The sequence below is a fragment of the Diuraphis noxia genome, unplaced genomic scaffold, assembly GCF_037042655.1.
Source record: "Diuraphis noxia isolate RWA-SAM2 unplaced genomic scaffold, SU_Dnox_SAM2 contig0002, whole genome shotgun sequence".
Taxonomy (NCBI): Eukaryota; Metazoa; Arthropoda; class Insecta; order Hemiptera; family Aphididae; genus Diuraphis; species Diuraphis noxia.
In genome coordinates this window covers 25,291,720-25,352,667 of record NW_028301712.1, presented here as the reverse complement: position 1 = coordinate 25,352,667, position 60,948 = coordinate 25,291,720, and the positions used below count along the sequence as shown (strand labels likewise).

The 60,948-nt window shown below is 27.3% G+C and overlaps 2 protein-coding genes across 2 annotated transcripts in view; both read left to right on the top strand.

Moving 5' to 3' along the window:
- The first annotated feature begins 383 nt into the window (after positions 1 to 383).
- LOC107171217 (metal cation symporter ZIP8-like) lies at positions 384 to 43,887 on the top strand. The gene is made up of 9 exons (XM_089220555.1): positions 384 to 965; positions 15,091 to 15,229; positions 15,292 to 15,464; positions 21,758 to 21,883; positions 21,959 to 22,072; positions 22,715 to 22,880; positions 23,375 to 23,559; positions 41,317 to 41,465; positions 41,943 to 43,887. The coding sequence occupies exons 1-8, from the start codon at positions 777 to 779 to the stop codon at positions 41,461 to 41,463; spliced, it is 1,239 nt and encodes a 412-aa protein (XP_089076681.1). The 5' UTR covers positions 384 to 776; the 3' UTR covers positions 41,464 to 41,465; positions 41,943 to 43,887.
- A 13,875-nt stretch (positions 43,888 to 57,762) lies between these two features.
- Positions 57,763 to 60,948, top strand: part of LOC149058262 (uncharacterized) — a 7,853-nt gene continuing 4,667 nt past the window's right edge. The window contains exons 1-3 of the mRNA XM_089218347.1: positions 57,763 to 57,886; positions 57,977 to 58,120; positions 58,392 to 58,486. Of these exons, the coding sequence (XP_089074473.1) occupies positions 57,763 to 57,886; positions 57,977 to 58,120; positions 58,392 to 58,486 (363 nt within the window). The remainder of the gene's footprint in view (positions 57,887 to 57,976; positions 58,121 to 58,391; positions 58,487 to 60,948) is intronic.

Below are 60,948 nucleotides of genomic sequence, written 5' to 3'. Positions count from 1 at the left end.
AAAATTCTAAAGCTAACAGCACAAAATTGGTCCAGTGGCATGTGCATTTAATATGTTGTACGTAAAACGGAATCATAAAGACAACACATGCAGGTATCTAGTGTAGCGTATTTTTAAATGTGCGTCGCACTATAGGTACTTGAATTATAACGATAAAAATGTACTATAATTTATGCCACGCGTTAATATATTGTCGCGGTATAATATATACTTAAATATATGTGTGTTCGATTCAACATAATATTGTTATCAGGACTTTGGAACATCGGTGGCTTGTTGCCTCCTCCTTCCCGTACACCACTGCCATCGTCGCTACTACTTACAGTCCACATCACACACACACACACACACACACGCACACGCACACACACGCAATAACGCATGCACTCAGTTGGTTATGGCCAGTCACCAGGGAAACAGACGGCGCAAAAAACGGTCCGATTCGAAACAATAACATAATCTTAATAATAATATTAATTAGTTACCGCCGCATTGAGTGTACGTATTGTACCTGGCGTATTTGCTAGAATTCAATTTTTTTTTTTGTAAAATATAATTTTTTTTATATATTCATTTACGTATAACCATTATACCTTTCAATACTTATAAACGTTGTTGTTATTCACCATCGTATTACTTAACCGTTTTGTATTATACTATCCGCTCCTCACGTCTGTAATAATTTTACAAGTTTATACTTTTTCAAAAGAAAATAACCTACTTGCATCGCCTCCCCTTTAACATACACCTATTTGCGAACTTAATAATACGAGAAGATGGCATCAACTCATATCACGTTGGTGATCTTCGGGTTCTCATCGTTCTGGTCTACATGTTTGGCCGACCCGAACGCTATGGATAATTGCTGGCAGAAAGTGTGGTCTCTGACGCCGTCGTGTACGAAAATGGACAATTCTATGGACGGTTCAACTGGCAGTCCGAGGCTTTGCGTCTATCAGTCGAATGTGAGTCGATTCATGTTTAATATATCTTCAATAATGTCAATATTTAAATTTATTTTTCAAAAACCCCCACTATATACTTATGTGTATTGTGTTTAACCAACCCACTGTAAAAAAAATCAGCAAGTCCTCAAGACAAATGCTGACTAATTCTTAATAGAAATCTAACGTTTATCTGTGTGTATTACAGTAGCATAATATGTCCTAGTGTTTATTCGATTTTGATATTGATAAAAATGTAGAATATATTCACTCGAAATTTTTTTATAATGAAATTTTACGTGTGTTACAAGCGTTTTAGTCCTAACATGTATATAGGTAGGTATATAATACCTAAATAATTGTGTTTTTAATTTTAAAAGCTTCGTTTAACATATCAAATGAGTTATCTTTTACTTATCTTCAGTAGGTATTCTGTTTCAAATATATATTAAATCACAAATAAAATAGTACTTATAAAACTATAAGATGTAATCATCAATTTGAGTTCATATATAATATAGTTTTCTAATAATAGCTTGGTTAAATTATTTTTTAGTTCTATTTATTTTTTCATTCTTCGTAACTTTTGTGTTGTTCTATAAATCTATAACAATGCAAATACTTGAGTTTTATATTGAAAACTACGTTTTTTCAAATAGATAGATGTCATAATAATTGTACAATTATAGGACATAGGTAGAAAGGTACATATGACTATATTGTATATACAGCTGATAGATAAGAATTAATATCATAATATATATCATTAGGATTATTATTTATTAAGTATTATTAATCGCTTATTTTAATTAAGCCATTATATAAATTATCATTGACTATTGTACTTTATCAAATTGTAGTAATCGAGTGCGACTAGGTTTATAAACTTAGAAATGTAGCACCATAAAATTTCTAGAGTTTTGACTATAGAGTATTGATGCACAATAAATATTTATATTTACACAATGGTAGTTCGTTCAGATATTTTTTCTGTATTTCTTTAAACTTTAAAGCGTTTTAGGCTTATGAATAAGAACAAACTACCTATCCGGATTTTGGAGTAAAAATGTGTTAGCCGTAAGATATAATTAAATTGCGAAACACGATTATATTATGCTGAAAATTTAACCAAAACAACCTTAATCAACATTTCATACGATACATGGATACCTACATAGTTAGGAATAATTTAGAACAAATTCAGAAATAATAACAAAACAAAAATATTTTAACTAAAGTAAATCTATTTTTATAAGTACGTTAACAGGGTATACATATGATTTTTAATAGTGCCTACATAACCTCACAGAAATTACATATTCTAATAAAAACAATGTGAAATAACTTTTATTTTATATAAGATTTTAGTCATTCGGAAGAAGAAATGTTTCAAGATCGGTAAAAAAATTATGCACATTAATATATTAAGTTTTTTATATTTCCCATATAAATACAATTTCAAAAATCCTTTTATGTCCGTAAGTGGTCGGGAGGACCTATATAGTATACGGACACAAATTTACAAATTCATTTTCACATCATTTACAACATATAGATGTATAAAATATTATGATATTACTGTCTGTGTCACTCTATGGCACTATGTAAAATGTAAATGGTAATATTATATTTTATTTTAATGCATATTATATTATATTGTGTATATAATAGGCATGATCACATAAGGCTATATTATTATATTTAAGTACATAAACATACATATACATAGCCTTACATTTATATATTATAGATGTATGCTGCGAGTAGGTATATATTATTATTATGGAGCGTGCAAATATATCGGATTATATACAAACGATTCGGGTTCGCTCTCTCCCTACTTTTCGATAGGAAAAATATAGAGTTAATATAAAAATATAATAATACGTTATACTTAAACAAAAATATTTTAACCAAGTGTATCAGTAAAATAATGAACTGAATTGTAAAAGTAACAAATACCGTAAAATTGTTTACTGAAAAGTTCAAATTTGTTTTTGGATTAATTATTTTATTATTTCTTATACATATGTATTCCAACTATATTGTCACATTTTGAAAATTGTGTTATTTTTGTTTTTTTTTTCTTTAAAATTAATTCGCCGCTCTGTTTGTTGTTTTTATTAAAATGATGATGTATAGTGTTTAACTTTAATATTATGATTAATTTTATTGTTTGTATAAGAATTGTTGGTTATCGGATGTTTGTAGGCCCACGTTCATAAGTAATTTATTATATGATGTTGGACTTGAATTTTATCCATACTTAGGTATTGTACAAGTTAAAATGTATGCAGTTAATGAACATACAATTTATAAAACAGTTCAAAACTATTTACATGTTGTGTAAGTCAAAATAATATGTATGATGTTATGGTAAAAATTGTAATGGAAACTCAATAATGTGCATATAGGTTTTATGAGATAGGTTATTAGAAAAGAGTAACTATAAATAAATGTATGCTAAAAGTTGCAATTTGATGCGACAGTTTAATAATAGTAGCCGTCATTAAAGAATTTATGATGAATGAAGTCTATGTTAATCGTTTTTTATTAAGTCAAATTTGAATGAATTATAACGTATTACGTATAAATTTATAAGAGTATACTTGGTATACTATAGACTGTTGAGTGTATAGAGTACCTACTATAAAATAAAGTTTTTAGATATATTTAGATTTTAGACATATGTATATATTTGTCATTTACTTTAAATAGATCAGTAACTATATACCATATAATATATATAATAATATGATATTCTCATTCTCGTCACCGTGGGCTCTGCCACTCGAATGTATACCTAAATATTAATCCATTAATAATTGTATTAGTTTATAATTTCATATAGCCATTTTAACTTTTAAGTATAAATAATAACAATTTATCTAATTATAGGACGGCGTATTATTTGTCTGTTTTATTTTGTAATTTGTATCGATTATGTACTACTAAAAGTCTAAAAAATTTGTATTATTATTACAATTTATGATTTATCGTTTGATATTAAAGACCTACTATTTGTGTATTTATTTCATTTATGGCTGTGAATCAGATATTAATACATTATCTTTTAATATTTAAGACTAGAAAGGTGGTATAAATTACATAATTCAGATGTTATTATGATTATGATTATTAGTTATTTATTGTTCTTTTATTGACCTAAAGCTGATCAACTATGGCCATTAATATCTTTGGTTAGAACAAGTGAATGTGTGGCGAGGATTTATCACTAAAATCTGGCTGGTCACCCATCCGGAAACTATTGACACCAGTTGATTCTTGCACTCAGAACATGTTTCGTGACTGAATGGAACCACCACGATATATCAGCCACTATTATTTATTTATAAATATCTAAACAGGCAATTTATTTTTTTTATTCGTAAAAAAGGAACATTTAACAGTCGCCGTTTATAATGTAGGTACCTGATGAAGTGATGAATGGTTATTGTTGATTTAATTTTTAAACTTTAATTCGAAATTGTTTAAGTTATTTTTCGTTAATTTATTAACTTAAAATAATATTGATGGTTCATATTGAAAGAAACTTACTTATATATATTTTAAGTGAGGGTGGTTCTGATAGCAATGATATCAATATGATAGAAATTAGAGAAAGAATGCATATTTCGTGCGTTTTATGAAAATAATATTGTATATTAATTAATCGTATAAAATTATAAGAACTGTATAAATATTATTTATAATTCGACATTTATAACACTTTGGTATGATATGTTTGCCTCTTTAACCACAAAATAAATACTCATTTTATAAAATATACAAGATCTTCATATATTTTATAAACTACGTTAATAATTACACTGAAAAACTAAAAACAATTTTATTATACTAATTATACTGTACAATTTTAAGCCCATATTAATATTAAATAAATACTTCGTCATGTTGATACATTGATAAATTCTGATTCATTTGACCTGTTCAGTGTAAGTAGGTACATATCTTTATTTTGTTATTTTAGAATAAAGACTGATTTATTTTTGTTTGACGAACTATATTGTAAGTTGCAACAGAATCAAATTGCTATCTATTTTTTATTGTATTGATTTCTTTGGTCAGTCGTTGCATTTTTTTAATGTCTATAGATAATAATTATTTTTGTTTCGTTTTTCGATGCACAATGTTTGCAATGTGTACATATAAAAGCTAAGTAGGTATAATACTTATATACTATATAAGCATTTAAAATGTATAATATGATCGGAATGCTTAATGCTCATTGCTTATATTGCAGTGGTTTCTATTGTTGAATACGTTTTAGGTTTATACATATAAAGATAAACCTTATACATATATACCTACATAGGTATATTTAAAATTTTAGTAATTTGTTCTGCTTCCAAGAGGTACTTCAAATATTTTATAGATTTGAAAATGTTGCATGCTAATGCATAGTGCATGCTAATGCTAATACACATATTTTAATATCATACACGAATATTTTATCAAATTAAGTTCAAATAAATTATGATTACATACACAAGAAAGCAAAAAAAGAGTAAAAATAAAAATATTGTTTCATAAGATACACATTTAAACAATTGGTTTAACGTGTGATTAGGTACGCATGCTTAATATTTATCTTACTTCGTACCTGTCGAAGTAGCTAAGTTAAAAGTTTTCTAATTGGGTATTTATGAATTGATATTAATTTGTTGAAATGTATCTTTTCAGTATTTCATTTATAAATTATTACTAACATAAATACCTTAGGGGGTGTAGACTACACTATATATAATATACATAATATGTATATATAGTATATGTACAGTATATATATAGTATATGTAATATACTACACCGTGTAGTAGCTGGGTAGATAAAGGCGTCAGTTGCGACGCGCACTATCGCCGGTATGAATCCCGGTCATTGGTGGCATCGCTTTCCGGGCAGTTCATGCTGTCTGGAAAAAGAGGCCGCCGCCCCCCACCCCGGCATGGCAGAAACCTACGGGTGCCATTCGAAATTCTGCCAAAAATAAACATCAATGAGTACCAAAACCAACAGTTACCTCCCCCACAGTTCCACAGGCTAATGGCCCTTATTGTTATCGAACCCTCCCCCCCCCAAAAAAAAAAAAAATAAATAAATACTTTAAAATTTAAATGTAACTATATAATATCTTGATGCTTGGCTGTTTGGCTGAAGGTGAGATCAGGAACTCAAATACTGCAAGCATTTTGAAGAGGTAATAATTAATATATTAGTAGGTTTATTCCCAAAAACTAATTTTTAGTTTTCTTCTAAAGATTGGAATAATATTTTTATTTACTATGGGCCTTTTTAGGATGTCGTAGGTAGTAGGTATTCCTCATACTAATCAATAATATACCAAAATGTACATTTTTTAAATTGAATTAGTAGTTCTAAATTTGTGCGACTAGCTTAAATCTTAGAATGAATTCACTTATAAATATAAAGGTAAGAGTATTAAATCTGTGCAGTTCTCCTTCTCTCGTTCAATTTTTATAGTATTATAATTTTTAAGGGAGTAATAATGAGTACCTGTGAAATATTGATATTTAAAAATGCCCATAATTCACTTACAAATTAAAAAAACCAACAAATAATTTCCTTAAATTTAAATTTGATAATAGGCCAATTCACTATAATATTTAAGCTAATCGCACAAAATTGAAACTGCTGAACGTGAATTTTAGTATAGTATAATTTATAGTTACTACCTATATGAGTTAGTAAAACGGATACAACCTAATATGCGGGTTCGACCGTCGATCGCGTCGATCTTCATAAAGACGTAAAGATACCTACCAAGCCCGCACATGTCGTCTCAATTTTATTAACGTAAAAATAGCAATTTTGTGTTCAGTGGTTTATGTATTTTGTGTTTTTACTTGCCAGTTGATTCATTACCAAACCTAAAGGTAAGATCATAATCAGTTTTCTATATCATAATTAAAATATTATGCATATTTACATATAGGCGTGCGCAGGAATTTTGTACGGGCCACGGGGTGTACCATGAAGAAAATTGGGCCGTTTTCCGTTATATGGCCCATATAATATGGGCCTAAGCAAATATAACCTAGGATAAATTTAATGCAAAATATCAATTTATAAAAACTCTTATTGATTAAATGCTGTGCTTCACAACATTTAGATATATTTTTACCATATAGTATATACCTAGTGGATACTGGATCCTAGTGGCTAGTAAACTACATTAGAATATTAAAAATAAATAAAAATACATCACTAAACTTAAAATAAACATTTATTAATTATTCTAAGTTTTAGTAATAGGCAGTGAACATAAAAAATAAAAATATTATAATGATAATCTTCTTTGTATAGGACTCAAAACTTTAAACTCTTCAATAATGCTATTAAAATCCACTGATTTGGTCATTTCTTGCTCAACAAATAAAAATAAAAGCGATTCTAATCGTTCTTGAGACATTGTTGACCGTAGTTTAGACAGTAAAATTGTCCAGAGAACCACGTAGTTGTTCAGTCTCTTTTTTCTTATTTATCTTAATTCTGAGTTTCTCTGCACTCCCCAGACCTTTTCTTTTTACTCCTGACAAGTCTAATGATTAAGCACATAGAACTCAAGGGTCTCAAGGCTCAATAGTCAATATGCACACAATTTAAAATAAACGCGAATACTCTTACTCGTACTTAATTATGTATATAGTGTATAAAATCAACAGTAAAACAAAAACAGGGAACAATTCATAAACCTGAACTCCTGAGTGTATAGTACTTTATTGTTTATTACAATTACAAAAACAAAATACGTGAGCGTCGGGAGCACGTGTTTTACCTGTCATTGATCAACATAATAGAAATTTCGAATTTCTCTACTATCAATGTGATACACTGATACATACAATCACGGTTTAAGATAGACTATCTTAAACCGTGCACACAATACACGCCTTGGTAGTAACCACTTGTCGCGGTTAGTGGTTACTGGTTGTTTTGAATTATTGGTTACCTAAAGTTGTTCTTAACATCATACATTAGCTCTTACTGCTCTTAGCATATTTTGTTAGAGCGTCGAGCGTCTAATTTATTTTCTCTAATTTTTACTATCAATTGTAGCTTAAAATTTAAACTAAGTCCCCGAATGAATAAAAATTTGTACAAAAGCCACGGGCCGCGGGGTGTGCCACGGCACACCCTGTGCGCACGCCTATACATATTTATAACTTTTTTAATATTTTAGATTTTTAGCAAAGACAAATCGTTAGTTTCATTTTAGAATATACTATTTTGTTTTATTATAAAATGTGTTTCTTTAATAATTTAATTTGGTTGGAGGCAGTAAAAACGTTTCATAAATAATATATTTGATTGAATGTTTTATAAAATATACTTTAGGTTTATTTTATATTCACAGAAAAATTACGTTTATTTTTAAGAAAATCTCAACCAATTTTGGATTTAACTAGTTTGATTAAAAATGTATTTTTATCCATGATAATAATATTACGATATTCAAATGTATAAAGATAATTCAAAACTTTATTCAACCATTGGAAAGAATAATTCACTTTTAAAATATGACCATAACTCGTATGAATTTAACAATTTACAAATGATAAGCAATAGCATGTGCTGGGGGAAATAGAAAATCATTCATTGTACTCAAATAATTCTTCTATGTGTCTTTTAAATATTATATGGAGATTATTGTATATGTAATATGTATATTAATAATAGTTGTATATTAATTATTGTACTGAACCTATACCTATTAATACCTAAATAATTAACTTAAATTTGAAGGAAAATAATATGTACCTACATTCTTATTTTAAGTATCTTTTATGATTGGATTTGATTCTTCTATTTGTAGGTAGCTCTGTGTGATGATTAATAATTTTCATTTATAATGATACAGCTTTATTTTCAAATTGATATACACAATAACTTTATTAAGACAGTTGATAACGATTTACGTTATTCTATATTACTTTTGACTTTTTGAGTACCTTAGAATGATAAACGTTAAAAATATATCGAATTAGTAATTTGAGGTTAATTATAACATTAACCTCATGCTGTTATAAATCATGCACAAATTATTATTATTGAGGTCATTTTTTTATACTATTAGTCATTAGGTTTAATGAAATCAATAAGATTAGAGAAAATATTCGTAATTCTAGAATTAAAGATTTAATTTACGATATTTCTTTAGTATGGTAGTATCATTGATCAATGTATTTTTATATTTAACACAATCATAACGAAATAATTATATAATACAATGTTTTATTTTTACCATTAGTAAGGTCCACTGTTTAATATTGTATATAATATTAAACTGTTATATGTTATTTAAAAATTGTCTCATTATTAAAAAATATTTGTATTGTACGAACGTTATGCTTTTGATAAACTATAACTAAAAATAAAAAAATGTTATATATATATATATTATATTACTGTACATCATTAATTATTAGTTTATTACACATTTAGTTGCAATAATAGTCTATAAGTACTAGGTTGTAATATATAGATGTATAAATATACTAACGATTTATTATTAATTATTAAAAAAATATGTTAATATTTATTGTTTAGCTATACCTGTAGTTAATTATGTATTATAGTAAGAAAATATTTTCCGAATACAATTCCGCAGCTAATATTTTGTTGTAAATTAATACTGTGAAAACTTTCTATAACCAATCTGAAGGGACCATGTTATTTCTTTCGTTACTGAGAGTTTTCGTAATAAAGAGTAATTAATAGGTTTTAAATCAAACCAACCATTATAAATTAACTTAATGTTATTTACGTAATATAGAATTTTTCAGTATAACGAGTTTCGTTATAAAGAGTTTTATATTATGTATAATTCACACACAGTGAATCGGATGAAACGGTTATTATATTACTTGTAGAAATGTGATAGATTCCTATCTACAGTGGCTCGTTTTTCTAAGAAATCCCCTAAAGCCCAGAACCTAACATTTTCTTCGTTTAATATTATTATATACCTGCTTGCCATGCTTTCTGTGGCGTTTTGACATTGCTGTTGTCGGCCAACGACGAGTTCAAGGTTATAGTGTTGGCCATCAGTCTATCCACTGGCTGCTTAACACCTACCTAGACCATCGTACACATACAGAAATGTTTAACGCCATCAAATAGCGGATAATAAAAAATATGGTAGGCTTCGACATGCAGATAAAAATGTTGAGTTGAATATTGGCCAATGACAGAAGTTTATTATGACTTGTTTAATATTTGTCCAAGTGTATCTCAACTTATATCTTCTATACGAATAGATATGCATATAATAATCGAAAATACATAGTTTATAACGCTAAAATTTAACAGAGAATCGATATCGATTTCTATTGCAATTATTATTTAAAAATGTCATTAATTAAGAACAATAAATTACTACAAGACTGCAGGTGTTAATTTTTAATTGCTGATGGAAAATAAAATAGCATGATAATTTATAATATTCTTACAAAAAGAGAAGTTTCTTTAACAGTTAAGTGTAAGTTAAAAACATACTTCGGTGGAATATCTGAATATATCATATTACTGCTGTATCTATTATGCGTTTTATTAATATTATATTTTTTTACAACATTATTTTATATTCATTTACTTATTTAAATAGGTAGTTAGATTTTAATCAATTGTTGTATTTTTGAAAGAACTGAAGAAAATGTAGGTAAATTCAAAATAATTTTCATTTTCATTTGAAGTGTTTACTGATTAAAGCATCGGTACATTATTACTTTAAACTAGAAATATACGGCTTATAAAAATTACTTAAACTTTCAGTTCGATAAAGTTATATTATATAGGCAGGTAAATAAAAGTGTTTCAAGATAATTTCATAAAATGCCTTTTTGTTTGATTTTGTGATATTATAGGCGTGGAGTTTGGTGCGTTTTTGTTTGTATTATTATTTGTTAGATGGCTAATGTATTCGGTAACGGGTGATAAATTTCAAGTTTATCGTAATTAGATTAGATTTGATTTTTTTTTTTTTTGGTGTAACATAGGCGAGGTATTAGTATTGTAGTTCCTCTCCTAGCAAACCATAATTCAATACAGTTTTATGTTAAGTATTTTCAAGGAGGTGGTTTTTTTTAACGCTGTTTCTGACTACCAAACAAATTCCAGTTTTCAATGTGAAGTTTAATTCCCGAGAATTCATTAGGCTTGTTTCTAGTATAGACATAGTAGGAGAAAGTATACCTATGTAGTATTCCAACGGGTTTTTTGGATTTTGATATATATATCTTCTTGTATTATATACAGCAACGATGAACCGTTGTAAAGTTACTGCTTGCTATAGACGTTTAGACAACTACATTATTTATTTTATTATTCGAACATCGATACTGACTATTGAGCAGAAAGTAGTTCCCTTTTTTATTTTTCACAGCCGATGAATCGCATTTTATAAAACACTATTGTAATATCAATTAAAAATTTTCACCTGTAAAAAAGGCATACGTAATCTATGCGTCTAATAAGTAATAATATATCTTCAGCAGATATTTTAATTATTATTCCGTTGCTAATTCTGATTGATTATGGAAAACATTGAGTATAGAATATGTTTCTATATTGATTTTATATAAATTCTCAGTTGGTGGTGTATGTCTTCGAATAGAATATGAATAGTCAACGAACCAAAGAATTCACATGAATAGATTTGGCTTTGTTCGATCGTCAATCATGATTTGTAATTTCGTTTTCTTCGCAGTAAAGTTGTCCATTTCTTGTATCGATAATTTAAATGGATTTTAATAACACATTTTACGTAGTTCTAGTATTATTGTACGTAGATACCTAAGTTATACGAATATTCATTTTCATTCTTAAATAGTAAATACGAATAAGAAGGATCGTTTGTATGGATCGCATAAGGCATAAATACAGTATAAGTTGATATATATTTTATTGTTGATAAACAATAATGTATTTGTTATTTGATTTTAAATTATAATAATTATAAATAATAAAGTTTAATGTTAATTATAATAACATTAAACGTATAAATTAAGAATAGTCACAATATTTAGTTATCTATAATAGGTACTTCCGTATATATGTGAGGTTCACTCCTGTTCCTACGTATATCTATCCGGGTAGCATTTTTACCTTCTAAATAAGTGAATTAAAACATAATGCTCACGGTGCATATAATAATTATAGCCGTTATAGGTAGAGTTACACTGCTTACTAACGCTGATTTTAGCATGTGTGCAGTTTAACCGTCCAATTTTTAACAGCTCAGTTTTTTTCTTAATATTTTAAAGGTATAAAAATTATATTTTCATGTAAATATTCTAACATGCATAAGTGGATCAAGTTTTAATACATTAATATTTCGAAGTATTGCAATGTGATTGTGATAACAAATATTAACACATGTTACCGCAACTCATGTCTACGTCGACCAAACAGCTCACGTTCGTCACGTGAATAATACGTTTTTATAGGTGCGTTATTTACTAAATACTTAGGCTAAAATCTTTGTAAAACCATAATTGTTGATAACCCGCATGCTATGATGATTAGATGAAGTACAACTCAATATCAGAACTAAACGACTACGAAATAGTTTAGGGAGTAGTTTAAGAGCCAATTTTTCAGATTAATTTATAATGTTAAGCTAAACTACCTATACGACAAGCACAGGATAGCTTAGGGTTAACTTCATAATAATATGATTTACCAATGTCCTACACCTTTGGGCTTTAATCTTTTTATAAAGTAAACACAAACCTCTTTACCAATACATTTTTAATTTATATTTCAAGATTAATTTATTTTGAGATGCTTTGGATTATTTGGTAGAGAGATAGCCCACTCTCTAGTTACGTTTATGTTTTTTGTATTTATCACATAATTCACATTAATAAGCCGACAGTTTTGAATTTCTTGGTTTATAATAAATTGCTGTTTTGAAATTTATGATCAACAACAATAGAATACCATCAATGATATTTAATTTTTCCAGTTCAACCATATAATGAAAAATGTCAAATCTTAAAACATTTAAAACACATACAGACCAACTGACGTTTATCCATTTTCGATATTGTTCAATATTTTACGAGTGGGGTGTAGCGTGTATCATTTGAATTTCACATTATTAAGTGTTATATTAACTTGATTATATTGATATTGTCAGAATTGCATATTATATTAGTACTTGAGAAATATTGCTGTTTGTGTATGTAGGTACCTATTTGTTTTAACATTAAGTGTTTTCACATAGGTATTCTAGTTTGTGCCAATTTTACATAAAAATTACAAAAACCACTAAATAAGTAATATAAATTAATTATTGATGTAGTATAATTGTTTGGATGAATAAATTATCAACAGCTATAGCCCATAGACCATAATATAGTAAAGTTAATCAAATGTACCTGGAATATTATCTGATTTGTATTGTTATTACCTAATTAATTTAAGCATAGATAATTTTTCGATTTTCTACTATTAACTACAGAAACCACCCAAAATTGTTGAAAATAAGGTATGGTATCAGCTGAGCCCTATGCTGTGTAATGTTTTTAGAAGACGATTATTGCTTTTAAACGTTATATATCATAGGTATCCATTGGCGTAATTTGGTCATATTTGTGTGGGGGGGATTTAAACATTAACATTCCTCTCCCAAAAAACAAAAATTGCATTATATCAAATTAAGCACTACCAAATACAACCATTATTGTGATCCATAAGTCAAAAGGTTATAGGTTATAACATTGGAAGTAAGCCCCGATCAACAAATTCTAATTACATAATTGTTCTTAACTCGATGAAATGCATAGGTTTCCGAAATAATTTCCTAAAATTACTTGAAAACTTAAATGCATTGTTATGCCTTAGTAAGCCGGTATATATATATATATATATATATGAAATAGTCATTTTTGTTATTACGTAAGTAATATTATTATCTTAGTTATGTACAGCTAGCATGGGGAAGTCTTTTTTTTATGTATTATTATTTATTTTAAAAAATATATAATAGTATACTTATAAATAATAATATTCATAGTTAAATAAGTTCTTAAAAAGGGTTTGTCAGTTTAAAAAAAGTCATGGGATTCATGGGGCATACGATAACCAAACCCCCCTCCCTATTACCCTCTGTAATTACTCTACTATAGGTATTGCCACTTTATTATCATGCCACGATGAGCGAAATTAAGCGAATGCCTTATAATTAACTAACGTCATTGTAATCTAGAATATTTAAAATTATAATAGAAGAGGTACCTAAAACGTAACTGTATTTACAAATAATTGCATAACAATGGCCAAATATTTTTATGGTAATAATTAAAAAAAAAAAACATTCAATTTAAATATTTTGTTATGGTAGTATTATTGTCCAATTGTAACTATTAAGTATATTACCTACTAGACATATATTAATAATAACAACTGATTTATCTTAAAGTTATATTTTATATACCTAGTAGTAAGTTATCATTCAACTTATTACGACGCATTAAAAACAAAGAGTTTTAATTTTTTATTTATCAGTAATTGGTTTGATTAGCTCGAGTGCTAAACGTGATTGAAACAATTTAAACACACCAATGTTTGTGTTTTTATTTTTTAACATGAACACACTTGACTGTATAATTGCTATTTCCGTATACCAATTATTTTTTGGTAATGATATTTTTAAATGTAATTATTTGATCATTTACACAATTATGAATAAAATAATAAATATAACTTAAGAGGAGGGTATAGATGCAAAAGTAATAATATTTTAGACACAATATAAAAACTAGTAATTATGTATGGAGTATAATCTATTCTACCAAGTGTCGATATTCTGATTGAATTTGAATAATATAATAATATAAAATAACAACACATTTTTTAGGTACAGTAAAATTTAATATATTATTATTTAAAATTTTTATTTATTTATTGACTTTTGATAACTTAATTTCCAAAACATTTTTCTATATTATTCTAATTCAAATATATTTTAATTTTTCAGTTTTTATCTGAAACATCGTACTGATGAAATAATTTTGTATTCGGTACCTATCTGCTAAAAATTATAATAATCTATATTTATTAAATGAATAAACAAATTTTAGTATATTTTTCGTGTTTTTAGTGTGACAATGCATCGAGACCAAACTCATGTACAATCGAGTTCGTTAGTTATGAAGAAAATTATCCTATCAAATCGATGGCGATTCCTATAGATAATCAAATATCAATACCACTATCCAAAAGGTCTACGAATGCTGAAGGTTAGTCATATCGAACATTTTTAATATATTTTTTTAATGACAATTATTTTGTTGTTTTATAGCTTGGATTGGAGGTTTGGTGTCAGTTGGCATCATAAGTTTATCGGGGCTGGTTGGTGCAATATTTTGGCCTTTGCTTAATGACCCGAATCGAAAGAAAACTGTTATGAGATTACTTTTGGGCTTAGCCACAGGATCATTATCAAGTTCAGCTGTATTCCAACTTCTTCCAGAAGTAAGATTTTTAAATCCATTCAAAACTACATTCAAACCAAAACCCTCTTATTTCTCGTATGTAATCTTTACCCATCCCCAGCAACTCTCCAAGGAGACTAAAAAGAAAATGGCCAAGAGACGCCCTTGCCTAATACAAAAAATAAATTAATAAACGGTTTCTCCATATAAATCCACCAAATTAAATAGAATGTACTGTTGATGGACGGTTTTCTCCCTCAAGCCAATCAATTCATATTTTTGTTACTATTGTTATCCAATTTACTTATTGTGATTTATGTATAGGTTGTAAATATAGCCTTTTAAAAATAAAAATAAAAACAAAAAGACTTTTAATAATATTTGATTAATATCAGTAAATTTATATAAGTATACAAATATAATAAAGGTTTACAAATTGTCAATGTACATAAAATAGCATAATATTAATAAATACATATGGCGTAAAATGTACACTGCGCAGTGATAATATAGAATAACGTAAACATTTGAATATAAATTTTAGATTTTGAGCAGAGCAATGAATGTTTTGGGTTTACAATGTTTTTTTAGATAAAAATATTTTTGTTTTTTGTACTGGGAGATTTCTTTAACAGTATAAAAATACTTTAATCTTCAATTTCGAGGGTGGTTTCTGGTAAAAAATTGGATATTTGTAATTTGAAGACTAAAAAATGAAAAATTCCTAATACTTTTCCAACTATCAGGAAAAACGAAAAATCCGGGGGAAATAGAAATTTTTACGTCAAACTAGTTTTTTGACAAAATGCGTTTATTTAATCTCTTCAAAAATAAATTTATTTAGACTTGAAAGTTGAAATTTGAAATTTCCATCAAACATTAATATTACGTACGTCACACCAGCCCACCCCATTTTGAAAATTGGTGTTTTCTGGTATGCAACCTTTAGTATGACATTTGTATGCATTTGTTTGACCATTCCCCCCATTTGTATGCCACTTAAAATGGAGATATAACAAAAATTGAAGGGGCGGGCTGACGGGATGTCACCCCAGCCCGCCCACCCCTCAAATTTAAAATTTCGCTATGCCGTTCATTTGTACGCCATTTGTATGGATTTGTACGATAAATTTCATCCCTTAATTTCAAAAACTACCCTTGGGCGGGCTGGAGGGATGTCACCCCAGCCCGCCCACCACTCAAATTCAAAATTTCGCTATGCCGTTCATTTGTACGCCATTTGTATGGGTTTGTACGATAAATTTCATCCCTTAATTTCAAAAACTACCCTTGGGCGGGCTGGAGGGATGTCACCCCAGCCCGCCCACCACTCAAATTCAAAATTTCGCTATGCCGTTCATTTGTACGCCATTTGTATGGGTTTGTACACTACCATTGGGGTTTTCCGGTGTTCCACGAATTTTATCACCTAAGGTTTTTATAAATAATATTGTACTAAGTAACACGTATAATAAGTGTCAAACAATTATTTTTTAAACTAACTATACTTACTTGTTTTTTAAATTACAACCTAAATTATATAATTGTTTTTAATCTTTTTGCCACGAATTATTTTTAATATAAAACTTACTATCCCTTCTAGACTCTAGTAATATATTATCTATTAGAAATAGAAAGCTCTATTTATGTTTGGATTTATCATTCGTAATTGTTCCTCATTCTACAATCCCGTAACATTTAAATATCTATTTACCTCCATTATTACTATTTACTGCACTGCTCTATAATTAATATATTTTGGAGAAATGTCTGTAACTACATAAATATTAAATAAATTATATATATATATATATATAACTATCTTAATTTTATTATGTTTCGTATATTAAAAGAATAAAAATAACAAAATTATTAACAACTCCTCGTGTATAAATATATGATGGATCCATGATGGATCAAATACAAATTACATGTTAAATTCTTATATATTAATGTATACATTTTAAATTGTGTATACAATCATCTCACATGACACAATTGTATTTTCTTTAACTGATATTGATTTGCTCTTTAAATCATCTTATAGTTCCCAGCATTTTGCCCCTCTTTTGCAATAAGCTGTATAATGTCCCACCGAAGTCCTTAGTCTATTATGACCCTTATGATAATTACACACTCCCCGTAGCTCATAAGTTAAATTTTTGTATCGTAAGATTTCTGGAATATCACTTAGTCGTATCTGTACGTGCGGAGCAGCTTCCGTTGATTGATTTACATCTCCTAAGTGTTAAAAATAAGGGTAAGTTAGGTAGGGTTTCTCGAAATCTAAAATATAAAACATTTTACTCTTACCTTCCCATTTTAATACCTCGATCATCAAATGAATTGGCGATACGGTGGTTGTTATTGTTTTTTTTCCATTGCATGGTAGCGTTGCACTTCTATTTTTTCGACCACAGATTAAATATTCTGGGCTTAATCTTTCATTCAAAAAGTCTTGCAAATCATCTAAACTATTATGTGATGTATGAAAAATTATATTCGTGATTGGAGTTTGAAACAATAAGGCATATTCACATTGACTGTTTGAACATATTATATAATCTATTGCAGTCGGTATATTTTCACATAATTTTTTAATTATTGTTGCCATTGTCATGTTACAAGAAACTAGCGTCACATCGTAATCTACCGAATTAATTTCTGGATTAAGATTATTTAGAATAATTTCTGCTCTTTCTTTATATGTTACAGATTTTACTCCTTTTTTTACAATTGTTGAGACAAATGATAGAAATTTGTTTTCATTTTCCATGTTATTGACTTCTGCTGAGTATCGTCTGCTGTCGCAGTATGACACAATAAATATAGAAGCAATGGTATCGAAAGCATAGGCGCCAGGTTTTGTAAATGCCAATGGGGGCCGAATTTGCTACATATTAGCCTTAACTTTTGCTCTTCAAAATAATTTAAATATGTGGTTAAAGAGTAGAGACGCGGGAAGTGGACTACTTATTTCTATATTTTTAATTGTATCCTCTTAAATTTTAAATCAGGGGAACACTCAAAATTTTTCATTAATAACGGTTCCCCTCAAATTTTTAGTCACTTAAAGTCCTAGTTTAAACTAATTCAAATATGTAAAATATGATGATAAAATAAATACTACCTGTAGTATAACACAGAATAAATTAAAAATATTTATTTACTTTAATTTATTTAACATTTACAATGTTCTCGAATCTCGGATATATTATTCTGTAAACATGATTTGGGAAATTCAAATCTCAATCTTTTCAATGGGGGCTGAGCCCTGACTCCATCTTTTCAATGGGGGCTGCGGCCCCCGAGCCCCCATGTAGTCGGCGCCTATGATCGAAAGCACATGTATTACTTAAAACTACTCTTCCCATACCCAATATACTACACCTTTCTATTTCACTTGCCCGCGAGCCATTTTTTAAAACTGGAAGTGATATTATTTTTCGGGAGTTGTTCAAATCTATATGAGATAAATGTGGATTTGGAGTTAGATATGAATTAAGTTTTCGTTGTTTTGCCGATTTTCTGTCCCATCCTTCTTCAGCATTATTTTCAGTAATATTTTTATTTTTTGGTGAAGTAGGGCATGGTTCATTAAACATCAAGACGTCATTAATATTGTTTTCATCAATTAAAATATAGTTATCTTCGGAATTCTCACTGGAAACATCATTTTCTGTGTTATTCTCCGTTATCATTTTATGTTTTTGTAAACAGGGCGATTTATTATTACAAACAATATTTGAGTCATTGTTAGTATCTGAACTAAAGCATGTAGTGTTGTAAGAGGCAGAACGGAAAAGTGAAGATCCCTGTAGTGAAAGTATATGACGTTCTAAAAAAATTTAAATGTTTGTTGGAAGGGTAGTGTCCTTAAAAGTAACAGTTTTTAATTTTTAAAAACTAGATTCGACACTTGCGGAACTTGATGTTTGGTTCCCATACTTGAAAACGGGAATCATCAGTCCTGACCACAAAGGTAGTAAATTTACACATTTGATAATTAATGGTATTAACGATGGTAGATACATAGCATTTATACCGCAACCTTCTTCTATTTTTTCTTGACTTTTTTTAAAAATATCCTCAGCCCATTTTTGAAAAGGATTTTTTTTGTTATTGAGACCATCCATTTGTGATGCATATTCTTCCTCTAGAAAATCTTGAGAATTATCCTCCGATTCAATATTAGCCATTATGTTAGTGTATTGTTGTTCCATGTCTACAAATCCAGAGGATGTCATCTGTATTAAATTATTTTTATGGCGCTCACAAGATGTGTCTAGACCTGTGTTTATATTAGTCCCGTCTGTTTCATTTGACACAACAATAAATAAAGATAAGATTATTGAATACATTTCTGGTAGTGATTGGCTGTTTATTATTAAACCTATAGTACGCAGTATTACTTCTTTAACTCGTCTAGGTATGGTCTTCAATGGAATCCATCTACTAACTAATTTCATAAAATGAGCTATATCTGTCCGAACAAAACAATTTGGTAGCCAATATGAGTCAGAAGAATGTTTTCCTAATGTTAATTCAGCACAAACCACCAAGTATTGATGTAGAGAGGAATATTGAGTGAATGCTTGAACTATTGCTGACAGCAATGCCATAGATTGGTCGCATACTGCTTCTTTAGGAAGAGGAACGTCATTACTTACCCATTTTGCCAACCAATTGAATATAGCAAGTGTGGTATGTCGTTCGCTTATCATATTTGAAACTGTGAAACTTTGTTTTTTTGTTTCATCATACACCAAAGCTTCATATAGGTATATAGTTTTGGTTTTATTCATGCCTAATTTTTGAAAATTTTTGACTACTGAACCAGTAGCGTCAATAATAAAGCGTCTATAATTTTTGAAATTCAGGGATGAAATTTATCGTACAAACCCATACAAATGGCGTACAAATGAACGGCATAGCGAAATTTTGAATTTGAGTGGTGGGCGGGCTGGGGTGACATCCCTCCAGCCCGCCCAAGGGTAGTTTTTGAAATTAAGGGATGAAATTTATCGTACAAATCCATACAAATGGCGTACAGATGAACGGCATAGCGAAATTTTGAATTTGAGTGGTGGGCGGGCTGGGGTGACATCCCTCCAGCCCGCCCAAGGGTAGTTTTTGAAATTAAGGGATGAAATTTATCGTACAAATCCATACAAATGGCGTACAAATGAACGGCATAGCGAAATTTTGAATTTGAGTGGTGGGCGGGCTGGGGTGACATCCCTCCAGCCCGCCCAAGGGTAGTTTTTGAAATTAAGGGATGAAATTTATCGTACAAACCCATACAAATGGCGTACAAATGAACGGCATAGCGAAATTTTGAATTTGAGTGGTGGGCGGGCTGGGGTGACATCCCTCCAGCCCGCCCAAGGGTAGTTTTTGAAATTAAGGGATGAAATTTATCGTACAAATCCATACAAATGGCGTACAAATGAACGGCATAGCGAAATTTTAAATTTGAGGGGTGGGCGGGCTGGGGTGACATCCCGTCAGCCCGCCCCTTCAATTTTTGTTATATCTCCATTTTAAGTGGCATACAAATGGAGGGAATGGTCAAACAAATGCATACAAATGTCATACTAAAGGTTGCATACCAAAAAACACCAATTTTCAAAATGGGGTGGGCTGGTGTGACGTACGTATTAATATTAGTATATTGTAATCGCTTTTAGCAGATGATAATGCGATCGTTAATATTGTTAACATAATTTCTATTTAATCGCTAAAATACACCTTTCAACTATGTCAGGAAACTTAAATATCTAAGTCACTCCAACTAAATTGAGTTAATCCTAAATTTTCGAATATAATACATTTTAAAATACAATTGATGCGTTTACCTGTAATGTATAATTAATAATTATACCTATTATAGCGTATTGTTATTTATTGTTTATTACTGAAAATGTAGTCACTAAAATTATTTAACAAATTTATTTTTTCATTATATAGCATTTAGGTTAGGTCATAAACTTATAACTGAAAGATCAGCAATTTATAATTTATAAAAAATCATAGCTCATTTCATAGTAATTTAATTACGTATTTTCACTTCTACTGATTATCTCGGGAAACCACGGTATTATAAAATATCAAACCAATGAATGTAATATGTGTGAACATGATGAAAAAAAGAAAAAGTGAAATACCTGACGTGTAGGTATATACTATTTGATACTACTAGTTACTAGTAGTATGTTAATAAAGTTACATGTTGATGTTTTTTGAAAAAAAAATACAATACTGATTCTTATAAAACTTGAGCTGTTAATAGATAATGAAATAATAATCGTTTTTATAAACGAAATTTTCCAGGCGTTCAAAATACCTGAGTCGTTTCCTGATTACAGACACACGGCTCTTATAATGTGGTTGAGTCTATGGGGATTGTATGTGCTCGAAACGTTAGCCGGTATAATTTTCCACAAAGAAGAAAAAAAGGCACGGTTTATAATCTCATATTTATTTATTTTTATCTTGCTTTAGACGATTAATACAATATTATGTGGTTTACAGATAGGAATTGACGAACTATCGCCGTCACTACAGCTTACCAATGGCAACGGGACCGAAATGAAACAAATATCGCACGGTCACGGTCACAGTCACAAATCAACAAATAAATCAATTGTACGTTCATATTGATAAATCAGGGACGTAGTCGGGGGGTGGGGGGGATCGTCATTGTAAAAACTAGCTTTTTTTGTTCCACTTAGATCCCAAAAAAGTTTCGTCGATGAAATTTCGCGGGGGGAGGGGGGTGGAAAGGGTCCGGACCCCATGGACCCACCTGGCTATATGTCCCTAGGATAAATAACACACACACGTGCCTATGGTTGTATATATAATTAAGATATAACGATTGTATTATTATAATATAATCATCTATATATGTATATAAATGGATTTCTGTCTGTCTGTTTGTCCTTTATACATTCCTAAACGGCTGAACCGATTGTGAAGAAATTTGGCACAGAGATACCTAATATATTATACCTATGAGCAGATGATAGGCCAAGTTAAAAAATGATAGTCCCCACCTCGGGAGGTGCTCAGACAGACATTTTGAGATTTACGATTGAAATTTTTGTTTAATTATCTATCTAGATGTATAAAAATATACTGTTAGCATAATCACAGGCAACGAATTTAACACACAGTTTGAGACCTATAAGGCTATAAGAAGTAGGATTTTTAACGGGCTACGAAGTGCACGGGTTCAGTTAGTAATATTATTATATAGATTATAAATATATGAATTTGTCTTTTTAGGATGATAAGAGTCCGATTTCGACGTTAGCCTTACTGGTGCTATTCGGTGACAGTCTACACAACATAATCGATGGTATGTCGATTGGCGCTGCGTTCTCGGAAAACGTCACCACCGGCATATCCATATCGATTGCAATTGCGTGCGAGGAATTCCCTCATGAAATCGGTAAGCGCAATCTGTATCAATTTATATAAAATCCAACGTCTAATTACATATTATTATGAAGCTTCGTTTTACACAGTCGCTTATATTAAACAGTAGGTATCGTGAGATTAAAAAAAAAAAAAATTTTGATTGGTAGGTACATCTTAAGATAAGTCATGACGTTCATAAAACGATATTCTACAAAAAAAAATTTTCCCAATTTTCCGAAGTATTCACCTTTCTACAAATAGTTTTTGAATATGATATACAATTTTAACAATAGTTAAAAGTTGCATCATGTTGAGCACTTTTTGCGATTACCAATTCATAAATAGTTGTTAAAAAATTAATTTTAGTTAGATATTTGTAATGCACCGGAGTGTTTTTCGAAAAATTATCACATATAAAACCAATATAATATTCTTCAATTCGGTAAAAATAACCGAAAATATGAAAATAATGATTGTGCTGTTACATATTGTATATTTTTATTAAATAAGTGTATTATTTTTTAGGAGATTTCGCTATACTAATTCAGTCCGGTATGTCGTTCCGTCGTGCTTTGTCATTTAATTTCCTGTCAGCCTGTACAGCATTTATAGGTTTGGTCATTGGTATTTGTTTGGGAAATATGGAATATTCTGGGTTTGTGTTCTCTTTCGCCGGTGGACTGTTCTTGTTCATTACATTAACACATTTGGTAAGTTAATTATTACGTAAATAATCTTAATTAAAATGAATTCGATAAATCGAACGTTTGAAACTTCATTTAAATATAAATAGACCACAGTAATTATAAATAATTATCATCATTATTCCAAACACGATAATAAAAAACAATGTTTTCATGACAAATTAATTGAGATTAATTATTTTAGTTGTGTTATTATGTTTGCACTATTCAATTTCAATATTCTTTAGGGAATTAGGCAATTCTAAAAACCTTTACTTGTAAAAACATAAAATAATATTGTGTTGACCCAAATTGCATAAATTATATTTTCGTATATGGACATGAAATATAAAATTAATTGCAATATTTATTGAAATATTATTATAATTTAATTACAATTATTGCAAACATAGCAAAATTTTTTGAATTTTTTTAGGTACATTATAGTATTGTATACGTAACCACTTACCGAGATAGAAACTACATTAATAATATTTTTGTTTGTATTTTGTAAAATTTTCACATTAATATTATTATACAATCTACAGGCATTAGTTTACTTGGGAGCTTATTTTATTAGCTACATCAAAATATTAAATAGTGAGTTGTACGCATTAATTCAAATTTTTTATTTTTAGGAATACTAATTTTTAAATATTTAAAGTAGATAACCGATAAAATGTTTAACAAATTATCAAGTTTTAGAAATGTATATGTTAGTGAAAAATACCCTTTTTACGACACCTCGTTAACTATTCACTATATTATAATAATACGAAATTACATATCACATGAATAATACTAAACAATTTATTGAATGGTCTAAATATTGTTCAATCATTTCTGAAAAAAAAATATCCTAATTATTGATTGTATTAGATTCCATAAAAATCTACAATCATTATCATTAGGGCCCGGATTTAAATGCGCTTAAAAAGTTAAAACCATAAAAATATGCTCTAAAAAGTAGCCAAAAATGTATTTTACCTCAAAAATAACCTTAAAAAGGCGGGTAAGTCGTGGATGTCGCTCTGCTGAACAGTAGGTTACAAGTGGGTTACTGTAACGGATGGAATTAAATTTGAATCCAATGATATTATATCATTGTATACGAAAAACGATTCTGAGCGAAGACGGTTTATCTGTCTAGGATATATTATAGATTATTAAAAATTTTCAAATCTTAGATTTAAAAAGAAAAATTTTTATGAATTTCTAGTTTGAAATAATTTGCGAATTTTCGTGATACATTACATATGTTTGTCAAAATTCAAACTTTGAATGCTTGTAAAATAAAATTGTGACTATGTATTTCTTTTATTTTTTAACTGTTATTTTAAAAATATGTTAGGAGCCTTGTATTTAATTTTCAAATCTTAGATTTAAAAATAAAAACTTTTATGAATTTCTATATGAGATAATTTGAACAGTGTCGTAATTTTTACGTATTTAGTCAAAATTTGAAATTTAAAAGCTTATAAAAAAAAATCTTGCCTACGTATTTTTAATATTTTTTAATTGCTATTGTGAAAATGTGTAAGAAGCCTTGTATTAAATTTTCAAGCTTTTCTACCGAACAAATAAATTTTTATCGATATTTATAGAAAAAAAAAATTTAAAAAGTTGAAAAATTAAAATGTCAGTAAACAGCTCAAAACAAATCTAAATATTTTGAAAATTTTATCAAATATAGAAAATACCTGTATAAGCATTCAGTAAAAATGTCAAGTATCTGCGTCATTTGTCTTAGAGTTACGCCAAAATAAGGAAATCGCTAAAAGTGAAAATCCAATGTTGTAAAAATTTAAATTGCAAATGCTCATGAAAATTTTATTTGAATTTCCGGTAGACTTTTTATCTGTGATAAAGATTGAAAAACTTTTAAAGAATCTTGTATTAAATTTTCAAATCTTAGATTTAAAAAGAAATATTTTATGAATTTCTAGCTTAAAATATTTTGTGAATTTTTGTGATTTTTACGTATTTTGTCAAAATTCAAACTTTGAATGCTTATTAAAAAAAATTGTGACTATGAATTTCTTTTATTTTTCAACTGCTATTGTAACAATATGTTAAGAGCCTTGTATTAAATTTTCAAGCTTTTCTGCCTAACAAATAAATTTTTATCAATATTAATTTTTAAAAAACTAATTTTGATCGAAAATTTCAAATGCCTATGAATAGTTCAACTTAAGTCGAAAATTTTTGAAAATTGCATGGTGGATAGAATATACTTATATAAACATCCCAAAGTACCAACTATATTCACTTTCTGATCGAACGAGGTACTGAAGTCAAAAATCGAAGTATTTTTACTGCCCCAAAACGTGATGACAGACACAAAAAAAAAAAACACACACATCATATGGTAAGATGATGAGCTCCGCTCAGAATCTAAAATGCCATTATATTTATTTTTCATACAATTTGTTATTTTAATTTGGAATTTATTATTTTATTGAAAAAATAAAATTGGAAAAATTGACTTGATGCTGCTATGATATTGACACGCATATATGTTTTGAGGCAATATTATTTATTCTAATACACAACATAGATACTAAAATATATATTAATAAATACGCTAAATTGGTATAGTATATTGAACAAATATGCATTAAAAACCATAAAAATGCTCTCAAAACATAAAAACGCCGAAATATGCAAAAAAATGCAAAATAAAATGTTTAGCTTTGAAACACTTGTTATATGAAACGAATTTTATATTTGGAAAGTATTGTCTATGATCAATAAAAAAGGGCGCACTTTGCATTGAAATCCAATCCCTAATTGTCATATTGCTTAAAATATTAAGTAAGTTATACATAACACAGTTTTACACATATTTGTAATGTTATTTTAATCTAATCTGAATTTTAATATTACATCAATTTATTTAAAAAAGTTTGTGTTTGTTTATATATTTTTAGAAATTGTATTCACTTATTTTTTTTTCATAATAATATATCAGCCTCATTAAATATTAAATAATTAAATAAATTCAATGGTTTCAAAATAAAATTCAATATTGAAAAAAAGCTGCTCTTGTTATTCTTGGGTTAAAAAACTGCTGACGATATATTATTATATTAAACTCTTGGTATGTATAAAATTCGGCTACCCTAAATATTACTGAATTCCTCATGGGTTTTTATGCAGCCTGTTGGCATTTTTCCATTATACATACACATGTATTTACTCTTCTCAATAGAAATCTTGTATCTTAACTGATATGATATATTAACATATATTTTGATATATTCAATAATCAATCATATTAAAAATAATAATGAAACATTTGTTTTTTTACGGTCTATATAATTCGATAAAACAAAGCGTCATTGTATTAGTATATAAACTTCTTTATTCACAACATAAGCTGAGTTTCTGATAGATCATATGATAAAGACTTAATAAACACTAAAATATATTTAAGCATAAAAACGTTGATCAATAAAACAAATGCACTATTTACAATTTAACTGAAGTTATTCAACATTAATAAAAATTGTGTAGGTATTTATAAAATTGGATGAAACAAATTTATCTAGAAAACTCGAATGATATTATTTTATTACTTTAAATAATACATACTTATTAGCTTGCAAAAATACTAGTTTTGTTTTTAAGAAAAATTACATTGAACCAATACTATTCGTCGTTATTAATTTGTTCAGCAAATATAAAACGTAGATTACCCCGAGTCCGTGGGCTTTATTTTGTTACATGCTTGGTTGACATTATTTTGATTGCTACGAAATGTATACACTATTGCTTTTTTACTTTTTAAATTATTATAACGTGTACGTTTATTTATTTTCTCGTTCAAATGCCTAGCTACTGGGTACTGAGTGATATAATATAAATGAATAAAAATACTACACAATATTATTGTATATTTTAAGGCATTTTTAACTAATAAAATTTATTGCGTTGTTTTAGTGTACGTTACTGTACTATATCAATTTTAATGTATCAGTCTTAAAATAAAATTTAACTAACCTTTAATCTAAAATATATTATCAGGAGTTATAAGTTTGTTCCTTTGAGTAGGTAGTTTAATGGGGATTTGGTTTTAGTTGTAAAACTTTCTATGGTGCATCATCACAAACACTGAAACACCCATTGATTAAATTTTATACTTTAATTACCAACCATAATTCAGGAATTTGTTGCTATAAAATGAATAGTTGAAAATCAAGTAAAATAATGGCTGTGTATACACATATATATGGGTACAATTAAAATATTATTCGCATGCAATTTTCGTTTAAGTTTCGTTTGAGGAGAATAAATTGTTTTTCCTTATGTTAAAGACACCTTGTAAAATATTTAGAAAAGTAGAATGAGATTTACTTAAATTTAGTTTGTATAAATAAGAGAATACTCAACATCGTATATACTGTCTATAAATGTGTAAAGACTGAGGATTTAATGTTATAACAATGGGTTTTCATTTTTCAACCTCTATTGAAGTTTTTCAACATTTCAAACGTAAAATTGTTGTTGTATAGGTACTTAAGGTACTTAAGGGTTGTTCTGAGAAAATGAAAAAAAAAGATAAAATAAAAACTTTTTTTACCTTTAATCAGTAGTGCTTATTGAGGGGTGTTAAACAATATATGAAACAATGGTTAGAAAATTATTTATAACTTTCCGGTACACTGGTATTTTATTTCAAAACGATATACCTAACCTCTTTATATTATGACGACGTTTGTCTAAATAACTTAACCCTTAACTTACCTTTTATGATTGTTTACACTATTTTAAAATTTTAACATTCTCTTGATTTTCGTCTGATTTAAAAAAATGGTTTAATCAATAACAAAATGGAAATGTTAATTTTTGTATACAGTGTCCATACACATAGATAGACATATTATTATTTTTATTTTGTGTGTTTTGTTGAGTTATATTATGTCATGGTTTGCAGAAGTGTAGTGTTAAATGATTACTATTAGTTTTCGTTAAAAAAAAATTGTTGTGTGTTATACAATTTAAACTAAAGTTGAATATTATTTATTTATTGACTCGAGGAATGTTTATCAAGTATTTTATAAGTTTGGTAGGTTTAATTTATATTTTAAAACATTTATTTTACTTTTTAAATATTAGTATCAGAGCCCATTAGTAAATAAATTATTATCTGTATTCATATGAAATACTTAAAAATCGTACTTCCTTACAAATTTGTTATAACCTTACTTAAATAAATTAATAAAACTATCTAAAGAGAATCTTTGGATAAAATATTATCAAAACAATACAACTTGATCAGTCATGTCATTTACCTATTGATAAAATAGCTCAACATAAAGGGTGTAAAAATGAAATTCTTTGGTTATAAAACATATAAATAGGAAGTGAAAAAAACATTAAAATGTTTGATAAGTAAAGAATGCAATATACAACATTTAAAAAGATATTTTTGCTAAAATATTATCTAAAATCTAGGCGCCTATCGAAAGTTTAATCTAAAATTCTTAATGGTTTTAATTAAATACATGCACATATTAAGTTAGTGAGACATACATAACTCTAACTACTCTGAATAATAAATAGGTAATTGTTTTACATTGATGTGCTTTATTAATATTTTGTAAACGTTTTGTTTGATAAGCTGTTAACATTGGTTTGTAATAATGACATTAATTTTAATAACTCTAAATGAATTCAATTCCATAAGAAATATTTTACTAACATAATATAATAATATTGTGTAGGTATAACTATATAAGAGTTGTGGGTCTGTAATCTTATTTTGATTAAATTTCTTGTTCAATGTTATTATCGCGGATGAAGTTATATTGAATTTTATCAATACGCTTGTGCAGTTCACCGTAAATTATCGTTTGAACATTACTTATTTAAGTACACATCTATTGTTGGCCATGTGAATTGCGCAGGTTTAAATAAATGCAACCTTTGTTAGTAAAAATGTATAATGTGAATATTTTATAGCCTAAAAATGTTGATTCGATATTATTATTGATATGTGGTTTAAATATATACAAGCAGTAAGAATCCATATTATATTGTTCATCGAATTTATAAAATACATAGGTACTTAAAAATTAACAATGATTGATAAGATCATTACCTTCAATCTTCAGAGAGCATCGAGAATACTTCTCATTTTTATTGATATTATTTTGATGTATGAACTTCGTAATATGTATAAACATAATATTCAGTAAATCGTCTGCCGCGTCCGTAATAATTTATATTACTCGAGTTCGAGTTGACGGAGTACTCAACCGTACAAATCACGTCGAATTATCAGGATTAATTAATAACTACCTTTTAATTTAGTGATGATCCCAACATTTAAGCGGTCATAACAGAGCAGTAATGTGACTTGTGAAAAAAATAAATAAGAGATTTGAACAAAAATGTTCCTCGACTTTATAAAAATATATTTATAAAATTATATACCTATATGCGTAGATACTTGTTATTTATATATAGCATTATATTATGCAACTAAAAGTGTATTTTTAAACGTATATTATTTATATATGTATGCATTATGTGATCGAGCACAATATACTCACTGTCTTCGGAATAGCGCATTTTTATTTTTTGATTGTGCACTGGCCTTAAATAAATTATCAACGCCGACCTTTTCCAGTACGTTAAGTCGGATTGAATCGGCAGCTCAACCTAACCTTCCCGCCGTCCACCCCCAACCCTTTACGGGATGTACTCGTCGTAGTTACACACTTACAGCAGTTACTGCTATGTCATTTAAAACTTATAAATACATAATAAAATATAGGTTAACATTCCTGGGTAAATAACAAAGACGTGCAAAAGATATTATTCAACAAATTATGTATTTATGTTATATATACAAAGTAGGGTTGCATCGAAATCATTGTACCGTTTTTATCTGTATTATGATATCAACTGTTGAAATATTGTGATATTTGTTATTTACATTTATAACTATAATAATGCAGAGTTTTTGACTAGCGCACTGTCTGTATATAGGTATAACATATGTATTACAATTTACAAGCTTGGCAATTTGGTTGATTCTTTTATTGTTTTTTTTTTAGGGGAGGAGGGGCTGGCTATAAATTAGCGTGACTATTATCTCGTAATAACAATTATTTTTGGTTAATTGGACAAAATACAAAATAAAATATTTATGGTAAATTGTATAGTCTTCCCTCTGCACTGAAAAATTTACAGATCTAAAAGCTGAATCTTGTAGAACACATAATAAATAAACTCTTTCAGACTTCAATTCTATTAAAAAATGTATTAGAACAAAACTCCTTCTAAAATCAAATCCAGCGTCCGCCTATATTATATCACTGTTGCAGCCATCATCATATTGTTTTATGAATTTTGTCATTAAAAAAAAAAACACCCTGATATTATTATTGGTATTGGCATCGGATCTTACGATTTCCTAAATCGTTTTGCATTCGTTATAATTTATACTATTTGCAGGTTAAATAAATTAACAATATTATATTATCAATTTGTGGTTTCTGTTTTTATACTCAATCGTTTTTTTTTTATATATATCGTTATTTCTATATCGTATTATAAAGATACTACATGACTACACCAAAAGTCATACTTTTATTTTGCATAGGTATAATGTTCGTCTCATTTAATTTAGAATCTATCATAATAATATTTTATATTATTGAGATAATGGTATACTATACTTGGTCTTATACCTACTATTTTGTAGGTTGTTTATTTAAACTGAATAAATATCATAAGCTTAACTTAGAAATCAAAAATAACTACTTATGTAGATTGTAGATATACCGTATAGGTACGTCATGGTTGATTCATCTTGAATCCAGGAAAAATAAAATCACAAGTGACAGGAAAATCCGTTTCAATTTAAAATCAATGAATAATACATAATACATAATAATTGGTCTCCATCTTTTTTTGGGGTCATTCCAAATGCAAATCTGTCATTGTTTTTTTTCTGAGCTACCATGCAATTTTGCCAATGGAAATGTCAGTCTGCTCACGATTTACGATGTAAAACACTATTTCAAAAGTATTATCTTTTATCTTTTTATTTTTATACATCCTATTTCTTTTTTGTCTTACATTTTAAACTTTCCTAAACGTTTTGTTTAATCGGATTTCGTTTCTAGTCATTTTAAATCACAAAAGAGTATTTAACATATTATCTTACACAATCGTTACCACCAGGCCCAATTATTTATAAAATTTCGGACAGCACACTTACTTTTACTGCTTTAAATAAAAATTGTATGCACTACTATCTTAGAAAAAGCAATGTTTTACATAATAATTTAATAATGCAATCAAATGAAACAACAAAATTCAGGAAATACTTATATTTTCTAGTAGCTAGCATATTATGTAATTTTTGTTTGTAGACCGTAGTGCACACACGTTCAAATCGCTGTGCACACTTGTACCAATATTGGTGATGCACATTGTGTATCGCGGTGCCCATAAAAATAGGGCCTGGTTACTACAGCAATAGAATTTTTCACTACACATTTTTTCATCCTTAGCATTTTAGTCTTGAGATTGTCGAAGTTTTTTTATTTGATTAACAATAGATTTTTCGTTTTATTTATTTATTTTGGATTCTGTGGAGAGTGATAAATGTATTACTTTTAAAATTATGAGTTTCTTATTTTTGAGTCTAACATCGCCTTTAGGTGTATTAAAAAAATGTTTTAATCTTCAAAAATTTTGGGGTAGTTTCTGAAATCAAATTGAATATATAGTATGTACTATACATTGAACAAACTTTAGGGACCAAATGTATCTCACTGCAGCTTTACAAAAAATTAAACTACAGGAAATTAGAATATTTAATTATTTATTGTTTGAATACATAACTAAAATCCATATACTCAGAGTTTTTAAAATATAAATTACTTAAACCCCTTCTTACTGTTATAACATCCCTAATAAACAAAATAACACTCCCTATAACTCCTACTCCATAACACACACACACAAACACACAGTATATTTATTATATATATAACTCTAAATTAAATTGCTATTGTTATTGTTGTTATTGTTATTTATTTAAAACTAACTTGTTGTAACATGTAATATGTTGATAAATTTTAATTTTTAATAGTATAATAGCGTTGAATTTAAAAAAATATCGCACAATAATTTATAAAATTATAATCATAAATTTACAAAATTAATATGAACACAATTTAAGGTATTCACTACACGAATTATACAAGATACAACAAACACTCATTAAACTAATCAGAGATAATGATATTAAGTTCTGCACCACGGTCCACGACTAATTGATTTAATAATCAAAATTATAACTTTACATTTATTTATAAAATGTTCCAAACACATATTATAAGTTAATAATTTAATATGACTTTACCTATTTAAGACTTAAGTCAATCCAAATGTTAAATATTTTACTTGAATAAAAATATATTTGTAGGTATAAAACTAAATATAGATTTTATATAATATACGTCTTAAATATAAAATCTCACATAGGTAGCTTACTTAATAAATACTAACAATTCATAATATTTTTAACTTTGCTAACCAAGACATGAATATTTAATATAAAAATCTTTATATAGTTAATTTGTTTTTTACTGAAATTTATAAAGTTAAATTTTAGTGTAAACTGTAAAGACAAATAGGTAGATTGTTTATGACTTTATGAGAGTTTGAAATATCAATCCAACATTGAATGTTCAAACATATAATAATGATTCATACCGATTTTTGTTACCCGTTTTATTATTGTTCAAAAAATATTATTCCTAATGGATAAAAAAACTGTTGGCAAAATTAGATACTTAAATTAAAAAAAATTAAACGATTTTCTTCTAAATATTTTAGATTTTAAACTTTTGTATTTAACAAAAAAAAAAAAAAAAAAAAAATACATAACGAACCAATAAACCTTAAACCTTTCTTCACTTCATATAATATTATCATTTTCTATTCAAAATGAATTTTTCAAAATATTTAAACTAATTCTATGAACTTACGCCTTTCTACGATAAGTGTTATTGATTCAGAAATTAATATCAATAATTATATTAGGCATGTTAAATCAAGTATCGCAGTAATTATTAATTAAATATTATTATATATTTTTTATTTTATTTAGTTGAACATTCCATACTATACTAATGGGAAAACAAATGATAAATATTATAAATCAATTATACAATATCCTATAAATATATTTATTTTATATCATTTAGTATTATTGTTATAAAAGTTGAAGTCAATATACCGACTTCCGTAGAGCAGTGTAAATTGTAGGTTCGTGGTATAATGTGATATCATTGGGTTATATCGTAAATATAGTATAAATATTTTTTAAATGTAACTGTGGCATCGTGTTTATATGTAATACAATACTACACGAACAACTTTCAAAACTCCAATGAAAAATATATTTAAATATTTACAAAAGAATAACTAAAATTATCAATTTTCATTTACATTATATCTTATAATTTCATTCAAATTCGAACTTTAAATATTTATAAAAAGTTCTGTACATAAATTTTTAATTTCCAGTATGATCTACTTATGAGAAATTGTGTTGTTATTTTTTATGACTTAGATAAACAAATTCAAAATTGTAATACATTTTTAACTTTAAAATAATTTTCAATTTTTCATGATTTAGACTTTAATTATTGAAAAAATTCACATGTCTATAAATATCTCAAATTTATTCAAAATATTTGAATATTATATATCTACTATATATGTATATGAAAATTTTTTTTTTTATTGATCTGAAATATACATCGACAACTAGGCCATCAGTATCGTATATAAAATTATTTGAGTAAATTCTATAAAATGTTAATATTTTAAGTTTCTCAAAGAACAAGAATCTACGGTTATTTGTTTTTGAATAACAACTTAATATGAAAATCGATTTTCATAATAAATTTGAAATTTGAAATTTAAATAAAAAAATCATACATTTATGTCTTTGTTCAGAATTTAAAGATATGAATTTGACTATATTTATCTCACCAAATTAGTAATCAGTAAATATTATATTCATTTGTAAAACTATATTATTACTTAAGTCAAGATGGACTAACCTTGTATACAGTCTAATTAGTTTTTAACGATACCTTATAAAATGGTATTCCGGGTAAAATTTCAATATTTCCAATCATACATTTGTTTAGTTTTATATCTAATTTTGGTATAATATTAAAATATCAGTAATTAGTGATTAACAGCGATGATTTGAATTTAACGATGTTATTTTAAAAAAATTGCTTATTTTATTCGCCTATAATAATAGGTCAAATTATCTTAATTTCCGGTATGATACTTCATTATCTAATCTTTAACATATATACTTGGACGTGTATAATTATTGGACATAATAATATGTGTTTCACTATTTTAGTCATCGTTTTAATTTCAATCCTACACGGATCACGTTGCCGTTTATTTTAGAAATGTCGAATAAAAGAAGTCGTTGTTTTTCTATCGCTGAACAAGTGAAAATAATTTAGAACGTCTTGAAAATGGTGTTTCTAATAAAGATTTTTGCCAAGAGCTGAGAATCAGTCAATCTTCCCTGTCCATCATATGGAAATTAAAAGACCAAATAAAAAATGTTTTTTTAATAAGCGTCATATCTATTAAAAAAGAATAAAATCTCACCAACATCAAGACGTGAAACAGGCTCTTCTGGATTGATTCAAAATTCAACGATCTAAAAACATTTTAATAAAAGGTCTAATACTCCGACTCCGAGAAAAAGCAACTTAATTCTGAAAATGTTTTAATAAGACAGATTTTTAATGTACTTTTTCTTGAATCGCCCGTTTTCTCCATAGACACAATATAATTTTTGGAAAAATAAGTGGTTAATCAGCATTCCTGTTGGTGTTTTGAAAAATTGACTGGAGCACATTTGGCCTAATTTGTGTAAAAATTATACCGATCCTGACATTTATAATGTTGATGAAACTTAATTATTTTTTTGTTTTACGCCACCTCAAATATTGCGTTTTAAAGGAAAAACTTGCAGTGGAGTTATATTTATCTTAAGATCTACTCACGGTTCTTGTGACTAAAAAAAAAAATCAATAGGTAGTTAAATAAATACATTTTTTTGTCTTCCGGTTACAAGGAAGCTCGGATATAACGATCTGATTCTTTACGTCACTTGAAAAATCATTATAAGTGAATTCGACTGTAGTTTGCTGACCAGTTTACACATCCAAAAACGATTGAGCGGCCGCCAAAAGAAAAAATGTATTCGAGTATTCCGGTATTCGTAATTAATTTTATAACAAACATATAATAATAATATACATTTAATATATACAAGTTATCACATTATAGAATACGTATAGATTAGTAGTGTCACCGTGCCATAAACCACCTATTTACTTTTCTTTTAATTTTTTTCACTTAATAATTATTTGTTTTGTAAGGAGGACCCAAAAAGAAAAGACTTTGGAGAGCCGTATTTTATCCGTGGGCCGTGGTTAAATCACCAAGACTTAAGTCTTATAATTGAGCTTTTAAAAATGTGGTTGATATTTTTTCCGATAATTTATTTCGGAATTAAGTTTTATTTTATATATCATTCAGAAAAATGTTTTACATCTTAGGAGTATGCATGTTTTTTTTATATTACTCGTTTTAAAAAACATGTTGTACATATTATTATGTATATATGTATATATATTAAAGAGCGATTATAATAAGACAACAAGGTTATAAAGTGCTTTTAAATTAGTTTTTAAAGTTAGGTCTACCGATTGTAATGTAAATTAAAACCTTTTGTTTCAACTCTCATAAATATTGATTACCAAATTAGAATCTTTAATCTACTATTTATATTATACCTAAATAAGAACCCTAAATATTTTTAGAACCAAATTAATAATGTATTGACAATGCCTAGAATTTGGGCGTATATTTCAAAGTTAGTAAAATTATTCATTGAAAAAAAAAGATAAAACAAGTTCTATTTGAATAATTTATAATAAAAGTTTGAACACGAAACAAAATCGGAAATATTTAATAATGTGAACTGATAGACACTACATAGTACACAGTATGGTGAAATACATGTACTTTCAAATACAAATATAAAAATGTGTTTGGCCCATATTTGCAAATTTTGAATTTTAATGTGTTAATATATAACTAAAATAATCTGATACATTCGAGATAGTATATATTATTATATTATGTGATTTAACATTGGGATTATTATTTATTTTATGTAGGAGAAAAAAAGCTTTTATAGATTTTAATTAGTATATAGTAAATGAGATTTTATTCAAGTGGTCGAGCTTTTAGAATGTATTTGATGTACCGTCATGGGAAATCAAAATAATCAAATTAAAATGGAATAAATAAGCCATCGGAAAATGGTCACAAATAACAGACTGTATTAAAATAAAATACCATAACGTATAATCAATCATAATGATTACACTAGTATACATACATTGTAGTATTTAAATTTCATAGTTAGTTTGTTAATTTAATAAATGAAAAAAACAATGTACAAAAGGTATTTTTACTACCTATTTAAAAAGGGACTTTTCGAATTTATTTTATATTAACATTTTTCACAATTTCAATCGTTTTAATTGGTTTGTTAGTTAAACAGAATACAAATTTTAAACTATTGTTATGTTCAATATCTTTGAAAATTAAATAATACATTTATTAGAAATAATATTCTTAACTAATTAACTGAATATAGGTAAATGTAAAATTATTAGATAGGAAAGCTCATTCTGCGGGCTTCTAAACGTATTTTAACACAACGCAATAAATTAAATTTTAATTCTATTTTATACATGTTAAAGAAATTAATTAATTTTAAGATCTAAATATAAACAATTATAATTATGTACCTACGGACACGATTATTAGGTAACTAACGAACGGTCACAATTGGAATCTAAGGGGCTCTAAAGTCTAAACTTATGTTTAGACATTAAACAAGTTAGGAAAGCTAACTAAGTAGCATGCTAAATCCTCGGTTTTAAAACGTATTTTAGTACAATAATGCAATAAAATACCAAAATATTAATTATATTTCTAAATACAATTCTGTATAGCAACTACGGACAAATGGACAGTAAATAAATTAAAATGAAGAATATTATATTTTATCAACAATTGTAACTATGCACTGATCCACTGACCACTAATGGACGGATACAATAAGGGAGATATTAACACTTTTGTTCTACCTATTCGATAATATCTTTAGAAACCTAAAATTAAGTAATATTGCTATTAAATTATTTTCATTTTCAAATAAAACATTTTCGTATGTTATTTCTGTTATCATTGATATTTTTTCTCAATATTTTGAAAACAAATTGTTTTTTTTTTTTTTTAAATGTGTACGATTGAGATCTTCAGTATTTTTCTGATCGTAGGATCGAGTGTTTACGTGATCGAAAAATTGGCGTTATCAATTGAAGTATGACAACAAACTCTTCACACTTTTGGTTAGGTCAACCAATGTCCATTTTCTATTTAAAATATAAATTTATCATAATATTAAATTTGATTGCGATACCATTTTCATTTCAGAATTTCAAAATCTGAAACTGCAGAATGCGGAATGGTATTATACTAAAATAACCTTCTACTATAAATGAAAAAAAAAACTCTTTAACTTAAAATGACGTGATACGCGCATTATGTGTTGTCTCCGTCTTATACAAATGTGTTACATATAGCATTTTTTATGCTCAGCAGAACACGAGTAGCTCTGTTAGTTTAAATTTAGAGTGAATTGACCACTTATAAAATTTAAACGTAAGATTTTTATCTAAACAACCTCATATGCTTTTTATTATGTTTTAATTTTAAAGGGAGTTATGAGTATTTAAAAATTGTAATTAGATTTTACATCTTAAAATACTCATAACTCGCTAAAAAAGATGGATACAACACAGTGGTTATCATGTTCTCTCAAGTAAAAATATTTCTTTAAAATAAATAAGAACAGCATAAATCATTTTAGAAAATGTAAACTTTTTTAAATTAGTATTCTCTAAATAAAATAATACACAATTAATTGATTATGTTATATAATAAAATATATTTTCAAAAATCGATATTAAATTTAAAACTTCTTTTATGATAAATAGAGAATATTTTGATTTATTAAACTTTTAAAGTTCTGTCCTACGATTAGACTGGTTTGATACAGAAGTTCATATTACAAAATGCCGTAGATTTTTCAACATAAATCAAGTTTTACACAAATCTCATTAAACATTAATACAATTTCAAGACGATCATATCGGTAGACCGTGGTAACTTAATAACACTAATAATTTATTGTATCTTTTGTAGTATTTTAATAATAACGAATAATTTTAATTATTAATTACAAAATACATAAAATAATATTTGATGCCTTTACGCATCTTGTAATATATTCATACACCAAACAAAACTTAGCAACTTTTATATTTTATTATTAGATTACTGAATAGTTATAAGAATAGCTTTACATTTAAAATCTAACAGTAAGTGTGAAATATTATTTATTACCGGTCTCAAAGACTCAACTGGGCAAGTACTTATTAACTCTAGTCTAAATCAAAATTAATTTATTATAATAACTAATAAGATAATAAAGGTGGAAGTGATTTATTGTTATAATCGTTATTCTATCTTTAAAAATTCGAAATTTAATTTAAAGAAATAGCACGCTGATGGTTCTGCAGGATAGGCTATACAAATGTGTTCTCTCGTCCTTAATACACTTTGAGTGATGTTGTTTTAACAGTTTTTTTTATTTACCCAGAACACTTCATCCGGTTATAGGTACTTTGTGAATGTATTGCCATGACTATACTGGCATACTCTCGTACTTACTTGGCAGCTTGAGACGTTATGTTTGTTTAGGGAGTTTTATTTAGATTTAGGTAGTTAGTAACAAAACAAAATGTACGTTTATATTTTTGTTGGTTATGCCGATTTATACAATTATTTGATCATAAATTTTGAAGTTTCACACACGAATCTTATAACTAATAAATGTATGTACTTAAAATGTAACCAAGTATAGTATTAAATGGTGCTTAAATTTCACTATTCGATGGTTGGATTGAAATGTTTATAATACATTAAAATTACATTTATATACATATATACACATGTAGAATGTAGATAATCATTAAGAAGTGTTTTCATTTCAACTTGCGATTGATCTAGAGAAGTGATAAGAAATCTAAAAACAGATTTGAAATTTTGTGAGATCAACTTTCAAGATTTTTAATTTTTTAATTTTAACTTATCCAAAGATTTAATTAAAATTATATCTCCTCTTTTAGTACGACATTTTTTAGGATTTAGGAAGAAGTAACCAAAAATGTGAGAGTTGATCTCAATAGTAGACATTGCGACAAATTCATATGCCTCATGTGTGTTAGACATAGACAGAAAATCACCATTTCCAATCCCCTCTTATGATGACGTAAAAAGAAAAAAGTGTCGTTATTGCAGTTGTTATGAATTTCAAGAAAAAAATGTATTGAAAAATAATATTATCTCATGAAATGAATGTTAATTTATATTCATTGTTTGAAATATATGTAATTTATACAAATCATAAGTTTTGTGAACGTTTATCATAAGAAGGTATTTTAGGCGGATGTCAATATAGATACCGTCAAGTACATTTAGTCAGTTTTTCGTGGTTTTTTTTCATGATAAATCATATTAAACATACGGGGACGACAAATCGATTTTATTCGCTAATATTAACTCATTCAAAAGCCACACGTTTTTATATATTTCGCAAACCTTCAAAAGTCGTCGATCAGTGGGTATAGGCTTTTCCACAGAAACTTAAGCAGGAAGGGATTCCGCATGACTTCCCCACCCGCGTGACTTTTGCATTGCGATTTTCATGTCATCGTAAATGTATGATATAATTTATTGTTACTACCATTTCCCAAGATGATAACAACGACAATGGAAAAAGGCATAAAAAAATGTAACTGAAAGGTATCATCGTATTTGTAGGATGTATAAATTAGAACAAAAAACTATATTTTACGAATACGTTTACATACCAAAATCCGTCTATAGTCAGGTACATTTAACCACGAAGGAATAAATTATTTTTATTTTATAATTGTGAGAGCTATATAGTTTGACGCCAGAGTTAGTGCATTATACATATATTATATTAAAATTACAGGCTACAGTGTTGTGTTTGAGTTGTCCATTATGTATACATATATAGGTAGGTACATCATAATATATACAAGATAAATGGCTTAATAACAATAGATAAATACAATAATTGATGCACCTACTCGTATTATATACTTAACAATTATTATTATTAACGTTGTTCTCTAATATATAGGTACTTAGGGCATTATATTTTTATTACAAAGATAAAACAACAATATATACTTATCGAAGCTAACAAGTTAATACAGACTGCAGTGTATATACAAATTGGAATTAAACGCCGTGGTGTTAAGAAAATTAGACGGTTAAGGGGTGAGGGGTGAGAGGAGATATAGGGGTCTAAACATGTTATCCCCTTTAAGGTTATAATTATTTAAAAAAGGGTCTTTTCGTGCCCGTTCGTACGAATCGCATGGATGATGCGTGATGTGATAATGGAGTTTTCATATTTGTTTAGGATGTGATCTTTTGAATATGTCTTCTAAAAATGTAATTTGTAAGAGCATTGTAAAAACATACAGCACAAGTGAATATTGTTTGAAACGTTTGTTTGCTATTTTTGTTTTCTAGACACCAGAAATGAAGAGTATGATCGATGAAAACTTAACTGAAAGCAAATCGTCTGCATACACTGGCCTACTATTGCAAAACATTGGGATGTTGACCGGTGCAACTCTGATGTACATTATCACGTTTTCAGGTTTCATGAAAATTTAGTGGTGAGAAAATAATAATATCAAAACGTTTTCACGTCCGTTTATTTCTCATCAAAACACGTGCTAATAGTCTATATAGGCCATATAGTACGACACACCCAACTTTTTTTTTTTTTTTTGTTAACCTGCGGTAACATAGGCCATTGGGGTGGTACTGTAGGTTTTTTAACGGTGGTGGAGGGAACACGTGAGTGTTTTTTTGGCAGAATTTTTAAATGGGCACCCGTAGATTTCTGCCATGCCCAAGTGCAGGGTGGCGGCAGCCTCTCTTTCCAGACAGCGTGAACTGCCCGGAAAGTGATGCCGCCCATGAGTCATGGGCCATAACAGGATTTCAAACCGTTTCAAACGTTCAAACGTCGCAAACAACGCCTGAATCCACCCGGCCACTACACCCCCACACACCACTATTATAGCTGTGTGAATATGCATACACCGTAGTGAATTATGTTGTATCTTATGCATTTATTTTTTTTTCAGATCCATTCATACATAGAAATCATAAATATTTATCGTGCTCTATCCTTTGGCGTTTGGTGGAGGGTCTTACTAAATTTGACTTATTTATAATATTTTAATTGTCACTACAATGTTCATTATACAATAGTATTGCTTCAATTTTAAACATAATAACTAACAATAAGAAAAACTCAAGATTGCCTAAATAAAATAGTAGGTAATAAATATTATAATACATGTCAACATGTTGTCAATCATCGATAATATTTTACAAGTTTAATCGTTAATATATTTTTTTATTTATTTATGTATATATTATTATGTAAAACTGCTTAGATGTAGTTTTGTGAAATTTATTAAAATTCAATATTAATCCAACTAAACATACTTCTAAAATCGTTGATTATTACAAAGAATTATTTTATTTTATAATGTTATGTAAAAAAAAAATATATTATTATATTATCATTAATGTATAGGTATTAAGGTATTATTAAAGTATTAAGATACCTTATATACATAGAAAATAATTTATGTAAATACATTTTTACGGTATATTATAATTCTGGTTGTAACTTTGATTTTTTTAAACAGACCATTTCTTTGGTATTATGATTTTTATAATCCATAACTTGATCGTTTTAGAACTAAGATAATTTTAATTTCATTTTAAATCGTTAAAGAATATTTAAAAAAAAGGTATTTGTCTAAAATAATAAATTTAAAATTAAATTAATAATAATTAATAATTAACCAAAACCATCGATTATATGTTTTAATTTATTATTTATATGTTTATGAGTGTTATATTGCGTGTTTTTTCTTTTTTTTTTGTTAAGTTCATTTAAATATATAGACAATCAAGTATTTCTTGAACTAAAGGTTCTACCACATATTAAAATAACATACAAAGAAAACTTTTCTGCAAAATGTATATCGTTTTAACAACATTTTAGTATTAAAATTAAAGTTTTTGATTTGTTTTTGAATTTAAAATTTATGGCTATAGTAAACTGCCTTGGAATTTGAAATGTTTCATTAAACGACGTTAACTGTATTTAAACAGTTTAACCAGTCCAAGTTGATATTTAAAAAATGTTTTTTTTTTAATAAATCTTATACATCAAAACCTCTCTTTTACTTTTTAGTTTATATACCCAAAAATTTTAATTTTTTCGATAATTTTAAATTGATTTTAATTTTAGCTTTATATACGTTACAAAATTATAATTAAATTATATTACTATTTAGTCAGATCCTGGCTTGAACGTTCACAACAATAAAAGATTCATTGGTGGCTTAGAATTTTGACAACTTTCAAAGAATTCTAAACTGTAAATTTCACTTTAAGTTACTGCTCATCTCATTTTCCCATTAATCCTGGTATCGAAAAGTATTTTAAAAGAATCTTAACTTAATATGTATGTATAATACTGATACGATCAATTTTATTTTTAGAAATAATCATTTGAAGTATTGATTTGATTTTAAAGTATTTTGCATTTTATGGCATTGAATAATATTTTTAAAATTCAATGTACCTACGTGTAAATTTGAATTTTTAAATTTTAAGATATTCCATCTAAAACTGTTATTTAGTGAGATTGATTAGAATTTAGATTAATATATGTGCAGTGTATTTAATTTTCAAATAATTACTTAAGTTTTATATTGTATTTAGTATTTTATTAACAATATGTACATAAACTGTATAGTGTATAATTAAGTTAATATCTGCATTTTGTATTATTAATTTATTTGTATTAATTATTATTTTAGAATAACATTTTTAGAATGCGAAGCTACTGTGCCAATCAAAACATTTATTAGTATAATATTTAAATTTATTTAATATTTGGATAAATATTTGGACGAACTTTAGTATTGATTCTTATAAAAAAATCATATTGTTTTAAATGTTTTATTGTTTAAGAGGTATATCAACATTATATTACGTTACTTGCTATTGAATAATATTTTCTTTTTTCTAGCTAAATTTAATTACGTATTATCATATGCTTATCAATGTAAGTGCAGTTCATTCCTGAACGTGCATGGAACTATTTTAAATACTTAGTATTTAATCGCTATCAAACAAACAGTTCCTATCCAACTTGTGCAATAATGACGTACGCGCAAAAAGCATCAAGTTCCTCTTTAATTGTCGTATTATTTCTTTTTTTCTGATGTAACATTTATTATTATTATCAATAGACGTAAGCAGGCCATCGAAACTGAGTGGCTTAGGACCCGTTTTACAATCATAGTTTAACCCTCGATTATGCTTGAACTACTGATTTTACCTGCCGAATTTCGGGGTTTAACCGGAGTTCAACTATTGTAATACGGGCCCTTACTGATTTGGCCGAATTGGACCATGTTTACAGGAACAGTATTTTGGCGAACAAACGTATAACCTTAGGTCGGTACTCGTTTCCACGTTTCTCGGAAGTTCAGAATTATTCAAATCAGAGGTAATGGTAATCAAAATTCCAATCGACTGGTCGAATGCAATTTCTATATTATTCTATGGAATAAAAAAGGTGTATATACAGTAGTCATTCGATAATTCGAAAAACTCCATAATCCGAACTAAACGCTAAGTCCCCTGAGAAACCTCTGTAATTAGTTAAAAATACATGTATTCCGGTTCCCTCGATAATTCGAAATGTATGTCGGTGAGGTACATTTTACAATTTGATTTTTTTTTCCACAAACCTCTATAATTCGAATTTTTTTAAACACGATTATATGTTATATATTATGTATAATCTATTTAACGTGCTCAAAATGAAACTAATATCGACGGTGGTTAAATATTATCATAGTTTATAAATGTTATCTTATCTTACTTACCTAATCTATAAAAAGCAGGTTAAAAAAAAGATGTTGCTCTACGTTTGGTGTCCCAGCTTCTACGTTTTCAACAATACTTAAACAAAATGACTATCTTACAACATTAACACCTGATTCATCGCGGATCAGACAAAAAAACAAAAATATGAGTACCCCGGTCTGAAAGAATGTCTTATGGCTTGGTTTACTTCAATATAATAATATGTATAATAAATATAAATATCAATTAATAATTTTAAAATATAATAATATTACGTAAAATAAATAAATGTCAAAATACACGTAATAAGCGTAATAATACAATTTTTCATCTCTCTTTAATTCGAATTAATTTTTTTCCCTCGATGATTCGAACACCAGGTAGGTAAATCGAATTTTTAACTCGGTCCCCTGAATTTTGAATTATCGAGTAACTACTGTATATATATTATATTATATTATAGGTACATATACATAAACTATATTGATTGTTTTTTAAATACAATTTACCAATATATTATAACATAATATAGTGTTGATAACTTTATTAATAACATATAGGATAGTAATCATATAGACCATTAATTTTACGTATCTAATTATACATTGTGGAAATGCATATAATGCGTTTATCGTCGTAAACAAATAACATTTTTTATAAATACTTTACCAAAACGAAAGCAATTAATAGATTGGAAAAAATAAAAATAAAAGTTGTATTTTAATGATTTTTATTTGAATATTATTAATTTTTTCCATATATTTTTAGCAGTATAGGAATTCTCGTTTGCGTATATGAGTAACAGGTGGCGACCAATTTTCTTCCGGTTCGCATCAGACAGGAGACTACACTCATTGATTATATCAAGTTCGTTGTCAGTTGTCGCTTAGCTGTCATTTCCGATCATCGGTCGCGGCTAAAAAATTGTTTTATCCTGTAATCACTAATCATAGTAAAAAATCTTTTTTCAAGTGGTTACCTATTGAAATAATAAACTGATGCTTCTGAGAATACTAATTCCGACTCCCTTTCAGCATCTCGGTTTTATATGTTGTATAACACTCTCTGGCTATATATATGTTATATACTATTATAGCTAGAAAAAAAAACATCAATTATATAATGATAATTAATGATTATAGTAATATTATTTTTACCTCAGCAATTCACCTGTCTACTTTACAAAATTTAGTTCTAATGGTTTCTCCAATTCTATGAAGTCCATTATGCGAAGCATGTCAAGTGAATCATCTTATTGGGTAAAATACACTAATGGCAACTGCGGATTTCACCATATATATGGCGTTGCATCAGTTAAAAACTATAATACATTTTCGTGTTTCACTCCTTTCGACCATAATTCATCGAACCGTCAAATAGTTTGGCTATGGTTTTGTGGTTACATTTTTCTAACTGTACGCAATCTAATAAAAATGGTTTGGAAAAGGTTTCACTTAATTTTCCGACAATTCTACCTTCGACGTCTACTCCTTCGTCGATCGAAACCCATATAGGGCCATCTTGAATGATGTTTTTAATAGAATTAAGTGGTGTTTCCTGGTAAATTTTTGTCATGTTATTTTTCCTAAGAGTACTCTCATTAGGAATTAATTGCCCCGTATACTTTGTTAAAAAAAGCATTCATTAGTTTATTTTCCAACTTTGAGATTAGAATATCCGCATGTATAAAACCACGACAAAGTTCGGAATTAGTCGAGTTTTTATTACCCGAAGAAGTGGCGGAAGCAAAAAAACGGCTGTTTAAATTGTTGTCGTCTTATTTTACTCTCTTTGTGTTTGGCGGTCCCTATATGTTATACTACTAAAAAACGTTGTTCAATGGAAACATATTTTTCACACGCAGAACAGTACAAACTACAAAGTCTTACCATCACTATGAAAATGTTCGTTTGGAAATTCTAGTATATAGTTTTTAGCTTTTCCAACTTTGGACACTCGAACTTTTGCCATAATTTAACACTAACACGGCTAATTCAAAATTACATGTCTAAATAAACACACGTCTCGTTCGTCAATGTGGGTATGGCCGTATGGGTATACTAACTCGCTGTCAGTACTTCAAACGCAAACACGTATTAATAAATCGTTATCTATCATTTATCGAGGTTACAAATATCGAATATAATATTATATCGATCGTAGATTACGGTCGATTAGTTCAATAATTGGTATTATTTTGTTTACCTATGTACTTTTGGAAACATGAGAAATTTCTATAGACCGCAAAATAAACCAATTGTCAAAATATATAGGAAAAAATTGAATTATTGAAAAATATGTAAAAATATGTAAAATAAAATATAATTTATTATAATGGAAATCGCTTAAAATTAACTTATCACTTACCTAAATTAATTTATCAAGTCACAGTAAAAAAATGTATTTACATATAAATCCGAACCCTAATTATTAAGTATTAATGCGTTTATGGATCACGCTGCTTATAGTTGTTTCTTATAATATAAATTAAGATCTCGGTGATCTGTATACAACTATCCCAATAATAAAACAAAACTTTTTTGAATATTTGATATTATCCTATATTTAAGATCTGAGCTCTGCTAGTTTGTGTACTTACATCATCTACATCACATTATTGTAATATAATCGAAATATTTAAATACGTAGTCACCATTTTTCGGCCAAAACATTAAATGTTTACCATCAGATGATTTCGATCCCAGATCGTGGAAAAATAATAATCCCGAGTATGAAAAAAAAACAGCGCATCACGGTGTTCTGCGACTCGCAGAAGAAGATGACGAAAAAATTAAATCTAGTCATAGTAATCGCCACCATCTTGTGAAAAATCCCACAACCTGCAGATGTTACTCTTATATGAGACAAAATAACATACTGTTGTAATGTAGGTATAAATAGAAGAAGCACATACTTCATTATTTCCAACCCAATCTCGTGTATGTATTTATTTATTAGTTTAGTTATACACTTAGGAAAAGTGAAAACGAAACATTAAACGCATTTTATTTATTTTTTATTGTTTTTGCAATGTTTTATTCAATCTGTTGCAAAAAAGAACAATGAGAACAACTGAGAAAGTAATAGATAACAATAAAATATAAAAAAAATAGATAAAGATAACAGAGCGTAGAAGCGTCTCCGTAGAGGTACTACAATAAAAAAAAAAAATACATAAATATTAAGATTCAATTAGTTTGTCAGTAGGTTTTTACGCCATTTGCGCTTTAGCCGTTTGGGAGGATTTCCAGGGATAGCCAAGGAAGAAATATCGTGCATAAGTGAGTTTTTTTGGTTAGGTTAGGTTGGAATCTTTTGTAATGTATTATAGGCTATAGCCACGTCAGCAACAAAGGGTATGGAGGGTCGTGATATAGCGCGTGTGATTGGAAACGTAATATGGCGCTTTAGTAATTTGTCTGAGAGTTTTGGATTAATAGGTTTGTATTCTATTGATGTAAGTAGGTTTTGCTGATCGCCAGACCTGTATACCATATCGATTTAAGTAACATTTTGTATATAAGGTGCTTGTTGTTCAGATGAATATGTTTAGAGGTCAGTAGGTGTGTCGCAGCTGGCGGCTAAGATCATTGAGCGTTAAACGATTAAATTAATTTAAATTTGGAAATTCATTTAACATTGTCTTAAAATTTTTTGAGCAATTGTATGCTTGAATGAGAAATATAAAATAAAGAATTTAACTTCACGTAAAAACTCAGGACTTGCATTATTTGTTCAATGTTAGATGTGCATGTTAGAAATTCGAATTATTATCGGTAAGTGTACCATATTTTTTGTAGGAAATCAGAAAGATTATTTATGTATAATATCTTTCTACTAAATAGTTGTAGTTATAAAATTGATAAATAATATGGATAGTAAATACATACATGATACGTTTAAAATTTGTAATAGTATATATATATAAGGCCACAGGGTGGCCTGTGAGGATATACCCATTAGCCGTAGAGGGGGACTTACCATCAGGACAAAAACCAGTTTTTTGCTCTTTTATTTATAAACTAAAAAATTATTAAAAATCATGGAATTAATGATAAAAATAAATTGTTGAAAAGTCAAAATTTTCAGAAAAATAAACTCTATAAAATAGGTATCTTTATTTTTTCAAAAATGTTAATTATTTTGTATTAATATAAAAATTTCTGAAAGCATACTTATTTAAATTTAAATATTGGTCTATTTTGGTAGATGACACAGAAGTTTTCTTAAGCCATTAATTTTGGCACAGTTGAAGGGATTCGTGCTTCCACGGAGCAAAGACACAATTTCTCTTTTAGGCTCAAATTCCTTTCTCCACCATCTACTGTCCTACGAGGCAGAAAAGGGTCAACACATTTATCGTCACTCAAGTACTCAACATAATAATAATAATCGTTATGTAGTATGTACCCGTACCTTTCGTCAATGAAGGTGTTTATTTGAATGATATTCGGTTCCTGTTGTCGGCAAACTATTGTTTATAATTTTTTTAAATAAATCTTATAAATTATAATATAATATTACACATGAAACAATAATAATTATGTGCAATAATTTTATTATACTCATCAATTTCTTTTAGTAGAAATAATAGTATAATAATAATAATAATAATAATAAATACAAATAAATAAATTACAAAAACTGAGATACTTTTACTGAAGCGCTTATTCCTTTTACTTTTTATTTTTTGTCGAACAAGACAACACACGTCGACTGTTTGTATGTATTATATGACATATGCGATGGATGCACACGGTGTCTTAAGTATAATTTATGTTTATATGTACCTTTGCATGTGTGCGTGTAAAGGTAATACGTCCGGGACGTTTAACCACCATAGGTTTTGGTTGCGATTTAAGTTTGTTCGACTTAATCACTGTTTGCCGGTGGTATACAAGACACAGAAATAAACAGGGTGATTTACCAAGCAACGTACCCTAATAATGAGTGGATCGCAGAATGCATTTTCCATTTAAATGATTAATAAATTCAAATTCAAATTTTTACAATTTATCAGTACCTTACACGTTACACTTAAAGGCCATATTTTTATATTTTAAAGTAAATTTTACGCAATTTGAAGAAAGTATTGTTGTAGTGATACAAGTCTTGAAAAAAAAAAAACAGAATACTCCTTGTATCTTAATAAATTGTTTGTTCAGCAGATAATTATTACTTGTTTATTTTAATGTATTTAGAAATTGAAATCGAACAAGTAGTTTCTGAATTATTAATCTATTTGTTTAATAATTATAATTAATATAGTTAATATTTCAACGGGTTTAAAGAAGTGCGGAATATGGTTTATAATGATGATTTGAATTTTGAATATTATAGTAATAATTACATTTTAAACATTTTATGATAAAATTAGTAAAAATAGACTGATTATAACAAAGTAATAAGTACTGAATTAAAAAGTATTATTCTATTGTACATTTGTACATATTATGTAAAACATTATAAAAATAACCATTTCCTATTAGTAAATACATTTTAACAGATAGCTCAGAACTACTTGTTGGCATGAGCGTCTATATACATTTTCTAGGTGGTAGGAGGAAGGCAAAAATAATTTTTTTTAAAAGAAGATTTTTTATACATTTGATGCTAACATTTTAAAAGTAGTCTATGTTTACAAAATTGGTGTGTTACAGATAATACTTTGGAAAACATTTTGGAATTACCCACTGGGCCCCCTGGAGACACCCATGCTTGTTGTTATTGCGATTTAGATACATATTAGATAGGTACATAAATGTTTAAAAAAAAATCATCTGCTCAACAATTTGCAGCAAAATATACTTATTAATTTAAAAACAAAACAAGTGGGCATCATTACAAAATATTACATAAACGGCATGTAAATCTAATAGTAACTAAAAATATAGTTTTTACCCCTGTTTTTACTATATAAACTATTCAATTATTATTTAAATAATTTAATTTTAAAAGATAAAAGGATATATGTGAGTGACTCTACGGATCACCCTGTGTATACAGTGGTTATTGGATTAAATTATGAAGAAACGGAAGACGGAAAATACATAAACGTCACAAACCACCGCCGGAACACTTATCCTATGAATAAGCAATATACCTCCATATATAATAATACTGTAATATAACTGTAGGTAGGTATCTACGATAATGGCTCATTAGTTATTGCTATTGTTTGTCAGAAGGTCACATGATCAAGTGAAGCACAATATTAATATTGAGCGAATAGAATTATTATTGGACAATAACAAAAGAGGTGGTCTTCGCCCGGAACCAACTTTCTTTACGAGTTTTTTTTTATGAATTTATGCTTACATATTATACGCTACTCATGTGCCGATACGTTATATATGTATATTACAACGTGAGGCTTTCAATCAAATAGTTATTTTTATTTTTTTTAATCCAAATGAATCAAAATATAACAATTATGTTGAATATTAACTATATATTTTTATTTTTAATTACTATTTAAAATAATTTCATGGAAACTTAAATAAAGTTCATAGAATTTTCATTTTATTTTATTTTTACGGTGTTTTAAAAACATAAGTTTTACAATAATTCAATGAATAATTATGTTTATTATTAATATATTATAAAACTTATTTAGTAATAAACCTATATTTGTGATAAATATTTTTATGTAGTAATAGCATCGGAAAGTTTTCGATATATGTATATACGTTTCATTTAATTTCAAGTAATCTGATGCTAATTTTATTTTAAATATTTTAGAATAATTAAATTTTTTTATAAATAAATACATAAATTATGTACTATTGTAGAATTTTCTTGGAAATTTTAACTATTTTACAAATAAATATAGGTACGAATTCTGTATTTAAATGTATTATTGAAGAATTTCTGTTTTGTCCTAATAGAGGTCCGGCCCGGCCTGTGTTCCATTTTCTAAAACCCGGGCCGGCCCAAAGTCCGTTCAATTCCGTGCAGGTCTTTATACTAGGTAGTAATTTCAGTATACGAGTATATGCGTTCACTTTTCGATCAGTATTCGTATGAGCGTTATTCGATCACGTTATTTTCGTATTGTGTTCGTTTGTGTAGTTATATGTAGTTTCTAACTGTTCCCCACATAATGATTTAGAATAAATTGTAAATTTTTTTAATATTTTAGATTCTGAGCGGAGAAATGAATGTATTGATTTTACCATGATGTGTTTTTTTTTTGTGTCTGTCATCACGTTTTGGGGCAGTAAAAGTGCTTCGATTTTTGACTTCAGTACCTCGTTCGATCAAAAAGTGAATATAGTTGGTACTTTGGGATGTTTATATAAGTATATTCTATCCACCATGCAATTTTCAAAAATTTTCGACTTAAGTTGAGCTATTCATAGGCATTTGAAATTTTCGATCATAATTAGTTTTTTTAAAATTAATATTGATAAAAATTTATTTGTTAAGCGGAAAAGCTTGAAAATTTAATACAAGGCTCTTAACATATTGTTACAATAGCAGTTGCAAAATAAAAGGAATACATAGTCACAATTTTTTTTTTAAGCATTCAAAGTTTGAGTTTTGACAACATATTATGTAAAAATCACGAGAATTCACAAATTATTTTAAGCTAGAAATTCATAAAAAATTTTCATTTTAAATCTAAGATTTGAAAATTTAATACAAGATTCCTTACAAGTTTGTCAATCTTTATCACAAATAAAAAGTCTACCGGATATTCAAATTAAATTTTTATAAGCATTTGAAATTTAAATTTTTACAACATTGGATTTTCACTTTTAGCGATTTCCTTATTTTGGCATAACTCTAAAACAAATGACCGCAGATACTTGAAATTTTGACTGAATGTTTATATAGGCATTTTATATATTTTATAAAATTTTCAAAATATTTAGATTTGTTTTGAGCTGTTTACTGACATTTTAATTTTTCAACTTTTTTAATTTTTTTTTTCTATAAATATCGATAAAAAATTATTTATTCGGTAGAAAAGCTTGAAAATTTAATACACGGCTTCTAACCACTTGTAACAATAGCAGTTAAAAAATATTAAAAATACGTAGGCACAATTATTTTTATAAGCATATAAAGTTCAAATTTTGAATAAATACGTAAAAATTACGGTAATGTTCAAATTATCTTAGATAGAAATTCCTAAAAGTTTTTATTTTTAATTCTAAGATTTGAAAATTTAATACAAAGCTCCTAACATGTGTTTTTACAATAGCAGTTGAAAAATAAAAGAAATACATAGACACATAGACACAATTTTTATAAGCATTCAAAGTTTAAATTTTGACAACATATTATGTAAAAATCACGAAAATTCGTAAATTATCTTAGATAGAAATTCATAAAAGTTTTTTCTTTTATATTTAAGATTTGAAAATTTAATACAAAGCTCATAATATATTTTTACAATAGCAATTGAAAAATAAAAGGAATACATAGTCACATTTTTTTTTTATAAGCATTTAAATTTCAAATTTTGACTAAATACGTAAAAATTATGGCAATGTTCAAATTATCTTAGATTTATTGATATAGATCAATTCATAAAAGTTGTTCTTTTTAATTCTAAGATTTGGAAATTTAATAAAAGGCTCCTAACATATTTTTACAATAGTAGTTGCAAAATAAAAGGAATACATCACAATTTTTTTTTAAGCATTCACAGTTTGAGTTTTGACAACATATTATGGAAAAATCACGAAAATTCACAAATTATTTTAAGCAAGAAATTCATAAAAATGTTCTTTTTAAATCTAAGATTTGAAAATTTAATACATGGCTCCTATCATATTTTTACAATAGCAGTTGAAAAAAAAAAGAAATGCATAATCACAATTTTGTTTTACACGCATTCAAATTTTGAATTTTGACAACCTACGTAAAAATCATGAAAATTTGTAAATTATTTTATGCTAGTAATTCATTAAAAATTTTCCTTTTTAAATCTAAGATTTGAAAATTTATAATAATCTATAATATATCCTAGAGTCTAGACGGATAAACCGTCTTCGTCCAGAATTGTTTTTCGTATACAATGATATAATATCATTGGATTCAAATTTAATGCCATCCATTACAGTAACCCACTTGTAACCTACTGTACAGTAGAGCGACCTCCACGACTTACCCGCCTTTTTTTAATTTTTTGATAATTTTATCTTATTTTCAATTTAAATATTTAAATATTATACATTTATAAATAAATATTCATTAAGTAATAAACAAATATATATTTAAACATTTTTAATTTTATATTAAATTAAAATCCGTTCCATAGTGATCACTTAAATTAAACCATATTAATTAAATAGTTTAATAAAATATCTAAATGTGATTTTTTTTTTTAGAACTTTCAGCGTAAACTATTGCTAATGCAACAAGAAAAAGGAAAAAAATTGTTTATATATCACAGAGATAAAAGTAGATAAAAGTAAAAATACATCATATCGGAATGAGTTAATATGCAGAATGCAGATACCGTAACCGGTTGAAAACGATTTAGTAGAGAGGTTAACAATATAATTAACGGATTAATTATTGTTTTAAAGCCTTTAAGGAACTTTTTTATCTTCAGAAGGTGTGTTGGCATATGTTTAGAATTTAGTGTTTCGACTTAGTTAGGTTAAAATTTAATCGATACTTACTGCTAGAACTGGACGACGAGGACCAGTACTTAGAGTTCCCAAATCATTAACACCTATGTCATTTTTTGACGTACCCGACGAACAAGACACACTTGGGTCATCCAAGTTTACATTTGTATGTTTTTTAAATAAACTGAACATTTTAAAGTATCTTAATAAATATTAACAACCAACAAGTAAATCGTAAATTTCTTAACGCAATAACACAACCGACACTCGAATAAGTAGTTCACGTCTTCAAAGTTGACGGTCAACAAGACTTAATATTAATCATTAATGTAAGATTAAAGATTGTATAGTAAAGATTTACCCAATAAAACGTTATTATAGAACTCATGCGGGTATACCAGTATAATTGCAGTCCACCGCAGTGTACATGATATATATATATATATATATATATATATATAATATATGTATAATATATAGTATAATATTATACTATTGAGATATAGTGCTTTTTGATACGACCTATTGGCTAAAAATAGCACGTAAGCAATATATTTCTCCGTATCGTCCTTTTCGTTAATTGTCTAACAATATTATGGGAATATCCGTGTATGGAATGAATTATAATGAATTATATTATAAGACTTACGACCAAATAATTAAATATTATTCAGGAAATTTATCATAATATTTAAAAATATAACATTCATAGCATTTCAATAAAATAATAAAAGTTAGATATAAAAAACAGGGGGTGCTAAATTTTAACTTGGGGGTGCTAAAGACCTTTTTGCACCCCCCTAGTTGCGCCACTGGTTGGCAGTGATATTGGCATAGTTGGATCTATTATTACCTATGTTTGAAATTGGAGTTGGCTGATAGATTTTTTGAAAATGGCATTATGTTGATTAGAGTGGGTTGTTTGCGGTTTTATGTGATTTTTTACAATTTGATAATAGTAATAAGATAATATAATATAATCTTTCGGTCATGGAGTTCAGAGTGCCAACTTTTTTGATTACATTTTTCAAAAGTTAATGATTATAATAAACATAATTTGCGTTAAAAAAACAAAGCTTTTCTATTAAATGTATATATTTTAGCAGGTAGGTATTTATAATTTATTAGTGTTGTGTGGTTTATACACAAATGTTTTAATAAAAGTACAGTTTAATACAGTCAACTCTCGGTAACTTGTGTTCAGCTGTAATGGTTGAATTTTACAAATCATGGTGAAAAACTACATATTCTTAGCATTAAATTTGAATAAGGAAATTAAAGATATCGAAAATTTGTCCAATTAGTTTTCAGGTTAACAAGATTATTTAATAAAGTGTTATTGTTATCGGAAGGAGAATTGTATTTGTTCGAGAAAATATATCGAGAATTTCGAGTTATCTAGGCTCAAGTGTACAAGTATAGTATATATTATACATTTATACATCAGAAATGTAATAGTTGTTGTGTTTAAATTCAAAATATATTTAAATTTAGGTTATATATCTAGGTGTATATTATCATAATTATATATGCAAAAATAAGACTCGAAACTAAAAAACTAAAATGCATACTATATAGGTATATAAATATATATATAATTATATAACAAAAAATATATACAGAAGTTTAATGACTGATTTGAATATTTTCAATATAGATCATGTCCGTCATGATAAAGTTCTGAACCACTCCATCATAGGCTAGCTTTAAGATATTATTTGTTTGTTTATTTATAATAATTATTATTATCATAACTTTAAATATTTTACTTGCACAAGTGTTCCACTTTAATTTTTGCTGATGTTTATCCCAAATAATAGTAAGAGGACCAAAACGTGACTCGCTTTACACTTCGCAGAGAGGACTACTACTCTGACGTTGAAATCATTCACAAAATACTATAAGCCGAGTAAGTCATGCAAAGTTACAATATATAAATATGCGCTACTATATGAGACGTGCTGCAACCGCAGCTGTTGTAGAATACAATAAATACTTCTTATACCTACCTCTCCTCTATACACATTTTTGGTAACTCCACAAAAAAAAATTGGATTAATCTTATATTAACCTTGGTTTTTTAACAAATAATTTAAAAATAATAAACACAGAGTCCTTGTCTGCAGGATTTTGATTAAAATATAATTCCAAACGAATTGCACCGGAGAATAATATCGTGGTTCGTGACAAATGTTCGATTCGTTGGCAATATTGTTATTTAAAATATTTATAGTAAAATGTATAACTACAAGCATTGATTATAAATACTATAGATTGCTCACTGGCCGTGTTTTCGGCGGCGTGGTAATAATCGGGTGCCGCTACAAGGCGCTGCGGACGCTTGGCTAGTTAGATCGGATAACGTTGTAATCGCTAGTAGTAGTCTACGCATACAGTGGTGGGTGGTGGCTGCAGTGCCACAAATCACAATGCCATATCGCGCATAATAATATTTAATATTATGTTCATTACTAATTAGTAATTACTTATTTCAATATTTCATGAAGTTAAAAGTTGTGACTCGCAATTTACAATGCGCCAAATACCTAATGGCAGTACCTAACCTAACCTATCAGAAATTAATAAATATGACTGATTTTTGTAGAATCATTATATTTTTGATACATCTACAAATTACAATTATTTTATATGATATTAGTATATTACAATATTAAGATGTATTGATGTTAACATAAGCATTGAAAACATTTAGGTATGAACATTATCTGTGCTTAAGCATTTCCGATTTTTCGAAATTTTCATTTTCAAGCAAGAAAATGTGAAATATCAAAAACTAAAAATGCTCATATCTCGCTTGAAAATTAAAATATCGAATAAAAGTCAACTCTTAAGGACAGATAATATTATTATTTAAAAAATATAAAATAGGTCAAATCCCTCTAATATCAAAACTAACAGCACACTATTGAAACTAGTGAATTAAAATTTGCGATGCCGTACGTGTGTAAGACGGAGACAACAAATACATGGGTAGCATCCTCTTAATTAATTAATATATGTTATAGTAAATGTTATTCTGAATTGTAGTCGTCAATGATATTATATAATATTCAGTATAAATTATTTATAACTTATAAGTGTTATTTTGGATATTTCTTACATAGTCATAATATTATGGGTTGTAGAAAAATTTATTTTTAACCATTCGATATAATAATTATTATTATAAATTTATAAAATAGAGTTGTATATGTTTGTGTGTCGTCGTGAACACATCGTCTTGATTCTAAATAATTTTGTATTATTTACAACTTAACAAATATTAGAATAGGTCTTGTTATTTAAATGAAATTTGAATATCCGATCAACAGTTACGTATTTATTATTGTCGACCATATATAGTGCATATTATTTTCTGTTTTATTTGTTTTTAATTTATCTAAAGTAGATATTAACTATGTCTGGTGGTGATAAATGTTATTACTTTAATTGTAATAAAACTCGAAAAACGAGTAATAATGTTTTTCATTTAATCCCATCATCTAATCTAGAAATATATAGGAAATGGATAATAAACTCAGGTAAGTAATTTTGGAAACTAAATAATTACTAGAAAAATAAAATATACATAAGCCTAAGCAAATAGCTAATATGCATTAAACATTTTTTAGGAAACATACGCTTAGAAGGGTTAAGTCCGAAAACATTAAAAAAAAGATTCATTTGTTCGGATCATTTCGAAAGACAAATGTATATGAATCCTAATGATCCGAAATCCCGGCTAATGCCAAATGCTGTACCAGTAAAGTTTTCAGGTTTATATTTAAAATAAACATAATAAATTTTATATAATATAGGAAGTCAATACAAAAATTATTAGTGTATAACAAAAAAAAAATGTTTCATTTATAAAATAGAATTAAATATTGATGCCACCAATTATAGGTACGGATCATATACAAAACAGTCCACAACTAAAACGAATACACTCCGTCAATGGTAAACATTTTTAATAAGAATATTATGTTTAACAAACAAATATCTAATACTTGAATAATATAATGATTGCTGAAATTGTATGTATAGATGAAACGTATGTAGTTAAATCTCCTAGAGCTTGGACTTGGAGTGTATCAAAACTAGGAGTAAACGAGGGTAACACACAAATTTTATCTGAAGATGTATGTGTTAATGAGACAGTTAACACGACGCCAACAAAATCGCGAAGGCGCACTAATAAAATGGACGAAGGTATGATTTATTTAAATTTATTTTATAATAAAACGACGAGAACATTTTTATTTACATAAATAATCAATACACGTATTAGAATTTATGTATATCGACAAAATTTTGAGCTGTTTACGTACAATTTTCAGTTTACAATTTTATTAGTTTTTTTTTCTATAAATATCAGTAAAATTGTATTCGATTAATATAGAAGGGTCCTATAATATATTATTTCAAAGGCAGATGAAAAATATTCAAAATGCAGGCACAATTTTTTTTATAAGCATTAAAGTTCAATTATTGACAAAATACGTAAAAATCACGAAAATTCACAAATTATTTTAAGCTAGAAATTCATAAAAAATTTTCTTTTTAAATCTAAGATTTAAAAATTTAATACAAGATTCCTTACAAGTTTTTCAATCTTTATCACAAATAAACATTCCACCTGAAATTCAAATTAAATTTTTATGAGCATTTGAAATTTAAATTTTTACAACATTGGATTTTCACTTTTAGCGATTTCCTTATTTTGGTGTAACTCTAAAACAAATTACCACAGATACTTGAAATTTTGACTGAATGTTTATATAGGCGTGTTATATATTTGATAAAATTTTCAAAATATTTAGATTTGTTTTGAGCTGTTAATGGACATTTTAATTTTTCAACTTTATTAGTTTTTTTTTCTATAAATATCGATAAAAATTTATTTGTTCGGTAGAAAAGCTTGAAAATTTATTACAAGGCTTCTAACACATTGTAACAATAGAAGTTTAAAAATATTAAAAATTCGTAGGCACAATTTTTTTTTATAAGCATTTAAAGTTCAAATTTTGACTAAATACGTAAAAATTACGGCAATGTTCAAATTATCTTAGATAGAAATTCATAAAAGTTTTTCTTTTTAATTCTAAGATTTGAAAATTTAATACAAGGCTCCTAACATATTATTACAATAGAAGTTGAAAAATAAAAGAAATACATATTCACAATTTTTTTTTTATAAGCATTCAAAGTTTGAATTTTTACAACATATTATGTAAAAATCACGGAAATTCGTAAATTATTTTATGCTAGAAATTCATAAAAAATTTTCCTTTTATATCTAAGATTTAAAAATTTAACACAAGGCTCATTATATATTTTTACAATAGCAATTGAAAAATAAAATAAATATATAGTCACAATTTTTTTTTATAAGCATTTAAAGTTCAAATTTTGACTAAATACGTAAAAATTACGGCAATATTCAAATTATCTTAGATAGAAATTCATAAAAGTTTTCTTTTTTAATTCTAAGGTTTGAAAATTTAATACAAGGCTCCTAACATATTTTTACAATAGAAGTTGAAAAATAAAAGAAATACATAGTCACAATTTTTTTTTATAAGCATTCAAAGTTTGAATTTTTACAAATATTATGTAAAAATCACGGAAATTCGTAAATTATTTTATGCTAGAAATTCATAAAAAATTTTCCTTTTATATCTAAGATTTGAAAATTTAATACAAGGCTCATTATAAATTTTTACAATAGCAATTGAAAAATAAAAGAAATATATAGTCACAATTTTTTTTTATAAGCATTTAAAGTTCAAATTTTGACTAAATACGTAAAAATCACGAAAATTCGCAAATTATTTCAAACTAGAAATTCATAAAAATTTTTCTTTTTAAAACTAAGATTTGAAAATGTATTACTTACAAGATTCCTAAGTTTTTCTACCTTTATCAAAAAAAAAATGTCAACAAGCAAATGAAATTACATTTTTATGCGAGCTTTATTTTTATTAAGATTGGATATTCACTCGATTTCTCTCTCATGTAGCGATTTTGTAATTAAAAAACGAATACCTGTAGAACAATGAAATTATGAAAATATCACTGAATGTTTATATTTTCATTTTATATACACTACACAATTTTGAAAATATCTTAACACTTTTTAAGCTATGAACTGTTTTCAAATTTAATTTTTTTTTCTATAAAAATCAATAAAAAAAAGCGGGTAAGTCGTGGATGTCGCTCTGCTGTACAGTAGGTTACTGTAATGGATGGAATTAAATTTGAATGCAATGATAGGTATCATTGTATACGAAAAACGATTCTGAACGGAGATGATTTGTCAGTCTAGGATATATTATATTTAAATATTGTCATATATTCTATTTTGAAACAAATATTTTATTTTTCAATTAAGACGCATTTTGCATAAGGCACGGTTAATTAATTAGTGTAGTTATCATAATTATTAATACCTTATATTATCATAGATATACGAATACCTGGTTTGAGGATAAATCGTTATCATTACGCGATTTCATAAAAATTTAAAACTCAAACGCTCAAAACATTTTTCCTATAATGACACTTCAAATTTTCTCTATAGCTATTTGAAGCAAAACTTATG

Coding starts and splice junctions, on each gene's coding strand:
- LOC107171217 (XM_089220555.1), top strand. CDS start 777: ATGGCATCAACTCATATCACGTTGGTGATCTTCGGGTTCTCATCGTTC. Junction 15,465..21,757: donor TATTCCAACTTCTTCCAGAA/GTAAGATTTTTA, acceptor GAAATTTTCCAG/GCGTTCAAAATACCTGAGTC. Junction 22,881..23,374: donor GGAATTCCCTCATGAAATCG/GTAAGCGCAATC, acceptor ATTATTTTTTAG/GAGATTTCGCTATACTAATT.